The sequence below is a fragment of the Electrona antarctica genome, assembly GCF_951216825.1.
Source record: "Electrona antarctica genome assembly, chromosome: 2".
Classification (NCBI taxonomy): Eukaryota; Metazoa; Chordata; class Actinopteri; order Myctophiformes; family Myctophidae; genus Electrona; species Electrona antarctica.
The window spans coordinates 9,616,627-9,687,642 of NC_136807.1; the positions used below are offsets into that span (position 1 = coordinate 9,616,627).

Genomic DNA, 71,016 nt, shown 5'->3' on the forward strand with positions numbered 1-71,016 from the left:
TGATTAGTAATGTGAGTTAATTTTCTAATAGCCTACATGTATTAATTCATTTGGCCATAGCATATTTTTTTCATTGTTTTGTTTTAAACATTTTCATTTTTCCCCTACAGACATGAGTCCTTTTTTTATTTCTCTGAGGACAGTTTGAAGGTTTATTGAATGGTAAGCAAACATAAGTATCCATGAGTCTGTCTCATTCTATCTGTCTCATTCTATTTATTTGGTATTCTTTTTTTACAGTAGGTTTGACTTTGTCTTGGGAGGGGGTAAGCACTCTAGTCTAGTGAGACTAGCTAGACAGTTGTATTGATTGATTGATTGAAATATTTATTAACAGTTTGCAGAATTACAGTACATTTCAAGCACAAACTCAATACAAAGACTGTTAACTGTGAGTGGACGACCCAATTAAGCATTACACTTGTTTACAAGAGGGTCCACCATGTTCAATTCATCAAAACATTTAGAGACGTACAAATAGACACTTCTATATAGTCAAAGAACAGAACAGGAATTCATCATAGAGGTAAAAAAAAAAGGGAAAATAGACATATACAGTGAGGGGGGAAAAAAGGGAGGGGAGGCGGGGGGGATTCAGATTTTTACGGGGGCCAGTTTCGAATTGCAGCCGTCCGTAGGTGCCCTTTGAGAGTGGTTTTGAAGGAGTCAAGGGATTTGCATGTCTTAATGACTGGTAGGGCGTTCCACATTTTGGTGGCATAGGAGCGAAAAGAATTTAGTCCATTGTTTGTGCCGAATCTGGGTTGTACATGGTTCGTTGCACTCCCTCTGGTGTTGTGGGTGTGGACTTCGTTAACATTAAGGAAGTATCTAGACAGGTACATGGGTATCTTGGTGGAGTATCGAATCTTGTGGACCAGACCCATTGCAAGATGCTGTACTCTGTCGTCGACCCTAAGCCATTCCAGTCTGTCAAAGTGGGCAGGGGTGAGGTGGGTTCGGGGGGTGAGGCCAAGTAGGAGCCTGACCAGTTTGTTTTGGGAAGTCTGGAGCCTAGTTTTAAGGGCCGTTGAGGTGCTGTGGTACCAGGAGGTGCATGTATAGTCAAAGAAGCCTTGTACGAGGGCTCCTGTTAAGGTCTTCAAGGTGTTTTTGTTGACCAGTGAGGAGATCCTGTAAAGGAATCTTGTTCTTTGGTTGACTTTTTTGATTACGTTGGTGGCCATTTTATCACCGGAAAGATTACTATACATCTGAGTGAGAACCACTTGACCTCCATTAAATTGAAAGTAAAAATCCATTTGTTTTGTAGCCTACTGCTCACATGATCATGACTCATGATTTAAGATGAAGACTAAAGTTGAAATAAAACAGTATGCAAGATGTATGCTGCATGGTTATTTATAGGCTATAAGTATAAAACAGTTGTGTGGGCCTAGCTAATTCAATTACTTTTAGACTTTAAAGAAAGATATTGCTGCTACTAAAATGTGTGAAATGTGTGATTTCTCTTTCTGTGCATGATGGGGTTTCCAAACTTCGTTATTCCAACGAAACCAAATAGTCACCACCTCTGTAGCCCCCGTAGCAGAATCCGTGGCTATTCTGGTTTCTTGGCATACAAGGAATACAAAGGTTTAAATAATTGGGAACCCTATTTTCCACTGCCTGACAGTTTTCCCTTTCACGTTAAATGCATATTCCCTTGTTGTTCTTAGTTTTGCCAGACGATGGCGCCAGATAATCTGTTTTCATAGGGCTGTCAATGTTGAACATCATCAGAAAGCAACCCCTCAGGAGACCTTGAGGAGGTTCCAGCTAAGTAGGACCTTCTTAGAGTATATTCTATTCTAAAGGGTTTATTAGGCCTACAAAATAAGAGAGAGAGAGAGAGAGAGAGATACAAAAATAGCATTAAAAATAAATAAATCATGATGTCCCTGTTATTCACTGTTGTTATCTCCTACAGTAGACAATAAAGGAATTCCGGACAAAATCAGAACAACATAACAATTATTATTGATATTTTAATTATTTACATTTTGCATTGGATTCTGTAACCATCCCCACTCCCTAAAGTGCACAGTGCACACTAGTTTGCACAATCATTTAAAAATATATATTATAAAGGAGATGAGGAACAAGTAGGCCCTATTAATAATACTTTGGTTGAGGCCATTTGATATGTGATGTGACGTCCTCCACCGTTGCAACACTGGCCATGCAGTGCCACCACAGACTAGTGAACCACTGTGCATGTAGGCTACTGTTTGGACCGTGCGACTTTCCGTAGAAATGCTTACCATATGACTCGAGAAACCCGTGTAGCGGAACGAATTAAGCTATAACAAAGATGGGATATAATATAAGAAGCTCTCATGTCGATGGTTTATGACTATTCACTTAACAAGACATTAGATATGGTGTCAGATGATGATGTTGTTGTAACTTGACTTGAGGACTATCGTCACACAGTGACCAGAGCAGGATGGACAGACATGGTAAGAGAATGCTTGGAGTCTAGATGTTGCTTTCCCACTGTATAGCTTACAACATTTGAACCCATTGATTGATCGATAAGCCAGGGGTCAGGGACTGTCATGTCACTGCAGTCTATTTTTGAAGGTAAGGTAAGGTAAGGGAACACCTAGCTCTGATCCATAGCTCTAATGCGTTAGACTCAGAGTATGGACCATTAGAGCTATGGATCAGAGCTAGGGAACACCACTACCACGGCTAGAAAACATGTTTTTGGGACATTTGGGTGGTTAAACTACAGTTTTTTTATACAGCTTGTGTGTTCACAGAACAACTGAACAAGCTGTCTACGGTATACACTCTACTACAGCAATTAACACTAGGCTATGCGTCTTGACTCTTGTGTGTTGTGTGACTTGTGTCTTGTCTTGTCATATCTTATCTTGTATGACCCACCCAGACACAGTGTTCATTGCTGTAGGCTAGTCTATAAGAAAATTGCAGAACTACAATGTGAGCTTGTCGATATCCTATGTATAAAATAGGGCTAAAGTGGTTAATGTATGTTGTATAATAATAATAATAATAATAATAATGTAATAATAATAATTTATATCTGCATATAAGTATGTAAACAAAGGTTTTCTAATAGCCTAATTGTAGTGGAGTAAAGGTACAATATTTGCATCTGAGATGTAGGGGAGTAGAAGTATTGGAAATTGGACATACTACAGTAAAATAAAATAAAGTGCCTCAAGATTGTACTAAGTAAGACGGGCTAGTACTTAGTTATACTTTACACCACTCACTGGCTGTTACTATATGTCATTAATTAGGCCTTAACATGTATGACATAGTTATGGGGCCGTGGTGGCTCAGGGGTAGATTGGCTGGATGGTAACCGCAAGGTCGCCAGTTCGAACACGGGCTCCCCCAGCGTTAAGTGTCGAAGTGTCCTTGAGCAAGACACTGAACCCCTAATTGCTCCTGATGTGCTTGTTGGATGCCTTGCATGGTTTCCGCCGCCATCGGTGTATGAATGTTTGTGTGAATGGGTGAATGTAATGTAATGCACAATCTATGTAAAGCGCTATATAATTGCACCATTTACCATTTTACGCATTCCAGACAGTCCTGAAATAGCAGTAGTAAAATATACTTCCATTGAACGTTACGTGTTGTGATGTTCTTCCTGCAGCCCATAACCCTATAGCATCATAATTGTGCCAAAACAATTTACAATTTAGGCATTTAGCAGACGCTCTTAATTCAGAGCGACTTACATTAAGCAATAACAAAAGCATGGCATACATCACATATATAAAAAGTAGTTATCATGAATCATGCGTAAACTAAGAACATAACAGTGGCGTATATACACATACTATACTATATTATATATTATACATGTGTACTATAAAGTGCTATGACTACATAAAATGCAATTCTAGTGCTGTCTACGTAACAAGCTATAAGTCTGTTTAAAATACTATCTAAGTCTACATAATGTGCTATCTAAGGGGCTAGGCTAGGGCAAGTGCTACGGGCCATGGTGGAGTCTGAAGAGGTGGGTTTTCAGACTACGGCGGAAGATTGGGAGTGAGGCTGCAGTTCTGACTGTGATGGGAATTGCATTCCATAGTTTTGGAGCCAGAAGAGAGAAGAGTTTGGGACGTGTGGAGCGCTGTCCCGGCGTTTTTAGTGAAGGTACCTCCAGCTTCCCTGCGTTGGCTGATCTGAGTGCGCAGGAGGGTTTGTAGGGTACGATCATACTTGTGAGATATTGGGGAAAACTGAGTTAAACAGGAGGCTAGGCGGTTTGAAAAGCATATTTCACTTTCATCATGGCATTAGAATGTTCTTCTAATGTGTGAGGAGGGGCCGAGGGGGCCTTGATCTGTCCATAACGTTCATTAAAAGAAGAAGAAAAGAAGAAAGAATCATGTTTATTTTATTTGTAAGTGAAATATCCCTTGAAGCTACAATATTTTGTTAAATAAATTCCTCAAAATGTTAAGAAAGATACATATTAAGTATAGGCTATATATATTTGGAATGTATAAAGAATACACATGCTTCAAGTGGCAGCTTGATACCTTGATCAGATTCATTTATTATTCATTTATTATTGACCAAATGACCAACATATCTATTACCTCTGACAAATAAATTGAACAGTTTGCTCTGCAAGACACATTCTCCAGCAAAAAGATATATACAGTAACAGCCCAATACCAGTTTGGCATTGGACATTGGTACCACTTTTGTGTTGAATAATAAGTACGAATAGGCCTACTTGAAATGGCAGACTTCTTCAACTCATAACAGTCTTGTCTTGTGTTTGTTAAGCTCTGTCATTTCCTTTTTGCCTGAAAGGCAGAATTGTATTCCCCTGTCAGTTTCTCTTTTGAGAACATACTGAAAGTTAGGGCTTTCTCTTTTTGGTTCTCACTTCTCTCTAGCTGCAAGTAGTTTTTTGCCCTACTTCTAAATAGCTGTTGCTAAAACGTGCTACGTGATGTGATGCTCATATATTTTATATTGTCTGCTAGTATTATTATTCAAATGTAAATACAATTTAATTTCTGGGTAAGTTGTACAACAGCTGTAAACTTGTGTGACAAATAAATGCAGTTGAAATTGAAGTCCACAGCACCAAATGTATAGGTTCTTGTCTAAAGTATGACCTTATACATGTGTGGTCACGGTGTGTGACTACCGGTACTTGGAAGTTGGAAATAGTTGGAAAATTCAAGAATTGTTCCAGCCCAGATAGCCTAAAACAGTGGTTCCGAAACGTTTTAGCTGGACACCCAAACTAATAAAAATAGACAATCTACAATACAATCTACATCTATTATTTTTTTAATTATGGAATTTCTTAGATTTTTTTTAAATGTATCAAAGTATTCAAAACCTTTTGAAAATGTATAAAAAATTGTATATTTACTCGTATTTACCCATATGATTGGTCCATGTCCCACAAGGGTCCAACTCGACCACTCCTGACCCACTGTTTGGGAAACAGTGGCCTAAAACACATGAATGATTAAGGTTTTTTACACCTTGCCAAAAAGCCAGTGAGGTGTTCTGCAAACCTGTTTTGTGTTGCATTTAGCAAACATCAGCCTTGTCAATGGTACTAAATTCCTCCTTGATAAGCAGCTTATTGCTGAGTAGGAGATAATATACAAATAATAGAGTGACACCGTCTATGAGTGACACTGAAACTTTGTAGATAATCTGGTAATTTAGATTTATTCAGCCTTACAGAAAGTATTAACTAAGACTTTGATACTTTGTGTGGATACTTAAGGGTTCTTACTGGGAGGTGGAACAACATTATGTGGTAAAAACTTAAATAATGTCCTGCAATGCGGTTAAAATATCTTACTAAAGCTTTTACATAATAGTATAGGAAAGTTAATATGTCTGATCACTTGGATAATAGTAAAAAGCAAAAATAGTAAATAGTAAAAAAATATGTGTTGTTTTTGTCTTATTAACGTTATTTGGTCATAGAGGGGGAGATGGGTTTTACCCCCTTCCATAAATTGTCTAACATTAACTTGCTATCCATATGATGGTATATGGTCCCTCAATGAAATAATGAAGAAAACAGGCAGTGTTCTCATTTAAATCACTGCTTGAAACCATAAAACACACTGTTATAGCTATAGGCTTAGTTTACTACCTAATTACACCTGTTCTTATCTCTTTATGAAATGTTATTGTTGTGCTCTTTTTTTGGATGCTGTGTCAGCCTGTGTGTGAGAATTGTGATTTGCAATTGTTTTTAAAAGTGCAAGAGCTAGTAGTATTATTATTATATATTATTAGGCATATTATTATTATTATTATTGATTAGTACAGCCGACGGTGTCGCACACCGTGCTTTATCCTAACGCGAACCTCCAAAGGTGGGCGTGGCGTGAACCAAGTGAGGACAGAAAAGGCGTGTCAACCGAACGCGCAGGTTGCATTTTAAGGTATGTTTGTGAGGGAAAAAAACACGTTGATCTTGATCATAAGTTCAGACTCAGAGTCAGAGCACACGTTTTATTATAATCGTGTCCTTAAGATTACAATAGTATTATTTAGGATGTTCGATTAGTGTTTATTCCAAAATTGCCTCTTTGAGTTTATTCTTGTGAAGGCATAAAGTATCTTCACCGTCAACAGTAGCAGGTGGGATTATTCTCCCAGGAAGCGGCGACATCAGATATGTGTTTTCTGGGCAAGTCTATGGTTCGTATTTGACGGTAAGCATAGCAGCTGCAGCAGCGTGAGCTTTTGTTTAAACATTAGTACATTGTACGGCGATTAGTGCTGTTTGGCAGCTTAGATTTTCAGTAGCGTTGTGATTTTCGTGAAGCTGTACTACCGTATGTTTTGCATTATTGGGTTTATGATGCATTATCTCAATACAACTTGACTAAACTCAGTATTAAAGTGATTTTCTACCACATACAATGCAAAAATATGCGTACTTTCTCAAATGAAACCCAGAAGTTATTGTCAAAATGAATGTTACAACCCTCTGGTCCAGACTCAGAGGCTATGGACCAGAGCTATTATATCAAGACTAGTCTTGGATTGGAAAGACTATCATAGGTGCATTCTATGATTTTGACATTTGATTAGATTTTCATATCTATTGATCATAGATACGAAAGTAAAAGTCAGACTAGATTAAATTCATCTATGATGGCCTTGATCCGAGGCTAAAACCCTATTATTTAACCATCTAAGTCGGACTATTTATTGATTGACCACTTCACCACCCTTTTCGACTTGTTGACCACCTAAAAAAAGAAGAAAAAACATGTTTATATGTAGGCTATGTGTGTATATACATACATACATACATACATACTTACAATTTACAATTTAGGCATTTAACAGACGCTCTTAATCCAGAGCGATTTACATTAGGCAAAAACAAAAGTATGGGAATACATCACATATATAAAATGCATTTATCAAGAAACATGCGTAAGCTAAGAACGTAACTAGAACATATCTATATAATGACACTATACATATTAACTATACATATATACTATACTATGCTATACATATGTACTATGATGTGCTATGACTACATACAATGCAATTATTGTGCTGTCTACATGACATGCTATAAGTCTGTTTCAAATGCTATCTAAGTCTAAAAAGTTCTATCTAAGGGGGTAGGATAAGTGCTATGGGCCATGATGGAGTCTGAAAAGGTGGGTCTTCAGACTACGGCGGAAGATTGGGAGTGATGCTGCAGTTCTGATTGCAACGGGGAGTGCATTCCACAGTTTTGGGGCCAGAAGGGAGAAGAGTTTGGGACGTGTGGAGCGTTGTCCTGGCGTTTTTAGTGAGGGTACTTCCAGCTTTCCTGCGTTGGCTGATCTGAGTGCGCGGGAGGGTTTGTAGGGTTGAATCATGCTTGCAAGATATGGGGGAGCCATACCTTTGGTTGCTTTGAATGCCAGCATCAGAGTTTTGTATTCTGTGCGGGCAGCGACATACATACATATACACACGTCACACCAAATATATGGTTTACATAGCCTGTTGACTTATTGGGTGTGACTGTGTGTGTATAGCTGAGGGCTTACTCATCTCGAATGACATTAATAGCTTATAACCTGTTGTTTAGGTTGTGTGGTGGAGCCGCAGAGCGGACTTCCCTCACCCAGTAACCGAAACCCCATCCTCAGCCCCACCTCACACATGGTAAGAGACCCTCATATTATGTCCTCCTATGTTGATGGGTTGTGTTAGTTTTTGTGCTTTAGATTTTTATAAGTGGTGCAACCACTTCCTTAGGCAGCTTTGTGTGTCTGTGGGTGGCTGGCTGGCTGTGTCCGTCCCTGGTTGTGTCCGAGCACGGAAATAGCGTTTGGTTGGTTTTCACAACCAAGTGTCACTGTTGCGCAGCCTAACGCACAGATATTGACTGTATATATGATGATTTTGTGTGTGACAGTACAGTACAGTGCCAGTACAGTAGAGGGACCCCCACACGGTAAAAGTCCCTGCACACAGAGCGCGTTTTTCGGATTTTTAGCGGCGTTTCTCAATCGGTTTTCCGAAAAACGCGTCGTGTGTGCAACCACCTTTTCTCAACCATTTCTCAACCGTTTCGGATGCGGGAACCGGAACCGGCCCGGCCCCCTGGGCACGTTCCTGGGGGGCTGGATGTTCCGGGGACGCCCACACAGAGTTGCACCACTTACTTCACACAGGTGTGATTTATTTTTAGAAAAATAAATTCGGCCATAGCCACTTGCCCAAATGTGCCCAAATGTGATGACCTCATCATATTTGTGATGCCGTTTTTAGCTCAAGGAGTGCTTTGTGTGTAAAACTTATGTTTGGAATGGATTCAGAATCATGAAAAACCACTAGTTTGACACGTCACATGCTATACTTAAGCATAATGAAATTTAAAACCCTTTCTGCTGGCTCAATGAATGAAGTGAACATGACTCCATTGCTTGCACTCTCCGGCCTTTCTTTCTCATTATGTTGTTCCCCCCCTCCCACCCCTTGCTCCCAGGATGTGCAGGGATATAGGTGGGTGTGCTGGCGTGTGTGGCTGTGTCGACTCGGGACCCTGCTGTCTCTCGGCCTGCTGTTCCTCCTGTTCCACTGGTGGCCGCGGTTGGCAGTCCTTGCCCGTTGTGCCCCCTGTCCACTGGCCCTGGCAGATATCCTGCTACTGAGAGTGAGAGCCGTTATTGATCTTATTGCGGTTTATCTAATTATGAAACGGCACTGATCATGTTCCCATTCTATTCTGTGCATTCTCTGATGCAAACTAAGCACTTTTGATCTTGTACAAGACTACATATCTGGGGGGCGAGGGTGCCTTGAGGATTATGAAGTGTATACGTTTGTTTGTTCACATTTTGTAGGTGTTTTTTCCTTGTTTTTTTTTAATCAGTAGATGTCGTGTGCTTTTATCTCTCTTCCTCACAGGATCATTTTGGCCAGCAGCATGTTGTGAAGGTCTTGACCAAAGAGCTGGAGGAAGGCAGGTCAGCTCTGTGACTTCCACCAGTCACAACCTAGTAGTACACAGTCAATACGAGTCATGTTGAAACTTTCAACTTATCACATCGATAGAATAATCACTACGAAAATAAAAAATCGATAGTAGCCCTACCCCTACCAGGCTCCAGTGACATACAGTGTGTTCGTCCCATTTCAGTTTGGAGCTGATTGAAGACCTGGAGGATAGTGAATGGAGAGACACCGTCCAGCTCCACAGATATGAGGTGAGGTGGAGCCACTGGAGCGGCAGAAATGTTTGCCTTCCAAAGAGGTCATCTTCCTCATCTATATATACCGTCTGTCTTCCAGAAAACGCTGATGCGCTACTATGCGTTTGAGGGACCCCATTATGTCTGGCTGGCCAGGAAGGGGGCCTTCTGTCGTGTTAGGTACTGTTCACTAATAATGCAAAAATGTATATCCGCACACTTGTAGCTGCCAGCGCCAAAAGCTTTATTGTGGACACGGAGATGAGACTAGGTAATGTTGACTATTGGGTAAGTGCCCACTTCTGCCGGGACTAAAAATGATTGTGAAAACAGGGAAATATCACCCGTTTATAACAAATATGGAAAATGACCACAACATGGGAAGTAAGATGAGTATGCAAAGGAATGTTTGGAGCTGTTCTGCAAAGAGGTATAAAAACATTGACTGTTTACTGCTAAATGTAAATGACCAAAGAGTGCTGTTTCTTATCACCAAATGTAGCAGCACACATCTGTCTCTGTGCATATGGTTAGTTAAACCTGATATGCTACGCACACCTAATCCTTGTAGTGGTGCCGGTCCACGGCAGAATAATCTAAAAAGTTAGTCTGTCTTCAAGAAACAAGAAAGTGACCACACACATACTGATATAGCCAAAGTTCCAATAATTTATTTTAGGATGCAGAGAATTAATGAATCAACGTTTTGGCAGACAACTGCCTTCTTCAGGGTATATATATATATGTATGTCTCTTGAAGACATACTTTTTAGTTAGTTAACCTGACCATAAGATATGTGGCACCTGGCAGTGAAGCCGTGAAAATAGCAGAGTAGACATGAAAATGACCCCAGAAGTATTTTAAGGAGAAGTTTCCGGATACTCTTGGTCATGTTAAAAACAATGGTGGCCTTGTTTGCATTTGCAGCCAAATACATAATCAATTTGGGGGTCCTAGACATGAAAAGGTTTGAGAACCACTTATGTATTTATTAATTGATGTAGTTCACTGCAGCATTTCAATTTCAATTCAAAGGAGCTTATTGGCATGAGAAAACATACTGTACATTTACATTGCCAAAGCAAGTGTTGAAATATTACTATATTGCCTCTTTGTTTACAGTGTCCTCAATGAGGACTGGACCTGCAATGATCTGTACCGCTTCCGAGATGGCCTCGGTCATCTGGAGCAAAACTTAAGGTACAGTATACCGTTAGGTTGGGAGGAGGCTAGGAGCAATTACCTATTTGATCAAGATGAACTGTCTCCATCCTTCTCGGTTTTGATTCTGCAAACACCGCTCATTCACTGTTCCATCATTCATTATGTTTGTTTTTATTTTTGTTTTAATTTCAGACGGCAGATTTATGGGCCCAACCTCATTGATGTACCTGTGAAGTCCTACATGAATTTGCTGGTTGAGGAGGTAAAAAAAAAAGAATGCTGTGTAATGCTGTCAACAGTTGACCATAAAGAACGTATTTGGCAATGGTGGAAAAAGTATACATTATTCCTAATAAGAATTTATTTTACACAGATTATTTTACAATCATGCTGTGCAAAACCAGCACTTTAACTGTCTCACTCACTCACTCACTCACTCACTCACTCACTCACTCACTCACTCACTCACTCACACACTACTGTACAACAGAGTCCTGCATGGGTCCAATTTTCGATACCCGTACCCTCCCCGCCCGCCAATCATCAAAACCAGATCCGTCCCGCTCGTCAAAAAATGGACCCGTTACCCGCCCTGTGGATTCGGCCGTGATGTCACTGCTATGCAACAAGGAAGTAGCACAGGGAAGCACAGCAGCAGAAACAGAACGCCATTATGAATAACTCGGCAGTGATGTGACATCACTGACGATTCCTTGGGCATGTGACGGATTTAACTTGTCTCCGCTGTTGAGAAAACCCTCAGCTCAGCTGCTGTTTATAACATCGTGCAGTGCGGGTCCGCTGATTAAAAAAGGTCACCCACCCACGTTGCATTGTGTTGCGTTCCGCCCGTACCCGCACCCGTTAATTTATTAAGGTATATTGTCCCACCCGTCAAACTCGGGTACCCACGGGGTATCCGCAGGTATCCGACCCGTTGCAGGACTCTGCTGTACAACTGCAAGCACACAATAAATTAAAGTACAGCAACATGCAAGGCAAATTAATAAAACATGTAACACTGCAAACACACAGCAAGTAACACACACACACACACCGGGTCCCTGGGTCTGTCTGTCCCTCCCTGGCTGTGTCCAAGCACGAAAATAGCGTTATAGCGTTTGTTCACCACCAAGTGTCACTGTTGCACAGCCTAACACACAGACACACGCAGGCCAGGGAGGAGGGCTTGTACAGCACAGCACAGCACAGCACCGCTCACTTCAGATGGGTCTGATATTTTTTTAATTTAATGCCAGGCTAAATACAAGCCCATTGAAAAGGTAACCAGCATATTGGTGACGATGTATAAAGACGGATAAAGTTCTGAATGAGCACGGTATTTACTGTGTTGGGTCCAACAATGACAATTTTCTGAAAGCGTGCACACACACACAGGATGGCCAAGATCGTTCAACAATGACTTTAAAACTACCGGTTTTAACTCGCCAGCCACGCCACCTTATGCATGCCAGACACCGCCAGTTCACCGCACCCTCCTCTCGGCACCGACAATAGCTCACAGCGTATTTAACTACCTAACAGGAACACGACTACGTGCTACTCCCCCACCCACTCCACTCCCCACCCCACCCCCAACATTCTGCGTACCAACAAAGGGGTCGCTAAGTACCGGCAAAGGTACGCGTACCATAGGTTGAGAATCACTGCATTAGATAATTTGACACGGGTGAAAAATGGGTTACAAAATCGTGGGATAAAAATTTAAGAAAAAAAAGTATTGGCAACAAAATGTACTTAAAGTACCAAAAGTAGAAAGTACTCGTTATGCAGACTGTCCAATTTCACATTATTGTGTAGAAATCTGTATAAAAGAAATGTATACAAATCTTTTGAAAATGGCAGATCTACAAGCTCACAATGCGTCGCATCACATTGTACCTGTAACATAACATCCACGTGCATGCACAGGCAACAAAAGGTTGAGTCGAGGGTTTCATAGCTGAAAAACCCAACACAAGAAGAACACAATATTGGCGGTGTGTCAGTGCTTGTCAGTAGGCTAGTCTAATAAAAATAGCAACACAGAATTAAAATGAATCGCATTGTGATCTTGTAGATCGGCTATTTTTAAATGGCCGAAATGTGGCTGAAGTGGTTAATGTATGTTTTGTAATAGCCTAATAATCAAACATCTACAAAGTAACTAAAGTTGTAACTTAATTGTAGTAGTGCAATATTTAGAGTAGTGCAATATCTGCAAGTAGTAGAACATTTGACATACTGAAGTAAAGTACAAATACCTCAAAATTGTACTTAAGTGCAGTACTTAAGTAAATGTACTTAGTTACTTTCCACCACTGGTATTTGGACGCTAACAACCTGCTGGATAAATTTGAAGACATGAAATGATCCATGGGTCGGCGGTTCGAATCCCGGCTTCTCCTGTCTACATGTCAAAGTGTCCTTGGGCAAGACACTGAACCCAACATTGCCTCCAGTGGTTGCCACCATTGGTGTGTGAATGTGGGAAGTGAGGACGCTGGAGTTGACTGTTCGCCGCGTCACCTCCCAATGTATGAATGAATGGACCATTGTAAGCGCTTTGAGTAAGCACGTAGTGCATAGAAAAGCTCTATAAAAATGCAATCCATTATTATTATTCAAATTTGATTTCACTTGAGGTGATATCCGATTCATGTATTTCTTGTCTGTCTGTCTTGTCTTCATCTCCAGGTCCTTAATCCATTCTACGTGTTCCAAGTCTTCAGCATTATCTTGTGGACGATTGATCATTATTACTACTATGCTTCCTGTATCTTGATCATCTCAACCTTATCCATCAGTCTTTCCCTCTATGAGACCCGCAAGGTAAGCCTTCAGCACATTGATAGTTACCCGTTTCAACCCTTTATACTTGATTGTTGCAAAAGAGCTGCTGTCAGGAAGAAACTAACTCCAAAATGTTAATTCTTCAGGAAATGGAACAGTAGAAAATGTTGTGACTTTATATATTGTCAATTACTTGCATGAGAGGGGGAGAGGTGGTGGAGTTAGTTGCTTTAGCAGACAGTTTGAGGGTCCAATGGAGTTAAGAGGTTTAGTCTGAAGCGCTTTTTACTACCTTTCATTGGTTCCATATGTTTTTAACCAACACACACAGATGTAAAGGGTGTTCAATAGCACTGATTTATGCAAACATCTCAAAAATTGACTTAGGTGGTTTCCTCCCGACAGCGGCAACGATATCTACAACCTCACAACGCTCCAAATGCTATTTTCCCCAAATGTTCATCTATGTTTGCCGAATCTATTATTATGACATGCCCAGAATAGGGACGCTATGGTTCATTACATTACAGTCATTTAGCAGACGCTTTTATCCAAAGCGACTTACAATAAGTGTATTCAACATAGGTAGGGAACAAAAACTACTAATCACCAGAAGTTTTTAGTGCATTTTCTGCAAAAACAAGCAACCAAGAGTATACCTAGCGCTAAGGTAAAAGTGCAATATATCAGCTACCTATTTCCTTAACCAGATGAGACAAAATAGCTAAATCAAATGAGCATGAGCTAAAACAATTAAGTGTATCGACTAAACAAGATCCAATAAACAATACAACAATAGAAAACAAGCGTTCGTACAACTAGTTAACAACAAGTAGGTCAGGCAGAGAGGAAGGGTAGTGTTTCCTGAAGAGGTGGGTTTTCAACCTGCGGCGAAATATGGGCAGTGACTCTGCTGTCCTAACATCAGTGGGGAGTTCATTCCACCACTGTGGGGCCAGAACAGAAAAGAGTCGTGACCGTGTGGATCGGCCAGAAGGACCCTTGAGTGACGAGGCAATCAGTCGCCCCGAGGTGGCAGACCGAAGTGGTCGGGCAGGGGTGTAGGCATCGACCATAGCCCGGAGATAGGAAGGAGCTGTTCCTTTCACTGCCCTATAGGCTAACACCAGGGTTTTGAACTGGATGCGGGCCGCTACGGGGAGCCAGTGTAGAGAACGGAGAAGGATGGTTGTGTGGGAGAACTTGGGGCGGTTGAACACCAGACGAGCCGCAGCTTTCTGAACAAGCTCCAGAGGTCTGATGGCAGATGCCGGAGCACCAGCAGTTCATGTAGTTAATTAGACCAAGGTTGGTAAAATCTTCCCCTATAGCCACATGGGTGTTTTAAAGATGGATGATGGTGCAACTATTGTGACCATACCTGTATAACAGTATAAACAGACATTTAGCTTTGTAGTGTTCTGTGTATAATATGCTGTTTCTTTGCTCTTGGCTAAAATGCATCCATGTTCTTGGTCTCCACAGCAAAGATCTACTCTCAGTAGCATGGCTAAGGTCATCACCAATGTCACCATTCGGAGAAGCTCAGGAGGTACACCTTTGGTCGAGCATTTTCACTATTTTATTTTATTTTATTTTTTTCATTTCGTTGGCTAGACTTGATGATGCACACCTTTTTGACAAAACGTTTTCAAATGTTACTATGTTGAATTGCCTATTTCAAGCAATTTTCAAGTCTCTGTAACTTGAGCCCTATTTTATGCTTCGACTATTCGTGAATGGAGTTTGTAAAGCGTTGTCTGTTATTTAGAGGAGGAGTGTGTGAGTTCCGTGGAGCTGGTACCGGGCGACTGTCTCATCATCCCTCAGGGAGGGCTGCTGCTGCCCTGCGACGCCGCCCTGCTGGCCGGGGAGTGCATGGTCAATGAGAGCATGCTCACTGGTAAGCACCGGCAGACTGAGCCTTCACGATAGCCTGGCTAATAAGCCAGACTCAAATCACACTGTCGTGTGGTATTTGAGTCTGGAGATGCTGTGTATGGATCTTGTTTCCCGGGGGGCGGGTTCAAACATTTTCTCTTTGACGCAATTGGTCAGAGTTACTGTCAGTCAAAGGTCTCAAGCATTGAACGTCACTGTACCAAAGCCCGCCCATATTGCATACCGTGTCCCGATTGGCCACACCAGTTCTCTGGTGTAGGAAATGGGCGTACAATTGAGCCTCTCCAGACCGTAATCCGCCGGCAGGCAATTTCTTTTTGCCAACGGCTGATTCAGTCTGGCTTATTAGCCAGGCTACCTTCACGACACAATGATGTAATGGTTCATACTCCTCCTGAACCCCTTGAATAGCAGGGCTTTGAGACCCACAGAAGTTGTGAAAATAGACGATGTAGCTTGTATTTTCTCAATTTTTGTATTTTTTTTTTTAAATACGGGCCATATACGGACACCAGGTTGAAAGAGGTTTAAAGGACGGGACCACTTTGGTAGAGCTTTGAGTTGTGTAGTTACCTTGACCATGATGTAGCTCCAAAAGTGGGCAAATAATCAACAATAATTGCTCCATTGATTGGATATTGATAATCGGCAACAAGCTCCTCATTTACTTACATTGTACAGTGAAGAGGCCCAAGAGGAGTTGCCTTTGGAGTTACATCATGGCAATGTAACTACACAACCCAAACCTCTACCAAGGTGGTCTAGCTAGCCCTTTAACCCATTCTGGACGGGAACCCCTTTGGGTGTTTTAAGCATTATGTTATACTTTAGCTATTGAAAAATCGTAAAAATATGGCACAAATCTTTGAATATATATTCTTTCATAGCAAACGTTTTTTAACTCAAATATTTGCTTCTGGGGGGGGGGGGGGATCCCTGGAACAACATATTTTCAGTTGGGGGTCGGCGGCCAATTAGATATATTTTTTAGGGTCCTTGACATGAAATATTGAGCACCACTGATATAGAAACATGGGTATTTTAGAAAACTATCAGGATTTATAAGACTTCTTTTTTTTTTTTAATCGACCTCAGGTCTAAATGGTTAACTATGTTACCTCAACCAGAGAATGGCAAAATAAAGGAGTCAAAAGTGAGTGGAAAAGCTGTCCTTGCAGGGTGCTAGCAGCAGCAGCATCACAGCAAGCTGTTAATTTCTGTGTCCAGGTGAAAGTGTGCCTGTGATGAAAACCCCACTGCCAGCAAGCGACGCAACGTACAACTCCGAGACCCAACGGAGACACACCCTTTTCAGCGGCACACACGTGATCCAGGCCAAGTCTGGGGGGGGTGTCGGAGCCATCGCCGTGGTCACAAGCACAGGTAAGAAGGGACTAAAGGCTCATTCATAGTCGGTGGTGAGGTGACCACCGGAGCTGAAATAACGTTGAGCGTTTGTGAGTAAAAAGGGCTGGGGCGGTGGCGGTGGTTTGCTCTTCACCGCGGCTCGTGACGTCATGTTGTAGTTCGGTGGTCACCTAACCACCGAAAATCCAGACTATGTATGAGCCTTAGCGGAGTATGGGGCATAACCCTCTAGACTAAAGATGGAAAAAGGTATTTTTATATTTGGAAAAACATGTGTTGTGTTACCCCATAAACAACGAGTGCCTCGTTAGTCCCGTGTGAAGCATTACGCTATCATTTTTCTTATTTATTTTTTTTAAATGTAAGAGCGCATAGTTTAGTTTCTATATAGTAGTAACATTTGTTAGAACTCAGTGGTGGGTGCCCGCTGGCCAAATGGTCCAGGCGCATGCCACATGTAGGCTCTGGCCTGACAGCACATTGCGTGTTCGAGTCCCGTTCATGACGACCTTTGTTGCATGTCTCTCCCCTTCTCTCTCTCCCTCTTTCCTGTCATTCTTCAGAATAGCCAAAAACTAATCTTAAAAAATAAAATAAAAAGGAACTCTGTGGTTCGCGGCCCACCCATGTGAGTGACCACCTATTAACAAGGCAGCCATTCTGCTGCCTAATGGAATCTGTGGCAGGTCGAGAATTGCTGCCGTAACTCATTACTTCAGCGTTATTCATTAGATTTGAAAACACCCAGTGTTTCCAGCTCAGAGATAAAAATGGGTGTGTTTCTCCCCTCAGGGTTCTTCACAGCAAAAGGTGACCTGATTAGCTCCATTCTCTACCAGCAGACCGTCGACTTCCGCTTCTACCGAGATGCCAGCAAGTTCCTGCTGTTCCTGGGCGCCGTGGGTAAGAGCTGAATCTGAGCGCGGGCTCTTTTCCTTCTGATGTGTCAATGAAGATGGTACAGGAGCAGTGGTGAAAAGTAACTAAGTACATTTACAGTACTTAAGTACAATTTTGAGGTATTTGTACTTTACTTGATTGTGTCACATTGTCAGTACTTTTATTTCTACTCCACACTCCACATCTACTCTACATTTCAGTGGCAAATATTGTACTTTTCCTCCACTACAATTATTTGACAACTTTAGTTACCATCGCGACGCATTGTGAGCTTGTAGATCTGCCATTTCTTTAAGAATTTTATACATTTAAAAACTTGAAATTCTGCACAATGAGTAACTTTTGTTACTTTAAGTACATTTTGTACTTTTTGTATTCAGGACTTTTACTTGTAACCGAGTACTTCTACATTGCAGTATTGATACTTTAAGTAAAACATTTGAGTACTTTTTCCATCACTGTATGAGAGATGATGTCCAGCGAGGTAAATTAACCCGGCAGAGAGACGCAGAACAGATGCTGCTCGCTGTATGTTATCCTGCTTAGTACACAGAGAGACGCAGAACAGATGCTGCTCGCTGTACGTTATCCTGCTTAGTACACGGCTACTTAGAATAAAACCAATGCTTTGTCACAAAATATCATTTAGAAATGTATTTCGGGTGGCGCAGTGGTAACGTCCCTGTTTTTTCCCCCCTTTTTTAAGCTCTCCTTGGCACAATTTACAGCCTTTTGGTCCTCAGCAGATCCAATGTGAGTATCCTATTTCTTCGAATTATGTGTTTTGATGATCCATTTTAAGTAGGGATGCATCAGTATGGAAATTCTTGGCCGATACCAATACCGATACCTAAAATAACAATTTAGCCCATAGACGATACTGATACCGATTTAGTTTTTATTTCCCCCTTTTGTACCAGAGAAACAAATGCATATTTAATACCATAAATAAATGTTCAGAATCTACAGCTTGGTAGACTACAGATCAACAACACACCAACATAGCCAATGCAAAATGTATGCTTATCAACATCGGCTACTGCCATCGGTTAATGTCAGTTTTATTTGCCGATACCGATAAACAGCAATATCGGCCGATGCCGATTATGTGGCCGATACATCGATGCAATGTGGCCGATGCATGTGGCCGATACATCGATGCATGTGGCCGATACATCGATGCATGTGGCCGATACATCGATGCATGTGGCCGATGCATGTGGCCGATACATCGGTGCATGTGGCCGATGCATCACTAATTTGAAGTGGTTTTGCTCTATACAGCTAAAACGTTGATGCACGGTGACCTGTCTTGTCCTCCCCAGGTGTCTACCAAGGAGCTGTGGATCCGGGCCCTGGACATCGTAACCATCGTGGTGCCGCCCGCCCTGCCGGCTGCCCTCACCACGGGCACCATCTACGCCCAGAGACGGCTGAAGAAGCAGGGTGTCTTCTGCATCAGCCCTCCACGCATCAACATCTCTGGCAAAGTCTCCATCTTCTGCTTTGACAAGGTGAGCTCATACAATTTAGGCATATTGGCAGACGCTATTAATCTAGAGCGATTTACAGTAAGCAAGAACAAAAACATGGTGATACATCAATTACACAAAAATAGTCATGAGTCATACGTAAGCTGAGAACAGTGGAATATCTATATAATGAAACTATGCGTATACACTATAAAGTGCTATGTCTATTGTCTACATAAAAGGCTATCTAAGTTACATAAGTTCAGCCTATGCATACGCCTGCAAATGGGGTCCATTTGGTTCCATTTGTACACTCAGAGTTACAGACCCATAAGGGTCCATTTGGTTCCATTTGTACACTCAGTTACAGACCCATAAGGGTCCATTTGGTTCCAACCTATCATTTAGCTGGGGACCCCCTGGAACTCCCTCAAGGTCCCCACTTTGGGAACCAAAGTCTAGTTGACGCACTGTAACGGAGATATGGCATTTTACACCACATAAACAATGTGCTTGAACAAATGCAGTTGTTTTAATTTGTACGGACAAACATATTACGTATCATCAGTTCAAGTGATTAACTGTGTGTGTGTGTGTGTGTGTGTGTGTGTGTGTGTGTGTGTGTGTGTGTGTGTGTGTGTGTGTGTGTGTGTGTGTGTGTGTGTGTGTGTGTGTGTGTGTGTGTGTGTGTGTGTGTGTGTGTGTGTGTGTGTGTGTGTGTGTGTGTGTGTGTGTGTGTTCTCTAAGGTTTTTTATAGATGTTGTTAACTTGGTAGTCTTTATTTAAGCCCATTTACATTTAAGTTGTGATTCCTAATCGAGGCCCTCGAGTGGCATGAAAACAATCTGAAATCCAGTCCTAATCTGTCAAGCGACTCGGCCCATCGGGCTGGGGTCAGGTTGACTCGGCCCATCGGGCTGGGGTCAGGTTGACTCGGCCCATCGGGCTGGGGTCAGGTTGACTCGGCCCATCGGGCTGGGGTCAGGTTGACTCGGCCCATCGGGCTGGGGTCAGGTTGAAGAAAAGGAAACTCTTCTCTGCTGATATCTCATACTGGTAGCAGTTGCAGTGCTAACATTTTTGGAATCTGCATTGGAAATATGTATTGGTGTATTTTTGGTCTGTTCTGCCAACCAGTCGTTTCAGAACAGACATCCAGCACTGCCTCTTTGTGCTCCCGTTTCCCCAGACAGGAACTCTGACAGAGGAGGGTCTGGACATGTGGGGGGTAAAGGAGGCAGGGCAGACTGGCTTCTCAGAGCTAGTGGCAGACCCCAGACTCCTGGCCCCGGGGCCCATGATCACTGCCATGGCCTGTAGTCACACTGTGGCCCTGCTGGCGGGCCAGGCCCTGGGAGACCCACTGGAACTAAAGATGATTGAATCCACTGGCTGGGTAAGAAGCTTCAACAGACTTTGATTCATCCATGCGTCCCTATTTTGCACATAAATAAAAAGAAAAGTGCTAGCTGTAACTTTTATGACCTACCTGGGATTCGAACCCGGCTCCTCTGCACGAGCACTGAAAATGTACTGTACTATAACATGCTTGGGAAGAATAGTTATTAGTGTGGTTAAACAAAATGGCAACACACTATAGTGCTACTTGGGCAACCCCAAACGGCAAAATGTAACTGACGCAAAAACACGATTTTCAGCGGATCAATCTCCTCAAAGTGAAATACAATTGAGTGACGTGACAATGTAATTGGCTTGCAAAATTTGTGGGAGGAGACGCCAAATATCACGAACGCAGGATCCTGATCAGCACCAAATTTGAATCGCAAAACCCGAAGCCTCTAGTAGCAAGCTCAACAGGTTGTCACACAACATGTCTGTTGTGAGCTTGTATATCTGCTATTTGCGGTTTTGCGCTGCTGCATATAAAAGTATAAAGTAGCGCTTGGTTAATAGACATTGTGGTTGTGATTATCCTCCATTTACTCGTGTGCCCTGTAGGAACTGACAGAACCGTTTACTCGTGTGTCCTGTAGGAACTGACAGAACCGTTTACTCGTGTGTCCTGTAGGAACTGACAGAACCGTTTACTCGTGTGTCCTGTAGGAACTGACAGAACCGTTTCCTCGTGTGTCCTGTAGGAACTGACAGAACCGTTTACTCGTGTGTCCTGTAGGAACTGACAGAACCGTTTCCTCGTGTGCCCTGTAGGAACTGACAGAACCGTTTACTCGTGTGTCCTGTAGGAACTGACAGAACCGTCTACTCGTGTGTCCTGTAGGAACTGACAGAACCGTTTACTCGTGTGTCCTGTAGGAACTGACAGAACCGTTTACTCGTGTGTCCTGTAGGAACTGACAGAACCGTTTACTCGTGTGTCCTGTAGGAACTGACAGAACCGTTTACTCGTGTGTCCTGTAGGAACTGACAGAACCGTTTACTCGTGTGTCCTGTAGGAACTGACAGAACCGTTTACTCATGTGTCCTGTAGGAAGTGACAGAACCGTTTACCTCGTGTGTCCTGTAGGAACTGACAGAACCGTCTACTCGTGTGTCCTGTAGGAACTGACAGAACCGTTTACTCGTGTGTCCTGTAGGAACTGACAGAACCGTTTACTCGTGTGTCCTGTAGGAACTGACAGAACCGTTTACTCGTGTGTCCTGTAGGAACTGACGGAACCAGAGGGAGATCAAACGGCACTAGACTCAGAGTTCGGAGGTCACAGAGTTCTAGCGGTTATGAAACCTCCTGCACAGGAGTTCCAACCTGCAGACGACGTGAGTGGGATTTTAACTTTTATGTTTGTTTGTTTTCTTTGTAAATGAATGCCCTACTCAGCTACTCTACAAGCTCACCAACACGTCATGATGTGATGTGAAACCAACGATATACAGTATATTGTTCTGTAGAGCTTGACATTGCTATACGAGCAATAAACGGCATTGTTCTTCCTCCATCAGTCTATAAGCGAAGGTGTGGCCATCATTCGGCGCTTCCCGTTTGCTTCGTCCCTCCAGAGGATGAGTGTGGTGACAGTGGCTCCTGGGGGACATCCAGCCCGCGCCTTCATCAAAGGCGCTCCAGAGATGGTGGCTAGCCTCTGCCTTGAAGAAACCGGTTAGAAACTCTTAGCATTAGCATAGTCTGAGCGCTATGTTATTGCCTCCTAGACTATGGCCTAATCCAGTGGTTCCCAAACTGTTTCATGTCAAGGACCCCCAAATTGATACTCATTAGCCCGCGGACCCCCATTTGAAAATACATGCCAAGGACCCCCATAAGAGAACATTTTTACGGCTCTAGGGCCCCCGGTTTGACCTGAATTATAGGCTACGGTCCCCTATTTAATGGCATTTCTATCTCTGGGACCCCAATACATATTGTAAAATCAAAGTTAATTTAACTCTGAGAGTGTACACTCTCTGAGTTACAGATCCATAAGGGTCCCAAAACGTTGAGAACACCTGCTCTACAAGTCAAGCTCATAGGAGTGTCCAAAAAGCTACTTTCTGGCCTTGACAGCCCATACATCCAAACAGGAAAGTCCTATATGATTGCATTAAACAACGTTGAACTCACTTTGCCACTCGATTTGCCACTCACTTTATGCATGTGCATACGCTCTATTGAAATTGACTCAGTACATTGAAGATTGTGTTTTGTAGGCCAACACCAAGTTTTCACATACAGTAATGTTTGCTTGTTCTTGTCTTATAGTGCCTGCACAGTTCTCAAGTGTACTGCGTACGTCTGCAGGCGATGGCTTCAGGGTTCTTGCACTCGGCTACAAACCACTGGATGGGCAGCCTGACCTGAGGACCATTGAACGGTTAGATCAACATCTGTGTTGTTGGTTTCTATGTGCTACAGAATCCTTCACTGTCTTTGAAATTCTAGTTCTAGAGTCCGAGTGAGAGCAAAGCCTGTTTTAACTTTTAAGTGAATGAGGTTCCTTACAAAACAAAAGATACTCCTTTGATTAATCTTGAGTATTGGCTGAATGTCTATCCATAGGGAGGCAGTAGAGAGAGACATGCACTTCCTGGGTTTGCTGTTGATGAAGAACCCAGTGAAGCCAGAGAGCCCAGACGTCATCAAAACCCTGAGACTGGCACACATTCGCAGTGTCATGGTCACCGGTGAGCAATTTGCGCTATGTTCACTTTGTTATGTTTGATCTTTTAACCAGCCTGGGGCGCTGTGAGCTTTGCATATTTTCACCAAATGTTTGCCTTATTTTGCAGAATGTTTGCCTAATATGACATGCCCACAATAGGGACACTAGGGGCAGTATTATGCTTGTTTTAAGTACCAGGTCTTATTACTTAACTTAAGACCTGGAGGTGTGGTCAATGCTGTTTGGCCACTCAGAATAGCCAAATGGCATTGACCACGCCTCCAGGTCTTAAGTTAAGTATTAAGACCTGGTACTTAAGACACGCATAATACTGCCCTAGGAGTTCATGCAGTTAAAACCATTATAAAAAGAAAATAAACCTCAAATACGTGTATATATCACTTTATATCTTTGTAAAAGGCAGTTAGAGAGATTACGCTCTGCCACATTCAGCACTGAAGGTTTTCTGTATTTCTCTCCCTCAACACCTAGGTGACAACATTTTAACCGCCGTCAATGTTGCTCGAAGTTGTGGGATGATGGGCTCTGATGACAAAGTGATATTTGTCCAGGCTAACACTTACACGGCCCAGTCCATGCCCACCCTGAAATTTCACCTGGGAGAGAGAGGGACGATGGCTCCCCCAGGATCCATAGAAGTCCTCACTCAGGTCTGTCTGTGTATACGCTCTCTAAAATGCTCTGAGCAAGAAATGTTTTGAGTTGCACAACACATTTCCATTAAGTCATAAAGCAAAATAGTGCCACCTACTGCTTATTTCATGAACTTATTTCATATCTCCCAAGAATCGCATTTTATTTAGTGGATAGTGGATGGAAATGGAGAAAAATGTGCTTTACTTTTTTCGAATTTCTGAAAGTTCGCTTCCTGTTTTAGAAAAGGCTTGAAGGAAACACAACACACCTACTGTCAAATTTCCATTGTTCAGTTCATTCACCAGACAAAGACAATCTAGTGTCGGAGACATTCAGAAAAACTGGACAGACGGGAAGTGCATGTCCACAAATTCACAATGTGCCACTGCACACAATGTGCCACTGCAAACATGTTGTAATGGCTGGGTTACCGATTGGAAGGAGAAGTCATGACAATACTATTGAGGATGAAAAGGACAATCTGGTCAACACTTTTAAGCATTAGGCTGACATCACAACCTGTAATATCACACAATCACAGTAGTCTGGCAGCCGACAGGCTTCTTTTGTTTAAAGTGGGAAATTTGGTATATGATCTTTTTTTATTGGCCTAAAATATTGTCTATATACACAGTCATGAATCCACTTGCTGACCGGCTGTCACTATTGGGCAATTTTTTTATATGGGTTTCTTGTGACCCTACCATTAACCTCCTATGGCAGGTACAAATGTCAAATTTTCCTTTTGCTTCAAGTAGCATGTGACATGTCAAACTAGCCCAAATGTGCCCAAAATGTGCTGACCTCATCACATTAGTTTTTAGTTTTTTAGTATAATAGTTTTTAGCCCAAGGAGTGTATTTTGTGCAAAACTAATGGATTCAGAATCATGAAAACTTAAAGCATAAGGAAAGTTTGACATTTTCTTTACATTTTTGCCTACCATAGGATGTTAATGGTAGGGTCACAAGAAACTCCTATAAAAGAAATTGCCCAATAGTGACAGCCGGTCAGCAAGTGGATTCATGAATGTATGTGAAATTGCCCAATAGTGACAGCCGGTCAGCAAGTGGATTCATGAATGTATGTATATAGACAATATTTTAGGCCAGTATTCCAAATTTCCCACCCGTCCACCTCGGCTGCCGGACTACAGCATTCATGTTGTGTGTCTTTGCATACTAGGTCACACTCACAACCACTGGATTCATGTTGTGTGTCTTTGCATACTAGGTCACACTCACAACCACTGGATTCATGTTGTGTGTCTTTGCATACTAGGTCACACTCACAACCACTGGATTCATGTTGTGTGTCTTTGCATACTAGGTCACACTCACAACCACTGGATTCATGTTGTGTGTCTTTGCATACTAGGTCACACTCACAACCACTGGATTCATGTTGTGTGTCTTTGCATACTAGGTCACACCGTCACACTCACAACCACTGAATTCATGTTGTGTGTCTTTGCATACTAGGTCACACTCACAACCACTGGATTCATGTTGTGTGTCTTTGCATACTAGGTCACACTCACAACCACTGGATTCATGTTGTGTGTCTTTGCATACTAGGTCACACTCACAACCACTGGATTCTAATAAGACGGTGCTATTCTTTGTTACGGTCTCTCCACAGGGCCTGTACCAGAGTGGTATCAGCTATCACTTGGCTATCAATGGAAAGTCCTTCGCTGCCCTCTGTGACCATTTTCCTGAGTATCTACCAAAGGTAAAGGGGTGATTTATACACACTTATGTGCCGGTGGTTTTCAACCCTTTTCACATCAAGGCCCGTTATTTAGTCGCCCCCTAAATAAATCATTAATAGGTATATGTCATTGCAGGTGTTGATGCGCACTTCTGTGTTTGCACGCATGGCCCCTGAACAGAAGACCCAACTGGTGAACGAGCTGCAGAAACTCAAGTGGGTATTAACGAAAATGAAGTAGATGAACATTATAGCCAACGTATGCTCTGTTGGATGACCGTGTCACTCCATGAAAATGACTACAACAAAACATTTGCAGAGCGCCACGGCTATGCAAGAAGGTATAAATGAAGCTTTAGAGGCTGCATTGAAAATGAGGGCCAATTGTACTCTGGGTTTAAGTAAAGGTTATAATGATGTTGATAGGCATGAACAACAGTACTTATTTTGCTGAGTACGTTTAGCATACTGCCTCGTTCTTCAGACCAGCGGAATGGCCTTGTTGTGGGTATTGGGTAACATGTCTTAACAAGCTTGTAGATTTACTATTTTCAAGTGTGGTGTAACACCGCCGTACGATGACATAAACAGTAGGGCTGTAACGATACATTTCAACTAGGATACACATCACCATACATGGTTGACGTTACGATACATGGTTCAACGATTCAATGATTTAACACATTTAGACCTGAGAACTAATTCTACAAATGTCTTCTAAATCTTGACAGTTTTCTGAAAAACCTGTTTCTATATCAGTGGTGCTCAAACTATTGCATGTCAAGGACCCCCGAAATTATATGTAATTGGCCGCCGACACCCATCTGTTGACACCCATCTGCTTCTGGGGGCACAGAAGCAAATATTTGAGTTAAAAACTTTTTTCTGGGAAAGAACATATATATTCAAAGATTTGCACACATTTTTTCAAAAAATAGCAGATCTACAAGCTCGTAGCGTGGCACACGGTGCCGTGCTATGAGCTTGTAGATCTGCTATTTTTCAACAGCTAAAGTTTTAAAATAATGGTACAGTGATTAAAAGCTATAAGGCCTAAATGGGTTCAAATCGATGCAGTAACTATGTAGCAAAATAAATGAACGACTTTGACTGTCGTGTATTCGGTTTGTTAAGTTTGATTGAACCTAAAGGGACAAAAGAGAGAGCCTGAAATGGAATCGGCTGCACAGCAGACTAGAAGAGCATAGCCTGGCGGCTCCACCCAGGAGCTGAAACCTGAGATCTAGTACATGGGTTCCCAAAGTGGGGTCCGGGGACCCCTGGGGGTACTTGAGGGAGTTCCAGGGGGTACCTAGCTCAATTAGAGATGGGAACCAAATGGACCCTTATGGGTCTGTAACTCAGAGAGTGTACAAATGGTACATTGGTACACTCTCAGAGTTAAATTAACAGTGGTTTTACAATATAAATTGGGGGTCCCAAAGATAGAAATTAAATTAAATGGGGTTCTGTTATTCTGTAGACTAATGCATGTCAAACTGGGGGTCCTTGAAATTAAACAGGTTGAAAATCACTGCTAGAGCCGTCACAATCTTCTCTTATGGGGGTCCCTGGCATATCTTTTTTTCAAGTGGGGGTCCGCAGGCTCATCACTGTCAATTTGGGGGTCCTTGACATGAAAAAGTTTGGGAACCGCTGATCTAGTATAATAAATGCATCAGCTTTATGTAGAGAGTTGCAACAGTAGTATAAAAGAACATTTGATTGGTTTCCGCTATATACCGTATATCCATGTGCTGCCAGTGTGAAGAGAAAAGAAACAAAAGGCTTTAAAATATAGCTTTAAAAGTCTTGCCAACATACTTTGTGATTTTAGCAAGAAAAGCGAACTTTCTGGACAGATCAGTTCTTCACACAATAACTGGGGCACTAGTAATAATTGTAATGTAATTATGATTACGCTGCCCCCTCTTGGTAAAACAGATTATTACAATGACTCCAGAATAAACTACTAAAGTCTCAAAAGGGTTGTGTTAAAATTCCATTCATGCAAACATCTCGATCCTGTTTACTACTAAGATACGCACAGCTAGTTTACAAGAGGTAACAGACTTATTACCTTTTTGTTCACTAATAATAATGGACAAAATCATATTGCTCTACACTGCAGCTGTACAATGGAATAGAGGGTATGCGCATGCATAAAGTGAATGGCAGATCGAGTGGCAAATCGAGTGGCAAAGTGAGTGACAAAGTGAATTTAATGTTGATTAAAGTAATTTAATGCAATCAAAAATGACTTTTCTGTTTGGATGTATGTCACGCGCATACCCTCTATAAGATGCCCACAAATCTGAAATGGAGTGTTTCACAGAGCACGTTTAAAATTGCCTTAAAGAAAATGTCTTCAGATAGAACAGGGCCAACTGTGTTTGAATCGACACAAAAATAATTCTAGTGGTCCAGGCGGCGGTCGCATGCCACATATAGGCTCTGGCCTAACAAATACATTCTAATTGAACAATCGACTAAATCGCCGCACAATGGTGGCGTACAAAAAATAGTGCAAATAGCTAATCTACAAGCTCACAACACGTCGCAGGGCAGCGTTGTGAATGACTAGATCTGCTATATTCACCATAAAACAAAAACCCTTTTGTTCATTAATCATAATTGGAAATACTGGTGATATGTATTTGAAGTCGTATTGCTCCAGAGTCAGCAACTGTGTTTTAACTGCTTGTCTCGTTGCAGCTACAACGTGGGCATGTGTGGAGACGGAGCCAATGACTGTGGCGCCCTCCGAGCGGCAGACGTGGGGATATCGTTGTCGGAAGCCGAGGCTTCGGTGGCGTCATCTTTCACCTCCAAGTCTAACAACATCAGCTGTGTACCACTGCTCATTAGGTAAACGCAAACAATACAAACAAACGATACAAGTCAAGTATTCATGTCCTCAGTATAAATTCAGAGACAGTGTCGGTGGAAACACGATTTACAACTACATTTTGGTTGTGCGTTCACAAATGGCAGCATCGTCGCGGACCACTGTCCGGTGCTGAACTTAATAATGGTACAGAATTCTACATCTTTCTATTACTGTAGGTGTGGAGAGATGGCGTGGACAATATTTTATATATATATATAATCACAATATGATATCATTGTCACAATATCGATATCAAGGCATTTGGTCAAAATATGTTCATATCGCCCTGGCCTGCTTGGCAGTGTGTCAGAAATGAATCATGTCCCATGTTTATTCCTGTGTGCAGGGAGGGAAGATGTTCCCTGGTCACTTCCTTCAGTCTCTTCAGATACATGGCCTTGTACAGTCTCATTCAGTTCTGCTCCGTCCTCATCTGCTACACAGTGAGTAGCATCCTCCTCCTCGTCACACAGTCATGTTCCCTCTCAACTCAACTCAACTCAACTGTATTTATTTTACATTTTACATGACCAGGTCAACCAAAGTGCTGTACAGGTTCAAAAGAAGCAAAGAACAAAATACAACAATACAATGTAAACAACCATTTGAAACATGAAAAACAAACATTCATTTAGAAGAAGTGAAAGCAGTCTCCTGACTGTCTACCTGCCCTTCCTCACCTCACCAGTAAAGACTCTGCATTGCACTTCCCCTTGTCGTTTTCCACTAACACTTAAGTAGTCACTTCCCACAGATGCAGTCTGCTGCTTAAAGGAGAATTCCATGCTAGAATGCTTTTTTGCCTTTCTTACCTTTCTTTGTAGTCGTTATGTCCCCACCAAAGAGGTCCAGGTGTTTTTTTGTGCAAAAACTGGCTATTTCCCCTACCATAAGCCCTCAATGAATTGCATTGAATTGGATGGGAATTGAATGGGGCTATGGGGTGTTGTGCTAATTCGCTTATTTCCATCGAAATAAGTAGTAAAGTGTGCTGCTTGGGATATTATTTACATTATGAAGAGAGGATATAAACAATGCGATGAAAATAAGCGAATTAGCACAACACCCCATAGCCCCATTCAATGCAATTCATTTAGGGCTTATGGTAGTACCCAGGGGGCAAAGGGGGTTGACCTGCATTTGTCATAACATACAAAGTTGTCCACCAGAAATAATATCTATGACCCCATAGGATCACAACCTATATGGACAACTCGGTCAATTTTGTTGCGAAAGTCCAATATGGCCGCCCCCAATATTAGCCCCTATTAGTTATAATGGGGGGTGAATAGGGCAACATTTTCAACTGAGAGATATTTCCACGAAACTTCTCAGGTTGATCAATGATATGAATACGAACATTTTTTGTATTGCAAGTTTCCATGAAATCCAATATGGCCGCCACAATATGGCCGCCACAATATTAGCACCAAGAAAATAGGTTTTGGCTCTAACTTCTGAACCAAACTTGGTGTCTATTTCATGGTTTCTGACCATGAGAGACTCAATGGAATACCTATTTTTATTATTGGGTGTGTCTGGACCCTTATTGTGCATATTTACAAGATGGTGGCTACCCGAAATAGTGCTTTACCATGATTTCTACCATGATTGTTGACTGTTTTGGCAAACACAAGCAATATTAATCCATTGGCTAAGATTCATGGCACAGAAGGAACATATTTTCTTGAGCTTGCATATTGTCAAAATGGCTGCAAACATGAAAAAGAAAAGAGACATTACATTTCCTGTCAGATCCTATTACCCAGGGGGGCAAACCACCCCTTTTTGGATACCTGCATTTGCCATAACATCAAAGGTTGTCCACCAGAAATATCTATGACCCAATAGAATCACAACCTATATGGACACACCGGTCAATTTCTTTGCTGGAAATCCAATATGGCCACCACAATATTAGCCTCCATTAGCCTATAATGCGGGTGAATAGGGCAACATTTTTAACTGAGGGATATTTCCACGAAACTTCACAGGTTGATCAATGATATGAATACCAAAATGGTTTGTATTGGAAGTTTCCATGATATCCAATATGGCCACCACAATACTAGCACCCAGAAAATAGGTTTGGCTCTAAATTCTGAACCAGATGAGCTATAAATACAAACTCATGGTTTCTAACCACGAGAGATATATAAATATTTTAGCCATAATTTCCCTCTATTAAGTATTATTGTTCTGGGGTGTTTCTTTGCAGAAAGACATCCCTCTGGCTGTATGTTGGTTTGTTCTACTGTTTCTGTTGGCATTTCCTCTGTTTATGTTGACAATCATCCCTGGCAGGGACGTGCATCGCCAAGCCGGACATCGCTTCACTGAGTGTGGATGGTCTCTCAGTGATGGTCCCCTGTCCATCTAGAGCCAGCATGGCCTATGCCAGAAAAGCTGTTCATGTGCCAGGGACTGGAGACAAGATGCAGAAAGAGCTTCACTCCATTCCTGACTGGGGATGCATCACCATTATCTTGGACTCTGGCTGGAATCCTGTCATGAAAGGACGCGATGAGAGAGATCAATGTCCCTGGACAGCCAAACTTGCCAGGGATCTGCCACAGGCCCTCACGATTGACTGTGTGAAAGGCCTTGGTGAGGTCGACAAACACCATATAGAGACCCTTCTGCTCTCTGCACTTTTCTTGCAGCTGTCAAATGGAAAAGATCATGTTACAGGTACCTCTGCCTCCGTGGAAACCACATCGGGATCCAGGGACAACATTCTCAGCATGGCTGATTAGCCGGTTGAGGATGATTCTTGCTAAGATCTTTCCTGTGATGTTCAGGACTCAGGAGGGCTATACCATGATGGTTATCGCAGTATGCCCCGCCCCCTTTCCTCTTGTAAACATGCACTGTGGATGCGTCCTTGAAGTCTTGAGGGACTTCCCCCTCTTCCAGATGACCTGGTACAGGTGCCAAGCCTCCATTCTTGTAGATGTCTGCGGGCAACCCATCACCTCCTGGTGCCTTTCCAGAAGTGGTTTGTTGGAGTGCTTTCACTGTCTCTGCACTGGTGGGGGGGGGGGGGTCAGCCAGATCAGCTTTGATTGGCAGCTGGGGTATCGTGGCAATATCCTCTTCGGAAATTGAGGACTCTCTGTTTAAGACCTCACTGAAGTGCTCTTCCCAGTGTGCTAGGATGTCACTCTTGTCAGTGAGCAGGACACTTGTCAGAGGAGCGGACTGGAGTTGAGCCAGTGGTTTTGGGCCCATAAAGAGCACACAGAATGATGCATGCATTTGAGACATTCCCAGTCAGGAATGGAGTGAAGCTCCTGCTGCATCTTGTCTCCAGTCCCTGGCACATGAACAGATTTAATGGCAGCCTTTGATACAGCTACATGATATTGTCTTGTTCATTGACATAGGCCAGGCTGGCTCTGTAGATGGACAGGGGACTGCATTCCCGTCACTGAGTATTTCTAGCTCATCTAGTTCAGAATTTAGAGCCAAACCTATTTTCTGGGTGCTAGTATTGTGGTGGCCATATTGGATATCATGGAAACTTCCAATACAAAAAATTATGGTATTCATATCATTGATCAACCTGTGAAGTTTTGCGGAAATATCCCTCAGTTAAAAATGTTGCCCTATTCACCCGCATTATAGGCTAATGGGGGCTAATATTGTGGTGGCCATATTGGATTTCCAGCAAAGAAATTGACCGGTGTGTCCACATAGGTTGTGATTCTATTGGGTCATAGATATTTCTGGCGGACAACCTTTGATGTTATGGCAAATGCAGGTATCCATAAAAGGAGTGGTTTGCCCCCCTGGGTAATAGGATCTGACAGGAAATGTAAAGTATTTTCTTTTTCATGTTTGCAGCCATTTTGACAATATGCAAGCTCAAGAAAATATGTTCCTTCTGTGCCATGAATCTTAGCCAATGGATTAATATTGCTTGTGTTTGCCAAAACAGTCAACAATCAAGGTAGAAATCATGGTAAAGCACTATTTCGGGTAGCCACCATCTTGTAAATATGCACAATAAGGGTCCAGACACACCCAATAATGAAAATAGGTATTCCATTGAGTCTCTCATGGTCAGAAACCATGAAATAGACACCAAGTTTGCATTTCTAGCTTATCTGGTTCAGAAGTTAGAGCCAAAACCTATTTTTTTGGTGCTAATAATGTGGTGGCCATATTGTGGCGGCCATATTGGATTTCATGGAAACTTGCAATACAAAAAATGTTCGTATTCATATCATTGATCAACCTGAGAAGTTTCGTGGAAATATCTCTCAGTTTAAAATGTTGCCCTATTCACCCCCCATTATAACTAATAGGGGCTAATATTGGGGGCGGCCATATTGGACTTTCGCAACAAAATTGACCTTGTTGTCCATATAGGTTGTGATCCTATGGGGTCATAGATATTATTTCTGGTGGACAACTTTGTATGTTATGACAAATGCAGGTTTCCTAAAAAAAGGGTGGTTTGCCCCCTGGGTATAGGGGAAATAGCCAATAAGGAGCTTTTGCACAAAATAACACCTGGACCTCTTTGGTGGGGATGTAACAACTACAAAGAAAGGTAAGAAAGCCTTTTAGTATGGAATTCTCCTTTAAGCCATTAGCGACTTATAATAATAATAATTATTATTATTATAAGATTGTTATTATTAACAACTTGAAAGATTTTTCCAAAGTAGTGAGAATACACAATATGCCGCATCGCAATGTGTTAGGAACTTATAGCTCTGCTATTTTTTGTAACGTTTTAAACCAGGTATTATTAACTAGGTATCATAACTCCATGCATCTGTTCTCACGCAAACTGGTGCAATTTCTCTAGACTTGCTCTGTGTCAGGCAGGCTCTGTGGATAGAGGCAGGCTTTGAATAATGTGAACATTATTGTCGTACAGAAGTTGTTGTCTTAGGATAAAGTACATATATAACCCATTTTGGGTGGGAACCCCTTTTGGTGTTAGCATTATGTTATGCTTTAGCTATTGAAAAATAGCAGATCTACAAGCTCATAGCGCGCCACCGAGTGGCACGCTACGAGCTTGTAGGTCTGCTATTTTTGAAAAATCGAAGAACGACTGACATAGAAACATAGCTTTTTCAGAAAACTGTCAGGATGTAGAAGACATTTTTAGAATCTGATCTCAGGTCAAAATGGGATAAGACATATAAGTAGTGAACTTGCCTAGGCGTATAACCTTTCAATAATGGACCATGTGGCTGTATTTTTGTGCCCATCCAGGTTAAGACCAATCTGGGTGACTTTCAGTTCCTGTTCGTTGACATGGTACTGGTGACACTGCTGGCCATCGTCATGGGAAGAGGAGGCCCCAGCGAAGACCTTCACCCACGCAGGCCCCCGGCCAGCCTGCTGGCCCTGCCTGTCCTGGGGAGCCTGTTTCTGCACACCATCCTCATTGTGTTGGGCCAGGTGGCAGCTCTGCTCATCACCACCTCCCAGGACTGGTCAGAGACACTTTAAACATTAGTCATTACGACTGCAGCTATCGATTATTTGCATAGTGATTATATTATCGATTACTTTTTCGATTAACTGAATCATCAAGAAACACGTTTTTCTAAAAAAAAAAAAAAAAAAAAAAACATGTTAAATGTATTTAGTTTTGGTTTTGTTTTTTGTATTAACTCAAATCGATTAGTCTGACCACTTAGAGCATATTTTATACTTAACCGCACAAAAGTAGCAAAAACGCCAGTGTGATGCGATATGTGTGTGATCTGCAATTTTAGCTTATTTTTTAAGACGTTTGTTTTTACGTCCGGAGACTCGTTTCCAGGACAGGCTTCAGATGCACCTCCCCAGGAGATCATCCTAAGACACGATGATATGACACAATAAGTCAATGACTTATTTCCAGAGCTATGAGCTTTTAGACTGGCTATATTTTTTCTAATATTTAAAATCTAATTTAACGTGAATCCATTCATTATGTTAATGTGAATTGAGGTGAATATGGGAAAATATGCCATAGAACGTGGATGTCAATGAGCTCACTTTCCCTGTGCTGGAAATCTGACTTAAACAACACACAGCACACATACTGTCAGATGTCAGATTTTCACGTCTTCCTCACAATATAAATGATATGGTTCACGTTAAATATTGGCAAAGTTCCTATGTAAAGCTGTCCACACACCAACCAGACTACTATGGAAGTACCAATGACATTGAGGTAAACTGTAAATATGTTTTGTCAAATGTTTACTTCAAGGTATTTCATGTATTCCTCTAGGTTTGTTCCACTCAATTCAACATTGTCTGGTGCAGCCAACCTACCCAACATGGAAGACACGAGTATTTTTGCTGTCTCTGGTTACCAGTACATCATCATGGCTGTGGTGGTTACCAAAAGCTATCCTTATAAGAAGCCTCTCTACCACAATGGTAAGCAGGACACTGAACCTCTAACTGCTCCCATGAGCAGGTTGGTGCTTTGCAAATGGGTGAATGTGAAACACATTGTAAAGCACTTTGGAGAAAAGTGCTTATTTTTTATGCATTCCATTTACATTTAAACAACCCTGTTTTTATACTGTTGTTCATAGGGGAATATCGCTGTCAATTACAGGACCACTATTGTTTTCCATAGCTAAACACAAGACAGCAGAGATGTTAGTGTCTACTGTCTACTAAGAGCGAAGTGTCGAAGTATCCTTGAGCAAGACACTGAACCCCTTACTGCTCCCGCTGAGCATGTTGGTGCCTTGTGAATGGGTGAATGTTCATTCAACCTTTTATTTAAATTCTCTGAGAGATCATTGAGGGAGCCCCTCATTTACAATGATGCCGAGATTACATGTGAAGCACATTGTAATGTAAAGCGCTTTGGAGAAAAGCGCTATATAAATGCAGACCATTTACTAATCTGTTTTTATTATTTTATTTAATGTAAAGAATACATGTTTATGAGGGCATCCGTTATAGAGCACCGAAGTCTGACGTCAATATCGGTAGAGGGCGCAAGTCCACAGGTTCATGTACTTTTTATTTGCATTGTAATCCCCATAGGGGGATTTTAGATCGCCTCATATAAGAACTGTGTTTGAAAAATAAACATGTCATCCTGGCCGTTTCACTCATATGGATATGAAGAATCAACTGACTGAGAGAAAACTATAATGTTACTGCTACTGAATTAGTTCGATTTTCGCTAGAAACAGACTATCAAATATGAGTGACTGACTGTCGTAAACGATACAGACGCACCTCCTTGACAATAACGCTGAGACAGCTTATTTATTTTTGTACCACAATGCTTATATGAGACGATTTCAAGAGGACCCCATGTTATTCTCCATAGAGAAATTACCGTGAACCAGGCAGAACCAGGGGTTGAGCGAGTGACGTCAGGACATCGGCGCTCTATGGAAAGGCTGCTTCTGAGTTGTAGAAAACCGATCACTAATGTGTAAAGTTTCACAAGAGTGTGTGTCTACAAAGTGAACACTCCTGTCATCTCTCTCTCTCTAGTGCTGTTCTTGTGTATACTACTGGTGCTCTTTGCGCTGATGACCTGGCTGGTACTTTATCCTGGTGAATTCTGGAGGAAGTTCCTTAAGCTGTACGACATCTCTGATATGACCTACAAAATGCTGCTGGTGGCACTGGCTGCCCTCAACTTCCTCTTGTGCTTCGTGCTGGAGGTGTGTTGCCACTGTTTGCATTGCACCAGATTTAGCTCTTCTCTGCGGTCCCTATTTTGGCCATGTCGTTATATTGACCCCAAAAAGATATATGCATGTATTAATTAAAAGTGGATTTAGGAGGTTTTTGACGAATCGCTTTTTTTATATTTTTCATTGGTTCAATTTATTTTAAACCAACACGTAAAGGGTGTTCAATAGCACAGATGTATGAATAGAAAGATGGCTAAACGGGTGGAGTTAGCTGGTTTGATAGAGGGTGTTCAATAGCATTGATTCATGGGGAAGAAAAACAAGTTAGGTGGTTTCTTCCAGACAGCAATGAATTATTATTATTATAGCGTGTAATATATATATTTTTAAATATATATTTTGGTTCGAGGAAAAAGGCAATCCACAAGCTCACAAGCTTTTCAGATTGTAGATTGATTATTTTTGCCATTCGTAGTATGAAAAGGTATTATAGGGATTAAAGCACTATACTTGAGTAAGTTAGGCCTACAATACTTGTACAGTACCATCACTGGAGACCAAATTAATACTTGTACAGTACCATCACTGGAGACAAATTAAAAACACATTGAAAGGTCACGCATGGAAGCAACATCTTCCCCCTAAGACTCGGATGGCCAGCCATGACATTTTACTTTAGCTTTTATTATTTTTGCATTTGTGTCTTTTACTCTTGTTTTTGCTTTTTTCCATCTTGTCATAGATATTAGATTTTGCTTGCTTGCGTTATTTTATGGAGAAATCTGAACTTTGTACGGTCCGTTTTGAGACTTTGAACATAAAATACAATTTGAGCCCAGATCACAAATCTCTAGATGGATATGGTCTTTATCGTATAATATATACAATGCACTTGTGTATTTCCTGTTATCAGTGAAGCCAGATTAGTCGAGACGCGTGCCACATTCATAACACAGACCTTGTTGTCCTTCTCCCCAGATGCTGATAGACTTCGGCATGCTGAACTGTCTTCGTTGTATCCGCGGGGAACGTCCGTCCAAGAAGCAGTACAAGCGTCTAGACCAGCTCCTGTCTGAATCCCTGTCATGGCCGCCCCTCAACCAGCCCCTGTCCTCCACACAGTGCAGTGTCATCAGTATGAGCTAGCATCCCGCTGCACAGTCAAATCCTCAGCGTACATTTAACCCATTCAGGCCTGACGTCGAAATTTTAAAAAAAAAGTTTTCTAAATCATGACAATTTTCGGAAAGATTTGAGGCACATTTTAACGATTTTTCAAAAATAGCAGACCTACAAGCTCGTAGCGCGCCACTCGGTGGCGCGCTATGAGCTTGTAGATCTGCTATTTTTCAATAGCTAAATTATAACAATGTTTAAAACACCAAAACGGGTTCCCGCCCCAAAATGGGTTAATGGTTAATGTGGTTAAACGCTAACGTGACATGGATGCGTTCCAGGTCTCAATGGATTAACTCTTGCGTGTACAAATTTAACCAAATGGACAGTTACAGGTCCATTTGGTTATATTTGTAAACTCTTAAGAGTTGCAAATGGGTAAATTATCGCTAAGGGTTTTACTGTGTATTTTGGACAGTTGTGTTAACTCTCCTTCAGCCAAAGAGTGCCATGGATGACTGAGCCACATCCATAACTTGACCAAACACAGCAAGACGTATGTAGCCTACTGCTGTTACTAACCAATGTGCTAACCAAACGGCATTGAAAGTGTATGTTTTAATTTAATTAATAAATTTATATTTTGTACACGTGTGCCTATTTTGATTTCAATTTAGAGTATACAGAGGGACCAGCTATGTTATCCAAGGTGAACATGTTTGTAGCCGTGCTTCCAAAATGTTCCTAAATAAACATATTAAATGTATAATTTATCATCATGAGTACTTCCACGACAATTTCACCCAGATAATGACAATTAGATATGTATATTAAAATACTGTACATTCTTGAAACAAAAACCCTAAAGGTGTGATTCTTGGACATGATTTATTTTTGCACTACTAAGTGTGGTGTTGGTATAGCCCTAGAACTGATATTACATACATTTTGCTGTCAGTTTCAAAGTGAATGAAGCCATCTATGAAAAAGTGTAATCTGCAACACAACTGTATACAATATGTGGGGGTCCCTGCTTCATCTCTGTCCAAGATAAGGGGACCTTGGTCTGAAAAACATTGAATACCTGGTTTAAATATCTCACAAACATGTATCTGCATTCATTCCAGTCATGTCATGTAATGTCAACACTTCTTTTACCTTTTCTTCCTTGATCTGCTTTTGAAATGCATGAAAATATTTTTTTTAATCACCATGGAAGTTGTGGTGGAAACAAACTATTAAGTTTGCACTAATGACTAATGGGAGCAAACTGATTTTAAGAGCAAGACAGACCTCTAGTGGATAAAGGGAGAAAGGACATGAGGAAATATTTAAAAGGCAGCAAGTTGCCCTCAATCCAGTCAATGAAAATGTATTCAAATCTGAATTCTGAAGTCATTGATAGCTTGTATTTGTGTTCTTTTGGGAATGTGTTTTACTACAGCATGAAACTGCAACAACTTTTTTTCCTTTACTCCTTAGCCTCGGAGACCACAGGCGTTATTTACGCCTTGGCTTTGGCAAATTACATCCTGAATCAGTGATCACTGATCAGTGTTCTTCATTGTGTGCTGCCTTCATGATTTAAGGCCGTTTGTGTTAAGAAAACAAACTCAACTATCTCATACTTAACACTGACATCATAGGATTGCATTTACTCTGGGATTACTTAGGTCTGCACAGTGCCTAGAGCCCATTCGAAGCAACCTTCTTGATTTAACATAAGCAATGAGCCTTTTAAGTTCAACACATGAAATACTTAGTTTTTGAGTGGTGTAAACCACTCCTACAACTGGCTTTTGTTGAGTGGTGTAAACCACTCCTACAACTGGCTTTTGTGTGCAGAAAAAAATGACCATGGTTGCTATGTTCAAAATAATTTCTGACGTAATTAAATCACACCCGGGTGAACTGGATGACCGTAGCAACCGTGGTCATTTTCTCTGCGCAAAAAAAGCCAGTTGTGAAATCACATCCGGGTGTGATACATACATTTATCAAAAATGATAGCTTTTTTTACTTAACATATTTTGTGTGATTTCATTACGTCAGACCACAGCTGATCATGCTATATAAAACCTTACACCACTCAGTTCACACGGGTGTGATTTTTTTTTTTACAAATTGTTTATTAAATCAGTATTTACAGGCAGTTTGTGTTCTCTCTCTCTGAGCTCAACCCTGTTTGTTTCCCAGCCTTCCAGCTACATTTCCAGAAAAGTTAACGGTATTACTCATAAATTCCCTTAGATAGTAGTTTGTCTTCACTCACTTACATAATGGACCTGACCATGTTGTTCAGTAAGCAAACAGCAAGAAACCAATACGGGAGGCACAAGCTGAGTTCAACCACTACAAGACAGTTTTCCGTCAGGGAAAAACAAACTCCTGCAATAATGTGCAGCACTGAACATGGCTACAATGAGATCTCCCCCCCTGGCCATGACATCAGAGGGTGGTGAAGATGTATGAACAAGAACACCTATAGGACAGTAATAAGACAGCCCAGGAAGTCGCTCAAAAAAAAGCTTCATTGCTACACCATATAGTTTGATTCTACACATTCCATGTTGGTGCCAGAGAATAAAGTAAGAAAACAGCCACGTTCTCAACAATCACAAGTCCATCACTGTTCCTTATGTCCCGCTAGCAGACAAGATACTACCGGACAGACAGACCTGGCTTTCATTGGTTCCTTTCATTCCAAAATATGCACTCATCATCATTGGACAGGGACATATTTTTCTGTGACATTTCACCGCACACACTCTACGAGCATTATATTTCTAAAGTAGGTGCCAACCTTAAATACGGAAATTTGCCTGGTGTTCATGTTGTTGTCATCACTATCAGAAGCGAAGAGGGGGGAAAAAATACAATCTCAGTTCATTTCATTCATTCAGCCTCTTTCACTTGCACCTGAGTTCATACGTACATCAGTGAAAGACAAATGAAGAAACGAGCACACAGCTGACAGTAGATATGATGAGGGGGTTTAACACACCACCTCGACAAACTGACGAGTGAATTACCTGATAGACACACAGCGATTTCAAAATGGGCTTTTAGTTCATTCAGGTTAAAATACTGCACTGACATCACTACCGTCTTATACAAAAAGGGCAGAAAAGCTGCTTAGAAATGGGCTGATATGCACAATCCCCTCTTCATTTGTCTTTGTAAATTTCAATCGTCATTTTACTTTATTTTAAATAGAAATGAGGACCATCTGAGGAAGATGCCAGAATAAAAGGGGGGGGAAAAAGACAAACCGTAAACAGAACATGTCAAATATTCAACTTCCACACACACCACCCTCAATATTAAAACAAATGGCAATGTACATATTTCATTATTCAAGAACAAGAAAAATAAAAAAAATAAACCCCAAAACATGACAGACATTAAAAATAGTTGGGGGGGGGGGGGGTAGATCAGGGGAGGTGGATTGAGAGAGATTTCTGGTATTATTATTGCTGGAGAGGTACACGTGCGCCAGCCCATCTCATTTTGCTATGGCCCCCGTCACAACTCCTCTCTCTCTTCTTTATCCATCCTTCACTCAACACTCAAGTCTTTGCCATACAGCAGTGTCCGTAGCCGACGTCCAAAGGAGCCTTCAGCTCCATGGGCTTCCCGACACGGACCAGTCTCAGGACCGACCACAAAGGACCGAGCAGAAGGAGGAGGAGAAGAAGAAGAATCCCTGGGCTTGGTGGGTGTAGGTGTGTGGGGACTGGGGACGGGGGCAGTCTCTTAAAGGGATCATCACAGTGTGTCCAGAAGGTGTCCTTTTTAAATCACAGTGTCAAACAGAATGGAGTGGGGAGACAAGAGAGAACACTTTCCTTTTTCACTTCCAACACAAGTTATTTCCTCCACTTCAAATTCCACAATTACAAGTGGGAAGTGGTGGTGGGGTTGTAGCTATATTCATAACCCGTCCGACAGCGTGGACAATGAAAGGAAAGTTGTTTTGTTTTAAAGCATTGCTGCATTTGATAGGAGGCAGGGAGGGTAATATTCATATTCCACTCTCCTCCTGTTGGTCTCTCTCTTTCCCCCCCATGGCTAGGTGGCTCTTGGCCCACTTATCTGTGCTGGCGGAAGCCTTGGGTGCCGTCTGGGCCTGCTGGCTGGCGGACAGCGTGATTGTTTGATCGAGTCTCCTCTGAAGGCAGGGCCGAGTTATTGCGCCCTGGTCTGATGGAGAAACACAATCAGCATCAGGCGGTTCAGCAGAATGTGGAACATGCAACATTTTAACCCATTTAGACCTGACGTCGAAAAAAGGGAAAAAAAAGTCTTCTGAAAGAATATAATATTCAATGATTTGTGCCGCATTTTCACGATTTTTCAAAAATAGCACACCTACAAGCTCGTAGCGCTATGAGCTTGTAGATCTGCTATTTTTCAATAGCTAAAGTATAACATAATGCTTAGTTAAAACACCAAAAGGGGTTCCCGCCAAAAATGGGTTAAACCCTATCACGATCCAAGTCAAAAGGTACATGCATGACAGCTAAGCTGCACAGACGAAAAGTGAATATTATATTACCTTTCTGTGGTGGGCTTATCCTGAGGCGACTCTTCTGGGCTGGCACTTCCCAATATTCTCTTTCTGGCCTCTGCGTACTCTGCCTCGCGCTGGGCCAGAGACTTGACCTGTGGCGTAGCCCTGTTCTGAGAAATAGGCGACCCCAGTGTCCCATTGCTGGAGGGGCGCTTCAAGATTCGGATCTGGGGTGGTGGCGCTGCCGGCAGAGACTCATCCTGGATCATCACTATGGCTGTCTTCAACGGTGAGCGTGAAGAATTGTTACTGGACACTCTGGAAACAAAAAGGGACAGTCAGACACCCAGCTCTACGTCTCCTCCAAACCCTCTTCCGCCTTCCCACCCTCCTCCCTCTGTACCTGTTTGCAGGAAATCAAGTCCTGGTTCACCTCTAATTTCCTCAAACTCAACAGTGACAAAACCGAGGTAGTCCTCATTGGTTCCAAATCCACACTCACCAAGCAACCCAGTTTCACTCTCACCATTGACAACTCCTCAGTTTCCCCCTCCCCTCAGGTTAAGAGTCTGGGTGTCGTCCTCGACAGTACCCTATCATTCCACACCCACATCAACACCACCATCCGGTCCGCCTACTTCCACCTCAGAAACATCAACCGCCTCCGCCCCTCTCTAACTCCCCACAGTGCCGCAATCCTGGTTCACTCTCTTGTCACCTCCCGCTTGGACTACTGTAATTCCCTTCTCTTTGGTCTCCCCCACAAACTTCTCCATAAACTCCAACTGGTCCAGAACGCTGCTGCCCGTATCGTCACCAAAACCCCTGTCATCAGTCACATCACCCCTGTACTTCACCAACTCCACTGGCTCCCCATCAAATTAGTCCAGTAATAATGTAATTTGACCTCTAACTAATTGCAAAAAAACCAAACTCAACTGATTTTGCATCTTCAATATATCCTGAATAACAGAAAAAAAATTGCCTGGAATTGTCTGAGGGGAAAGTGTTGAAAATGGCCTGTACAGTATGGCCACCATTGACATCCTATTATAAGGCAATATTTTCTAAATTTCCTTATGCTTTAAGTAGCATGTGACATATCAAACTATGGGGTTTTCATGATGCTGAATCCATTCCAAGCATTAGTTTTGCGTAAAAACACTAATTGGGCTAAATTTGGCCATAGCAACTTGCCCAAATGTGCTGACATCATCACAGTTTGGCAAGTTGCTATGGCCAAATTTAGCCCAATTAGTGTTTTTATGCAAAACTAATGCTTGGAATGGATTCAGCATCATGAAAACCCCATAGTTTGATATGTCACATGCTACTTAAAGCATAAGGAAATTTAGAAAATATTGCCTTATAATAGGATGTCAATGGTGGCCATACTGTACAGGCCATTTTCAACACTTTCCCCTCAGACAATTCCAGGCAACTTTTTTTCTGTTATTCAGGATATATTGAAGATGCAAAATCAGTTGAGTTTGTTTTTTTTGCAATTAGTTAGAGGTTGATCCTGTATTTTCCATAGATTTCCTGTACTAAATACCGCATCGACTTCAAGATCCTTCTCCATACATTCAAGGCCATCCATAATCTCGCCCCCCCATACCTGTCTGACCTGTCCATGTCAACATCCCCACCCGGTCTCTTAGGTCTGCCTCCTCAATCACCCTGAAAGTTCTCCCAGCCCGTCTCTCCACCATGGGGTCAAGAGCCTTCAGCCGCTCTGCCCCCCACCTCTGGAACTCCCTCCCCCCTGACATCAGAAACATGGACTCTATCACCATATTCCAAACTCACCTCAAAACCCACCTGTTTAGGCAGGCATATGGCTGACCTCTGCTGCAAGCTGTGCCCTAGTTTTGTTTTGCTTTTAACTGTGTTTTGTATCAACTGTTTTTAACCTGTACGGCGACCTTGAGTGCCCTGAAAGGTGCCTTATAAATAAAATTTATTATTATTATTATTAAACATTATAGGTGGACAGCTTCCATACAAATCTTAGACTGAACCAGGAGAATTAGGGGGCCGTTTTGTTTTTTGCTTTGCAGTCCTTACTTTTCTTTCTGGCTGATCCTTAGCTTCTCCTCCAATCTTCTTTCCATTTCCTGTAATAAAAAGAAATGTCCAAAGAATTGATGCTGTGATGAGACATTCAAATTGAATTTGGAAACATTTAGCAAGTAGGTAGTAAGTCAGAGAGGCCAACAGACGGGAGGCTAGTTTCAGTTTCAAGCTATTTATAAGCGACTTCTGTGGGGCACTCGCCAAGTCATGTTTTTCTTCTCCCCTGCCATGTGCCCACAAAATCCTAATCCTAGAATCAAAATCAAAATCCTAGATTTTAGACAAAATGGGTTTACATTTTGCCCAAAGGAAGTAAACTTCTGACATGGGGTGGGGAGTAAGGTTCTTTAATGTTGTGTGTGTGTGTGTGTGTGTGTGTGTGTGACACGCATATCAAAGTGGGGTCCATGCAGGGACCCCCGGGGGGTCCTTTATGAGTTATCATGGGTCTGTGACTCAATAGTCCACACATGTAAGGGTTGAGCATCACTGGTTTAAGTCATTATTATACACTCAAAGTTAGTAGTTGCCATCAGTTTAGCCACTGCCAGGCTCACGGCCTAACTACTACCTGGTTAGTCTGGCTAATAAAGGCAGACCGAAGATTTGAGTCTGGCTTATTAGCCAGGCTACTACCTGGTACCTGTTGACAATATGCTATGCTGTCAACTGTCAGGGAACCCGCTACAAGAAAAGAGACCAAGGATTTCAAAATGACGTCACAAACAATCAGGGAAGTGTGAAGTAAGTTGCTGCCTGGACTTTTTAACGGCATGACCATTTTAATAGCGATCCACAAATTCACAACACATGACCAAACCAAATGGACCCTTATGGGACTGTAACTCTGAGTGTGTGGACAAATGGAACCAAATGTACACTCTGAGTTAAACCAACATTGATTTTACATTATAAATTGGGGGTCTCGGAGATTGAAATTACATTAAATGGGGGTCCGTCCGTAGACTAATGCATGTCAAACTGGGGGTCCTTGAAATTAAACGGGTTGAGAATCACTGCTAGAGCAGTAAAAATCTTCTCTTATGGTATGGGGGTCCCTGGCATTATCTCGTCAAATGGTGGGTCTGCGGGCTAATTAATTAGTATCCATTTGGGAGTCCTTGACATGGAAAAAGTTTGGGAACCACTGAGCTATAAATAAAGGAATGCGGCGTGTTGAGAGACCATCAGCTATTTTCGTCACACGAACTACGAAGAGTCTCTTTTCTGGGGGGGGACGCCTCGTTGTGACATCGCTGCCGTATCCGTCGGCACCTTTACCGTAGTAGGTACAACACGCAGACACAACTACCAAGTTAGTTTAGCTCAAACCGCTAACTATTAGCGGCTAACGTTAGCAACGCCTTCCTTCATGCCGGCGGCCCGGGACGGGACGGTCACGAAAGAAACCCCCCCTCCCAAAAAAACAAACCCCGACTTTACAATGAGGTCTCCTTTTTTGACAAGTACAAGTACTTCAAACTATGTATTAGTTGATGTCTTCTTGGGCCAGAAACGACTAGATTTCGTTCGTTAGCCACGTTAGCTCAACATGAAGTTGTGTTGTGGCTAACAACATGCTAACACGGCTGGCCTGTTAAGAGTCGTGACATGACGGGAGGAGGGACGGACGGACGGGGCGGTTGATGACTTGTTCCCCAGCGGATCGTTGGCTCTTCGTAAAAGCCCAGGCAGAGCCACATGATTCCTGGATACGTACAACAGTAACGACAACGAGAAGCTTTGTGGTTCTCTTACCCCGCTGTCCGCGGCTTCCTCCCAACTTTCGGCGACCTCCTCCTCATCCATGTTTCATTTCATTCTGTTCCTTCCAGCCAGGCCGACACGCTGCTGCTGCTGTCGGGACGGAGGGGCTCCGGCGTCACGTCTGATGATGGTCCGCCCCGTTCACGCACACACACACAGCGAAATCCTCAGTGTTATTAAAGCTGCAATCCGTAGGTTTCACTTTCACGTCATGGTTCCAAAAGGAATTCCCGGCCCACTTGGCCCGGCTGGAGGGACTAGGCGGGCCATAGGACTCGGGAGGTGTTTTGGGATTGTGGCAATGGGGTTTGGGGACTGCCATAGTGAGCTGTACAGCCTGTACTACTTTCCATTTCCATTCCATTTCCATTTACCGTAAATAAGTTTTGTATGGCTGCTTTACTTCATTTTTGGTACTGTTGGACTCATGGTCATGGAGACAAATTGAGAAATTAATCTACAGTGTAGTATTGCTGTAATTAAATGCTTAAAATGTTTTTTTTTTTGTGTGTTTTTTTTAGGCCTATTATTATGTATGCAACTTAGATACATTGTAAGAAAAAAGGGGCATCATGTCAAATAGATAGACTTCATCTTTCATTGGATCAAGGCAAATGTGCTTGCACACTGATGAATCTGAATTATGGTCCATATTTTAGTATGACGGTCATAAGGGGGGTTATGATGAATCTGGAATTTATAATTCTAAGTAATGTGTGCTACTGTGCTCATCTTGACTTTCATTTGGAGGCGTCTGTAGGGTGTCTGTGACTGTCTTCCACACCCGGTCCCATGTGGTGAGGGCCTTGCCATTTGCTATGTGCCTTCCTGTGGCTATTTGTATGACAAAGGAGTTTGTTGACATGAAGGAACAGACTGATTGATCAAATGACTTGTCACTAAAATGTATGCATATTTCTGTTGACACCCTACACTCATGTAAACTGCTTAAAAGGTTGACCAAGATGGGACTCTTTGTCAGTCGGGCGCGAGCCTTGTGGATGCACGTCAGGCCATTCTGGCTGGCGCATTTAACCTGTATGCTTACAATGCTGCGCTGTGTACTTCATCTCTGATCTGCCGTCTGCCGTGTGTCACAACTTTTCTCCGGGGCTCTCATGGTTCAGATACATCAACACCAAAGAATTGATTGTGCTTGCACAATCAAAGAAGAAACTGGTAAAAGTATAATGCATAGACTAGAGTTGTATGGTCTCATGATGTTTCAGTAGGATGTCTTGTCTAAGCCATTTTCTCACCTCAAAATGTAGCCATTTAGAACATTTTAATGTTATTGAACTTGAGATGAAGAGTTGTTCATAATATTATTTAACAACTGTCACCAAGTCTTAGTCAGAGGATATTAAAAAAATCTGAGAATAAATTCCTTGCCAATACATTTCTTCACCAATGTGTTTGTAAAGGTGTCTAGTAACACATCTCACAAAGATTGAAATTCAGTTTCCCTACCCTGGGGGAATCTCTGACAGCGGCTTAATGTTGGGGTACCATTAATAACCTATAGGCCTATGCAAGCTTTTTTTTTCAATTTACGTTTTATTGAATTTTAATCACATACATGAAAACGAAACGACTGACAATTGACAATACATACAACCGAAAACAAAACAAGACAATATACGTACAATACACACAAGGGGAGATGTCTGCCTCTCTTCTCTATCGATGATCATTCATAATACACAAGTACCTCAAACAGGTGCATATACAGGTTAAACAGGTTCAACTGAAACTATACAAAATCAGGTCTTATGGTAGAAACATGAGCAATCCATCTAAACCAGTTATCTGTGAAGACTTCAACTTGACCTCTGAAGCTGAATGTAATTCTCTCCATAATAAATATACTATAGATTAAATCAATCCATTCATTTATAGTTGGTATTACATTTGTAAGCCACTTTTTTGTTAAGGCTTTTTTGGATGCCACCAGCAATAGCCTATGCAAGCTTTAAGTAGCATGTGAGGGGTCAAACTAGGCGTTTTTCAGGATTCTGAATCCATTGCAAGCATTTGGTTTTTTTTGTTTTTTGCATGAAAAACATTACAATCTCCTTGGACTAAAATGTGCCAGTACTCACATGACACTTATAAAGCTGGACCGTCCAGGTAACACAGTCGGTAGAGCTATCGCCTTTGGACCACAAGTTCATGGGTTTGATCCTGTGCATCCTGTGCACGTCTTGGTAGCCCTAGAATGGCTCTGTTGTTACATACCAACACATTCTCATCCCATGTCATAATTTTACCTCGCCTTCTGACGTTTGGCACAGAACATGAATTACCTCACCTATTGACGTATATCGGAAAAATAATACGTCATGGCGTGACTTAAGTGTAAAAAGGTCACGCTCTGACGTTTTTTTTTTTCTGTCTAAAATAATCTGAAGCTATATTATTATTCATGTCATGTTAGAGCAGGTCTGAAATAAATGTCAGAGCTGATATCGACATAAATATGAAATAAATGCTTAAACATGTCACTATGTCTAATGTTATAACCATTGGGTTAATGCTAACAGCTTCCCTGATAAAGTATGCAAATTCCGCTAAAATCCGCCTTTTTGTACACAATCGTTTTGGAAGATAATACTAGTCTTTTACTAACTGGCTAACAGAAATAGCAGATAAAGAAGTATTAACACTGATAGTTTGTAAAAAGTGTGTTTATTTTGGTCCGCCTAAAGCTAATTCATGCTAATGTTCCAGCTGGGGTCACTGGTGGAAAATGCGGAAATGGCTTCCTATTTCCAATAGCAGAAGAAGAAGCCTCGAACGAATTTAGTGTAAACATTGTAACATTATGTCACCATAACGTGGTTATTATTAGTTGCTTTGGAATGTACCTGCCATGAAAATTAAGGTCATAATAACGCAGATCGCATTGATATGTAATATAGTGCGATAATGTACTTGTTTAGCTACAGGATTGATATCAATATATTAGCTAAATGTAGCTAACGGCTATCGTTGCGGCGTTGCCAGTTTCTGCGAGAGAAATAAGCAACCCACCCGGTATATGAAAACAAGCCCAAAATAGCCGATCTACAAGCATTTAACAACACAAATCTTGTCCAAATCTGATATGGGGTCCCAGTCCCTGGCACAAAATACATTTTTTGATGTAGGGTTCTTGGACAATACATAATTCTGGGGGTCCTTGACATGGAAAAACGGTCGCGGTTAATTTCATGTCGGACGTTAACTGGGCGGCCTTAATGTGATAAATGCTCTGTTTGTACTCACCCATTAAATAATTCCAAAGACGTGGAGTGAAATATGGTCCTCTAGTTTTTTTATCCATGTGAAAGTTCTGGTACAAAACGTGTATTTAGTCAATTATCTCCACTTTTTCAAGAGAAGCACACGGACGTCTTTCTCTCCGGTGAGGGGGGACCGGAATGATCGATGAACTGATTTTACGAATACGTCCTGTTTACCGCAGACGTCATCACCAATAAGCCTATCTCACAGAAATTCCCCGCCCCCCTAAATACGCCCCCTTTCGGGGTTAGTGGTGATAGCGTGACGTCACTCCATAGACACTACATGTTAACCGGCCAAGCTCGTTTGAACAACCTGAATCAAGCTAAGAAACAGTGTAACTGCCATGACCAAATCAGCTAAAAGTAACTTAATCAATGATAAAGCACAGGAAAACAAAAACAATCCTCATGAGCTCTGGAAGCTACTAAACAATCAACTAGGCTATGGTCAGAAACTAAAAACCAGGTTTTCAAACATAAACATCAAATCAGACAACACTCTCATCACTGACAACCTTGATGTGGCCAACTACTTGAATATCTTCTTTACAAACATAGCAACAACTCTGGTTAACAAACTGCCCTCCCACTCTGGGCTCTTTGGTGTAGAGCACATTACAACCTTCTACAGAAACCTAGGTGTTTGTAAAGACGATTTTAAACTAGTTATTGTAACAACTGATGAGGTAATTAAGAAACTGAGTGCCCTCCAACCCCACAAGGCCACAGGCCATGACAACATTCCATCCAAATTTCTCAGAGACTCAGCCATCTCTATAGCTCCAATCATCACCCACATAGTAAACCTCTCCATCAAACAGGGACAGGTCCCCCAAGATTTCAAACTGGCCAAAGTAACCCCCTTGCACAAGAAAGGGAGTAAATTAGACCCCGGCAACTACCGCCCTATTTCTATTCTTAGTTCCATCTCGAAAGTGATGGAAAAAATAGTCTATGAACAGGTTGAAAAGTATCTTGCCACTAATAAATTATTGTACGAGTTCCAATCTGGCTTCAGAACATCCCACTCCACTGACACATGCCTTCTCTATTTGAGCGACCACATCAAACAAGAGGTGGACGCTGGCAAATACTGCGGCATGGTCATGCTGGACCTCCAAAAGGCTTTTGACACCGTGAACCACTCCATACTGGTTAACAAGCTAAAAGCAATTGGTTTCGATAGCACATCAGTGAGCTGGATGCAATCCTACCTGGAGGGGAGAGAACAGATGGTGGAAGTGAACGGAACACTGTCCCCCCCCCTCCCAGTGAGCTGTGGCGTTCCACAAGGAAGCATACTAGGGCCTCTACTGTTCCTAATATATGTAAACGACATGACTTCAGCTTGTGACTGCAACTTGTTCCTGTTCGCAGATGACTCAGCACTGCTGGTCTCGGACAGGGACAAACTGCAGGTTGAAAATGCCCTCAGCTCTGAACTCGGTAGAATCTGCACCTGGCTCGCTGATAACAAACTATCTTTACACCTGGGAAAAACTGAATCCATTCTCTTTGGCTCTATTAGTAATCTCAGCAAGGCAAATGGCTTCTTGGTTAGAGTGGGTGACAATGTTATCACACGTAAAGATGAAATTACCTACCTAGGTTCCATCCTGGAGGCTAATCTTTCCGGTGATAAAATGGCCACCAACGTAATCAAAAAAGTAAACCATAGAACAAGATTCCTCTACAGGATCTCCTCACTGGTCAACAAAAACACCTTGAAGACCTTAACAGGAGCCCTTGTACAGGGTTTCTTTGACTATGCATGCACCTCCTGGTACCACAGCACCTCAAAGGCCCTTAAAACCAGGCTCCAGACTTCCCAAAACAAACTGGTCAGGCTCCTACTTGACCTAGCCCCCCGAACCCACCTCACCCCTGCCCACTTCGACAGGCTGGAATGGCTTAGGGTCGACGACAGAGTACAGCATCTTGCAATGGGTCTGGTCCACAAGATTCGATACACCACCAAGATACCCATGTACCTGTCTAGATACTTCCTTAATGTTAACGAAGTCCACACCCACAACACCAGAGGGAGTGCAACGAACCATGTACAACCCAGATTCGGCACAAACAAGGGACTAAATTCTTTTCACTCCTATGCCACCAAAATGTGGAACGCCCTACCAACTGTCATTAAGACATGCGAATCCCTTGACTCCTTCAAAACCGCTCTCAAAGGGCACCTACGGATGGCTGCAATTCGAAACTGGCCCCCGTAAAATCTGAATCCCCCCCACCGCCCCCCCCTCTTTCCCCTCACTGTATATGTTTCTTTTCCCTTTTTACCTCCTTTATGATGAATTCCTGTTCTGTCTATAGAAGTATCTATTTGTACGTCTCTAAATGTTTTGATGATTTGAACATGGTGGACCCTATTGGAAACAAGTGTAATGCTTAATTGGGTCGTCCACTCACAGTTAACAGCCTTTGTATTGAGTTTGTGCTTGAAATGTACTGTAATTCTGCAAACTGTTAATAAATTCTTCAATCAATCAATCAAAAAAGGTAATTTAAGAAGTCTACAACTTTTGTTTTCTCAAGGTAAGGTTTGTTCTATCTGTTCGACCTGATTTACCATCTTGTTTGCTTCATAATAATATTGGTCTGTCACATTTTTACATTAGAAAATGTACTTAGATTCTCCAGAGAAAAAAACGTGTAAATGCTCATGTTAAAGACACCACTATTTACCGGAAGTGGGCGTGGAAAGCGGGCTGTGAGATAGGCCTATTGACAAGGGAAACACAAAAGTTTGGGTCACACAATTGGCAGGTGCCTTGCGATTGGTGCTGGGTAATTAACATAGAGTATATAAAAGGATAGAGACTGAACTGGCGCGAAGCTCCGCCCCCCCAGCTATTCATGTCAGTGGAAGTTGCTCAGTGGCGTTTTGAAGCACCCGGAAGACTGCCGGAAGTCCCTCCTCCGGACCTCAAATTTGAGGTCCGGGGTGACGTTGGAGTGATGGTCCTACGTCACGACACAATGTTAAAGCCCAGCTGCACGGGGTTTCCCGGTCATGAATCCACGGGTCCGCCTGTAGTCCCTCCTCCTACCACTAGGGCCCAGAGCTTCAACGTTGAATAGCCTCACTGGCCCCTTGGTAATTAATCACACCACCTGCCAATTGTGTGACCCAAACTTTTGTGTTTCCCTTGTCAATTGGTGATGACGTCTAAAATCTGTTCATCGATCATTCCAGTCCCCCCTCGCCCGGAGAGAAAGACGTCCGTGTGCATCTCTTGAAAAAGTGGAGATAATTGACTAAATACACGTTTTGTGCCAGAACTTTCACATGGATATAAAACTAGAGGACCATATTTCACTCCACGTTTTTGGAATTATTTAATGGGTGAGTACAAACGGAGCATTTATCACATTCAGGCCGCCAAGTTTACGTCCAACATGATGGTAACCACGACCGTTCTATGCCTATGATACATGAAAATTTACGAAGTTAATTAAATGATCACAGGCATTCTAGGTGGCCCAATCCCAATCCACTCCCTTGCTGACTCAATGAGCCCTCACTGACTTAGCTGCGCGTTCATGTGAAGTCTGCGAGGGCTTGAGGGATGTCCCATTTGAAATCGGTAAGTCAGTGAGGGCTCAGCCCCGCCCCTTTATGTGCCCTTTGCCAAAGTCAGCATCGATGCTGACTTTTAGCCTGGCTAATAAGCCAGACTAATATCACACAACACTGTCGCGGTATATCAGTCTGGGCTGGCTCCACTTGGATTTCATTTCCCGGGGGGCGGGTTCAAACATTTTCTCTTTGACGCAATTGGTCAGAGCTACTGTCAGTCAAAAGTCTCAAGCATTGAACGTCACTGTACCAAAGCCCGCCCATATTGCATACCGTGTCCCGATTGGTCCGACCTGTTCTCGATTGTAGGAAAGAGGCGTGCTACTGAGCCTCGCCAGACCGAAATCCGCTGGTAGGCAACTTTTTTTTGCCAACGGCTGATTCGGTCTGGTTTATTAACCAGGCTAGCTGACTTTAGCTGACTTTGGCAAAGAAATTACCCACAGTTCATAGCGTTACCAGGGGAATGAGGGGGATCCTCCGAACGTCAATCATTTAAGTATGCAAATTAGTTATGTACCGCAGTTAGAATGTCAACAAACACAATAGTGCTTTCTCACTGTTCTCAAAGGGAGACGGAATGGAAGGATAGGCTATATATTTAATAACAATAACAATAATAATAATAATAATAATAAGGGAAACATGATGAGAAATGACTAATGAGCAAAGTAAAATAATATGGAAATGCAATTTATGATGAATATTATTATATATGAATATTACAACCCCTATCACACAGGAAAGTGTATTTATGAAACTAATAATAAAACGACATAAATAGACATGATAGACATGTCATGCATGTAGGCACTGGCTGTGAATAAGGACAGGTTTTATAAAGTGATGCAAAGTGTCATGAATGGCGGATTCATCTTCAAAGTGCTGTCCCATTCCTTTCACAACAATTTGGAGCCCTTGCAGCCTCTCACCCTCAAGCACTTATACAGCTGACGTCACTAAAGTCAATGAGGGTTCAGGGCTCAGGGCTTGAGGGAGGCAATTGGGATTGGGCCTAGGTCTACACGTCTTGGGTGCAGCAAGTCGTGTGGAAAGTACTGGAAGCTGATGGTATAGGTGTGGCTCCACCTCATGCAGCAATCCGGGGTCATCCCTATGTTCCCCAGGTTCTATGTTCCCCAGGTTAGGTTTCTGGTTTAAGGACTTCAGTGTTTTGTACTATATAATAGTATGTATAAGTACAGAACAAAGAATGTTTGAGTCTGAGCAGTTATGTTTTAGTTTATTTTATGCCAGTGTTAATTTTTAGGTGGCTAAGACTAGATAGTTTAAGTAGCCATAGGCAGGCCTAAAGTTCAATGGATTGTTCAAAGACTGAGCTTAAATCAGAATTTGCTACTAAAAGTAACACTAAGACTAAGTTGCTAAAATACTTTTAGTCTTACTAGAATTACTAAAATTACTAGGTTAGGTTTCTGGTTTAGGTTTAGGTTTATTCTAAGTGGGGAACAAAGAATATTTTTTGCATGGTGGGGAACATAGGTACGCTCCCAGCAATCCATCTCCCAGGGGTCTACTCTAGCGCATTGTAACGGGAATAGACTCCTGCGTGTTACCCGCTGATACCGACAATAAGCCTCTCCCGACCTACTAAAGCAGAATTACATTTTTGCCGGCATATAGTAGGCCTACTCCAACTTTCAGCAGCTGTCACGGATTCCCCTAGGCCTATAGTGAAAATGAATTTCAGTCTTTGTGAGATGTGTTACTGACATGTACCTACAAACACAAATTTCACGATTCCCTTCCAGCCACTGTCGCCCCATTATCTACCTATATTTGCTAATGCTGTGTTAGCATGTAAATATCCTGACACCTGTATGGACAAGGACACATGACATGAGTGCAGTGTTGTTTTTGTCGACTAAAACTAAAACTAAACTTCTGTCGACGAAAAATGTTTGCTGACTACCTTTTTTCACTGACGAAAACTAAATGAAAACTCAGAACGAAAATACATTGCATGGATGCAACTGGGACGTATCCTCAGTGATGTATCCAAAGGTCATCGGGGTTTCGGGTCTCGCGAACATCATACCCCTCACTCAGGTGACCCAGCCGGGGTGATCAAGTCCCGACTTACGTCCCAGTAGCTACCCTCAATCAGACCCACTAGGGAAAGACCAGGGCCAAACAATCCGTTGGAACCACTCCGGAACTACTATGCCGGGACTGAGAGGTACAATTCTGGCTATGATGACTAAATGTATTGACAATTTCATCAACAGCTAAAAACTAGACTCAAATGCTAGGAAGGGGACTAGTGGACAAGAGATCCAGTATACCGGTAAGTCATTTTACACTTGGTTGCATGCTGAAAATAGCAGATCTACAAGCTTGTAGATCAGCTATTTTCAGCAAGTGTAAAATCAGTCATTGCGACGCATCAAGGCCCGCCAAAATACATTTTAGTCGACTAAATCAACTGTAGATTTAGTCGACTAAAATCTTATGACATTTAGTCGACTAAAACTAGACTAACACTAAAACATTACAGGTGACTAAAACTAAATAAACTATTCAAGAGACTGACTAAAACTAAAATCAAAATTTGCTGCCAAAAACAACACTGCATGAGTGGGATGGGCACATGCATCTCTTTGTAAGAGATCCAATTACTGCAGCCCATAGACGCACTGCCGCGCACACACTGCCTGGGAAAGAGTACTCTAGTAGTCTACAGCAGTGGTTCCCAAACGTTTTAGCTCTATACCCAAAAGAGAAATTAGAGTCGACGTTTGCCTGGGACCCAAACTAGTGAAAATATCAGATCTACAAGCTCACAACACACGCAACACAGTGAGCTTGTAGATCAGTTAAGATGCAGTTCCCAAGTCCCGACCCACGGTCTGGGACACAGTACGGGCTAATTCTCTAGTCTAGAGAGCACCTGGTCTGTGACTTTTGTCACTGCCCTGCAGGGTATACTGAACCAACATGCCAACTGCTTGTACATGTTGAAACAACATGTAACTACAGCATGTTACAGCTGCCTCGACTTGTGAAAGTAACACAGCTGTCCAGTCTTTCTTCATTTCCTGTCATGTGTGTCATGCTGGGACCACACAGCTGGAACAGATGGCGCCCCCTCGGTGTCACCATGATGACTCACGGTCACCTTCATGTCCAGCTCATCCCTAGCACATTCTGGGAGGCACCCTGTAAGGAGAGCCCTTCATTCTGAAGTCAATGTTTGTGCTATTCAATCCAAATGTCTTGGATAAGAGGGTCATTGTCTGATTTAGTCCTCCAACCACGAAGAAAATTATATGAATGATGAATGAATGAATGAATGAATGAATGAATGAACGAATGATTTTATTTATTTAAGTGTCATGCCACCTTGTGGCCCATCCCTCATGGGATTATATGACACCTTTTCACACAAGTTACAATAAACAGTTATACACTTAGTTCTTTACTTATACTGCTGATCGCATACTACTGATCGCATACAACATAAATACAAATACAATAAATCAAAACAAAACAAAACATAAAACAAAACACGGTAACTAGCATACGTATTTCTTACTGGCTGTACATGGCCTTTTTCCTCAGGTCCCAGGCTTTCTCTAGATAATTTGCCAATTTCGTCTTTTTCAAATAAATATTTATATTATATATTTTTTATTGTTTAATGTAAAAGGAAGGGGCTTATCAAAACGTACTTAGCATTAAATATTGTGTACTGCCCCCTTCAAGCTAGTATTGCGTATCCAGAGCTATATAATTTTCTTTAGAGCTTATTTTTTTATTTCCTTTTCTGCTAAGCTACAAGCTATATGCTTAGATGATTTCTATTTATATTAGGATAAATATGTGCGACTGTAAAGATGAAACGGAAGTGGGGAGGAGGCTCCACTTCCGCTTTATATTTTACTCATGATAGAGCTTCCGTTGCAGTCTAGACTGAAATACAACAGATATGTGTATACAACAAATACAACTGTATGACAAACACATTTGGAAATTGCGCGAGGCAACAGTCTGGCAACACGAGACTACCTTCAAGCTAATCTCCCAGATGACACACAGTTGTCTCAACATTCCTGACACAATTCTGAAAGCCTTCAACTGGTATGCCTCCAAGTTCTGCTTTCACATAATTATGGATGGTTGGAATGTCATCTTTCTGCTTCATCCTTCATTGAGATTTTTGGGAACCACCAAACATTCTTCAATAGAAACAGTGGTATGCAACAACAGCACAGTCATGGTGCACAGACGACCAGTGTCCATTTTTCCACATGTCTCTATAAAATGTCTCTTTGGCCATCAGGTCCACTGCCTTCACAGCACCACCTGTGATAAAGTCTCAGCAGATTTTCATCAGCCTTCATATTTTCCAGAGAATCAAGAGTCAAGAGGGGTTTATTTGTCGCTCACTCAATTCAATTCAAATGAGCTTTATTGGCATGAGAAAACATACGTTTACATTGCCAAAGCAAGTGTCACGATATACTAAAAATCACACCCGTGTGAACTGAGTGGTGTAATGTCTTATATAGACTGATCAGCTGTGGTCTGACGTAATGAAATCACACCCGTGTGAACTGGGTGACCATAGCAACCATGCTCATTTTTTGGTACGAACAGACAGACAGACACGTAAACTAACAAAGCCAGTTGTAGGAGTGGTTTACACCACTCAAAAACAGTTGAAAATGGGTATATACAGTTGGAGGGGCGCTAATATTTTAAAGTCTAACTCATGTTTATTAGGTGATGTAATGGTGATGTAAAACAAACAGTGACAAAACAAACATTACATTATCTTTATTGTTAATGGCATTTAATGTTTGTGTTGGGGACATGATGATGTAAATTTTGATTTTCCCTTCATTGTCAATGGCGTTTTTATAACAAACATTGAACTAAAGACAAACATTAAACCTGTGGCTAGCGCCCCTCAACAACATGTTGGTGTGGCATGTTCCACAAGAGACATTTGTGCTCCCGACCAGATCACACGGCAATTTAGTAACACAGACCAGGCTTTCTTCTGGGGTGGAAAGCCTGGTTACACGAGGTTAACCTGTATGCCAAAAATGTCAGAACCATGCAGGTACACTGTTGATTAATTGGGTTTTTGGAAAATGAAGCATCATTTTGACTTTTAGAAGCCTCCACATGTACTCTATGTCAGAGTCACTTTCAATCATTGCAGATTCACTATACGTTACGAGACATGAATGCAGTATGTTATTGCATACATAGGCTGCCTAAAACAAAACCAGTCACAAAATATGTATTTATACTGGCAACATTAAAAGTCCATATACTTGGCTGCCACATGACGTCACGTTTATTGCCCTAAACAAACATGCTCATAAGAATATTCAATGCGGTCAAAATCCACAATGTAGTCATCGAGGGTCTTGCCCTCCTGGACACCGTCGAAGCGCAGTGTTCCTCCGTCACCCGGGAGGTCTTTAAACAGACAGATGTGAATGTAATCTTCTCCGCCAACATGAACCTACAGGAGAGATAATGAGAGGGTTAAGAAGACCCAATACAATGTATATTAACAACCCATTTAGGCCTGACATTGAAATTAAAAAAATGTCTTCTAAATCATGACAATTTTCAGATCTACAAGCTAGTAGCGCGGCACTCGGTGCCGCAATATATGAGCTTGTAGATCTGCTATTTTTCAATAGCTAAAGTATAACATAATGCTTAAAACACCAAAAGGGGTTCCCGTCGTAAATGGGTTAACCAGTAAGACGCCTAAGGACGAGAAGCGACCTCACCCTAAAGGGAGAGGTCGCGTGCACGCATCAGCACTGGTGCTTTGGCATCAAACCCATGGGGGGGTTTGATGTTTAATTTTCGGGCCTGTTGAGAACTCTAGTTTTCCCCGGCTGCACTAATAACTTTGGGGCAGGCCCGTCTAGAGTTTGAATGGACAGGTAGGCTATGGCTATCAGTCAAAAGTGAGACATCGAAGAGGAAGGATGGATGGGGAACAGGTTCTGACATATATCCATATATGGAGATCTAAGGGTTTGAGGTTTGAGTTGAGGTCCGATGTGGAGTTGCTGGCTAATATTGATGACATCGGGGATCTTAGCCTATATGGGCTTAATTGCGACAGCAGATCGCATTTTTTATTTATTTATTTATTATTAGCAAATCTTTATAACAGTCATGACATATACAATACATTACAATACAGAACAAAACAAGACAAGACAAACACAAACAACAGAGTTATTAATACAACAATACAACACAGCATTTACTATGACATCAGATGTAGTGATGTCACGAGACCTGGGCACCATATGGGGGCTTTCCCATGTATGAGGATTTTGAGTGATACACTGACTGACTGACGGGAATTGCATGTTTTCATAGTAAATGTGACCTGCTGTCGCAACAATGTACCCTATAGATTATAGAACAAAGATCCTATGCTGTTGGGCTCCAGGTCGTTGACTTGTGTATTCTCATTTCTCAATGAGAGCCATGATTTTTTTCCCACCCTAAAACATGTTCATCAGGTCTTATTGTTATATAAGGAGGAAGGAGTGGTCCTTAGACCAAGGAGTCTAAAGTACTGTCACCTCTTGAGCTAATAGAAACTACAGGCTTTCTATTCCTGAAAAGTTACAATGTTGTTCTTTTTAATCTTAACTATGTAATCTAATGTAATGTAATGTAATATGTGTACTATGTAAACTCTCAATATAAATTTTCCAGTCATTCAGTTGCAAAAAAAAAGGGGAAAAAACAAACATCTGGGGACCCCCCAAAATAATTTCGGGAACCCCTGAGGGGTCGCGACCCACAGGTTGAGAACCCCTACTGTACTGTACTGTACTGTACTGTACTGTACTGTACTGTACTGTACTGTACTGTACTGTACTGTAACACCCCCCGAATCATACAGTTAATATGTGGTCCACGTCACCACGTGATATGAATATGAACAGCAATTGAACATGGATAAAAGCAGATACGACGTGTTATATCACAAATCTATTATCCGCTCCATATCGGACCGTTGGTCGGGGCGCCCCTTGAAGGTGGCCAGAGGTGGCCAGAGGTGTCGTCTGTCCTGGAGAGCTCTGACGGGTCTTTACTTTTTCAGACACTATATAGAAATCTTTCTGTCTCTCTGTGACCTTGAGCACAGCTATGGTGCACACTCTTATAAGTAATGGTAACTTCTTTAAAGGTCTACTTTATCTCGTGTGTGTGTGTGTGTGTGTGTGTGTGTGTGTGTGTGTGTGTGTGTGTGTGTGTGTGTGTGTGTGTGTGTGTGTGTGTGTGTGTGTGTGTGTGTGTGTGTGCGCGCAACCGTATTCCGTTTAATATTGTTCATTACCTTGATGTAGTAGAAAGATCCACCTACATGATGGGCCCTGTACGACTTGGCTTGGAAAACGGCGTACTTCTTCCTCGTTTTCCACTGTACGTCCAACTTCATCTGAACATACGAATAGATTGATTGATTGATTGATTGATTGATTGATTGAAGTGTTTATTAACAGTTTGCAGAATTACAGTATAGGCCTACATTTCAAGCACAACTCAATACAAAAACTGTTAACTGTGAATGGACGACCAATAAAGCACTACACTTGTTTACAAGAAGGTCCACCTTGTAAACGATTAAACAATACACGGTAGGTATACACCTGGTCAAAAAGTTGTTTTGTAGCCTATAGCCTCATCATGTCATTCTAACAATTCAATATTCTGTTGTTATTATATAAGCCTATAGGCCTACTCACAACATCACACATTTTCTGAAGAGCTTCATCAGCAGTCTCCGTAGGACCGACGCCTCCGGTGCCCATCGATTCGAGGCAGTCTGGGTCTTCGTAGCAATTGTAGAAACCGTTTTCATCTGGCCCCTGGTACCGTCTGGGTACCCCCTCATCTGCATGCTTCCGTTCCGAGATGGCTCCATGGTCAGCTCCAACAAGAATGTATAGGGTAATTAAGGAGAGAGTAATAATGACACTTCCATAGACTCCCATTTTAATGTTGCGTCCACCAACCTCGCCGTGTGATAATATATGATGTTCTTGAAAAAACGGAGGGAGGTGAGTGAGTCTACCATTCATTGTCAATAGAAGCCATGCGGCGACATGAGCCATGACGTGGCAATGACGCAATAACCAGTGGTCATTGACTCATTGCGTCCAGTTGCGTCAGTTGGTGGCAGCCCTTAGAGTATAGGCTCTAAGTGGCAGCCACGAACTGATCAAATCGAAAGAAATTTGGAAGAAATCGCCATTCGCAACGGACTCAGAAGGCTCTGCACTGACTGAGCAACTTCCAAGAAATGTCATGAATAAAAGAGAAAATCCAAAATAATCACAGACTTCCCAGATTAAGTTTATTTGAATGTAGGCTACTGCATAGTGCATATAAAATAAAATACAAATGTCTAGCCTCATCATTATGCCTTTATTGGCATAATAATTCATGATAACGCTAATAACAAAAAAAGTTCAAATAAAAAAAGTCACAAAGTGGCCCAAGTGGACTAATTTGAAAGGTAAAGATTGTGACAACATTTCAACCATTGACATGATGTATGATAGCTAATATAAAGCTAAACCAAATACTAGAAACGGCATGATTCATATTTAGAACCCCACACTTAATCTCAGAAGTTAATTTATAGACCACTCAATGGCCTTAATCCTCTAAAACCAACTCTCTCCTCATTTCCTTCAGTATCCAATCTTCTTTGTCTCCATGTATGGTGAAAGAGTTGAGGCAGAGGACCTCATCTGAGGGGTCATGTGTGAGATATATACACAGTTACACTCCAAGTTTAAGGCCTGGTCGGACAGTGCATGCCAGAGTTATGCCCAAGACAGACAGACAGACAGGCAGGCAGGCAGGCAGGCAGGCAGGCAGGCAGGCAGGCAGGCAGGCAGGCAGGCAGACAGACAGACAGACAGACAGACAGACAGGCAGGCAGGCAGGCAGGCAGGCAGGCAGGCAGGCAGGCAGGCAGGCAGGCAGGCAGACAGACAGACAGACATAGGGTTTGTGCAGTGGGCTGCATGGGTTTCTTTGTATGACCATGTAAAAGGTTGATGGAAGGAAAGGTTATGATTTATAATGGCTTAAGAAAGTTCCAAAACAGTCTATGATCTAGAGCAGTGGTTCCCAAACTGGGGTCTGGGGACCCCCAGGGGTCCTTGAGGGAGTTCCAGGGGGTCCCCAGCTAAATGATAGTGTGGAACCAAATGGACCATTATGGGTCTGTAACTCTGAGAGTGTACAAATGGAACCAAATTGGTTCCATTTGTACATTCTCAGAGTTAAATTAACATTGATTTTACAATATAAATCTGGGTGCCAGAGATAGAAATGCCATTAAATGGGGGTCCGTAGACTAATATGAATGTCAAACTGGGGGTCCTTGAAATGAAACAGGTTTAGAATCACTGCTAGAGACATGAAGATCTTCTCTTATGGGGGTCTGTGGCATATCTTTTCAAATGGGGGTCCGCGGGCTAATTAGTGTCAATTTGGGGGTCCTTGACATGAAAACGTTTGGGAACCACTGATCTAGAGATAATGCACTGTATGTGTACAGTATATATACACAGCATTGATGGTGTTCAAAAATAAATACAGAGTGAAACTCCTAAAGGAACAACAAATGCATGTCTTAGTCACAGTGCAATCAAGTATTAAATGTACTGGCTCTCATGTCACTTATAGTATTACTGGTATAGTTTAACTACCGTAACTGTAATATATATTCAAAAGATATATTATTTATAAGGAATGAAAGTGTTTATCAAAAGACATCTTTCATAATCTATTGTAGACCATAGACTTATATACTGCTACATTGAATGTCTTCCTTGCCTTTAGACTAGAGAGTATAACATTGATTATATATGGAGCGATATAGTCTTATCATAATAATGCGTCAGACTGCAGAGAGAGGGCCTCGGTTCAAACTGAAACTATCAGATGACCTTTGGAACGAGCCGAGCCTGATCTGACAAGGCAAAGAGCAATGTCAGATTGTCACGAAAATATCCAAAGAGGCGATAAATATTTATCAGATCTGGAATAATCAGTGATTTGCACTTGATTGCGCAGTGGAACCATTTATTGTACTATGATGCTTTTCTCTAAATCCTAATTTATCTTTTGTGCTGTAAAAAAAAGAAAGAAGAAAGAAAGAAGTCCTTCAAGATAATGTTATCCATGCTGACCTCGCGGCTTCCTAATTTGTCATTATGGCAGTTTCTGGATGCGAATCCACTGGATAGTTTACTTCAAGGTGAGCTCCTTACTTAATTTCCATTTATCTAGCTTGGGTAGGGCTTTGACAGTGGTTGCATTTTACAATATCTAGATGACCACTTAGCTTCAGTGTGGCTATTTCTATCCTATTCGAGAGAGAGAAATGTGTTGTTGGTGATGACAAATGATGGCTAATATCTACGTAACTAATATCTGACCTACAGGGCTGATCGGTGCATGTGGGATCTCTGTGCTTTGTAACCTGATGAGAGTGCATGTATTCTTAGAGGCTAAGACGTGAGTTACAAGAAAAGTAATTTGATACGTGTGATGAAGATGAATAAAAGCATTTGAATGTCTATGTGTTCAATATACCTGGTAAAATTTAAAAATAATGTTTTTTATTTAATTTAATTTAATTTTTATTTCGCACATATTAGTGTATCACAATAGAGTACAAATCAGAATACATTTATATTTCATAATGCCTATATCCGATACACCCATGGGCGAAAAGGAGCAGAATTAGGAAGAAGAATACATTCTTAAAATACCTGCCCCCTTTTCACTTACAAGTTAGTATAGGCCTACTTTAATGATTGGCACATACAAACAAAAACAAAACAAGCAAGAAATTGTGACAGCAATGACACGTGCAAGAAATGATAGCTCTAGCGTTATATTTTATCCTATTCTATCCTATTCGTCGTCTTCATATTGCCTAAATATTTTATTTTTGCGATTTCTTTTAAATTGTCAAATATTTGTACAACCCTTTAAGTCGTCACCCAGAGAATTCCATATTCGGATTCCTGTTATCTTTGAGTGGTCCGTGCAAACTTACGTTTAAAGTCAAATTTCCTCCTACTATCCCCACTTTCTGAATTGGGTTCGAATAACTGTTGTAAATGAACTGGCAATGTTTTGCTTTTTGCCCTAAACTGATTCTGACCTTTACTTTCATATATGTTCCTCCTTTTTCTCCCCCCAACCGATCACTGTAGTGATGAAAGTGATGGTGGAGACAGATCAGGCCAGAAGACACCCAGACATCAGAGCCGAGCTAAAAGTGGGTTGGGTGGAACACTCCATTTCTTCTTTTTGATGGGGCTGCTGGCTGTGGTTGGATCCCGAGTGGCCTCCCTGGTGGTTCTAGAGTTTTCTCTTCGAGCTATTTCTGCCTGGCTCACAACTAGACCAGTAAGAGACTAACCGTGTGATCCACATATCGATGCAAAGCAAATAAGCAGTTACAGGCAATCATTAAAATCTACTGTTTAAATGACAGTATATACCAAACATTATGACCTTCTTTTGTTTTGCTTTGCCTCTCTCCTTGCCTCTCCAGCCTCCAAGATCCCAGGATTCAAAGAGGTTTCTGCAGCACCTGCTAGTTCAGTGCCAGTTCTCCTTGGGTTGTGCCCTAAGCTGCAGTCTAAACTTCCTCCACGAGGGGGCACCCCAACGCTTGCCATGCCTGCTCCTGGCTGCAGCACTCGGCTGGTTCCTGGCCAGACAGGCTGCACGTCTCCTGCGCCATGTCGTAGCCCTGTACAAACTGCACAGCTCCCAGCGATACTGCTGCGTGTGCATCGGCCTCCTCTCCTCGGGGGACTCCTTGCTACCCATGCTGCGCAGGGCACTGCTATTTACCTTCGCCGTGGCTGTGATAGCGGCCATATCGATCATCAATAAACACTTCCTGTCTGCAACAGAGGCCCTCAAGTTCTGGACACCACTGACTATATGCTACACACTGCTGGTGATCTACATGGAGGGTGAGATGAGATCCATACAGACAGACTGGCCTAAATCAGGCTGTGTAGGGAATTGGTAGTTTATGTCAGATTATGTTATATGACTCTGATGTAGGCCTATTCTATATCGCTGACCCATAAGGCAGTGTCCCAGTTAATAATCCCATGGCCCCTGAGAAAAATCAATGTGATCATGAACCCCAACTAAAAAGTGTCCCTTTATTGACTATTCAGGTATTTCCCTCTGGTGGCAGTCAGTGAGTCTCATATAAATGCACCATTTATACCATTTACCATAACTGATAACATCCATCGTTTCAAATTGTGATAAATAGCATGTTACATTGAAAATGTGGCCTAGCGTCAGTCTACTTTCAACCTCAATAAAAAAGGCAGAAAAAGCAAAAATTAAAAGAAAATGTGGCCTAGCAAGCAGCTGTCTATCTTTTTAATAGTTCACTACATTTTTAACAAATGATCTCAGGCTACTGCATGAAAGCCATAATAACCACTGCAATTTGGTCGTCGTCATGGGTTACAGCAGACCAGACCAGCAGCGGTCAGACCCTTCTGAACACAGTGGTGGTGCGTCTCGGGGGCCTGTTGGTGCTGATGCTGACGGTGGGCCGCTGGGCCGACGTGCTCCACATCCTCATCTGCTTCCTGGGCGAGGCTGGCTGTCTGCTCCCCACCATGGACCTGCTGGATTACGCGTCCTCCTCAAGGGTCAGTGAGCTCTCATCCACTAGTCTCATCGACTAAAACTAAGATGTCCGTCGACTATAGCTTTTTTCCACTGACGAAAACTAAATGGAAACTAAATGAAAACTATGATGACTAAGCTATGATGACTAAAACTAAGGCTAAATATATTGACGATTTCGCCAACAAATAAAAACTAGACTAAAATGTTAGGAAGGGACTAGTCATTTTACAATTGGTTGCATGCTGAAAAGAGCCGATCTACAAGCTCACAACGCTGTGAGCTTGTAGATCGGCTCTTTTCAGCAAGTGTAAAAACAGTCATTACAACGGCATCAAGGCCTGCCAAAATACATTTCAGTCGACTAAATCAACTGTAGATTAAGTCGACTAAAAGTCTTATGATATTTAGTCGACTAAAACTACACTAACACTAAAACATTCCAAGTGACTAAAATGTGACTAAAACTAAATGAAAACTATTCAAGAGACTATGACTAAAACTAAAATCAAAACTTGCTGCCAAAAACAACACTGTCAGTGAGTCTGCCTGGAGACAGCATACTGTATGATGCAGTGGTTCCCAAACACTGGGTCGGGAGTCACGGACACATTTTTATGGCTCTCTTTATTTTTTGTTTGCTACATTTTATTTTTAATTATTATTAGTTCAAAACATTTTCAAAAATACATTCCCAAAAAAGCAAAAATAAAATCATGAATTAAAAACCTAAATTCAATGCTTTTTTCAGTAATTTCATAAAGAAATCAAAGAAAAATTCGAAGATATTCCATAAATTAGAAAACAAAATGTTTAAGAAGTATAAAGAGAAAAGCTGATTTACAAGCTCGCAGCATGGCGCGAAGTGACGTGTTGTGTGCTTGTAGATCAGCTATTTTCATGAGTTTGGGTCCCGGGCAAACATCTAATCTCTCTTATTATAGGGGTCCCAGGCTAAAAAGTTTGGGAACCACTGATACTGTATATACACTGAAATATCTTCAGTGTTCCTTTAACTAAATAGACCCATATAGGGTCCAAATGGAGTGGACCGATTAAGGTCTGTTTGTACACTGTCACTTTCAATATTGCTCAGCATTGTTTTGAAAGTTCTTTTTAAAAAAACGATTTAAAGAATATATAGAAGAGTTGTATATGTAGATGTTCAAAATGCCTTAAAGCTGTAATCCAGAACTTATTTTGATTAATACAATGTTATTTTAACCATGTATGGCAGTTGAGTATGTTAATAACAAGATAACTATAGCACAAATGCAGTTATTGGAGGTGATCTCCCTTCCTACTCTTCCATTGAGAAATGTAAGAAATTTGACTGATATAACTATCAGTTTGGCGGCACAGAAAGGGCCTTTCTGTGTGGAGTTTGCATGTTCTCCCGGACATGGGGAAAAAAACATGCAGTAATCCTGGTCTCTAAACTGCCTCCCCCTGGCCAGCCGGGGCGCCTGATGGAGGGGAAAGGAACTGGCTGGAATAACGTGTTCCTTCCACGCGCTACTTCCAACCAGGGAAACTCCCCCCTGTCAGGTGTAAAGGAGCGACTTGGACACTCATGCATGAAGGAAGCATGAGTTCAAGTCCGTTGCTCTCCCCAGGTTGCAGACGGAGGGTGTGTAGAGCCCAGGATCACATTAGATAATTGACACAGGGGTGAAAAATGGGTTACAAAATCGTGGGATAAAAATTATATAAAAAAAATAGAATTTGAATCAGTTTGGACCTGTCTGGTTGACAGGTAACCTCGTTCCCATGCAGGCTTTTCTCATCTCACAACCAGAAAAGCCTGGAAAAGAACTACAGCTGAAAGTGTCTATATTGACTTCTGTTGAACGCACTTCCAGCTGAAGCTGACTTTTTGACCATCATTCACAGCATGGTTTTCATGCCCTGGGAATGTAAACGGATCTATACAGCACCGACGTCCTTGGGTGGTACTTCCTGACTGTTAACCCATTTAGGCCTGACGTCGAAATAAAAAAAAGCATTCGCTCTGAAAGAATATATATTCAGAGATTTGTGCCACATTTTTACGATTTTTCAAAAATAGCAGATGTACAAGGTCGTAGCGCGCCACTCAGTGGCGCGCTATGAGCTTGTAGATCTGCTATTTTTCAATAGCTAAAGTATAACATAATGCTTATAGTTAAACAGAATGGGTCTGCATAGACACTTTTCCTATAAAGTTCCCAACGTAGTTGACAGGTATAGTACTGCCTGGAGCTCATAAGGACAATATATTCCCAGGCCATTTCCTCTGGGTGGTGTGGTTTGCTCTCCTGTGCAGGAGTCTAGAATTTGAATCCGGGGTAGAATTATGTAACTTCTTCCCAACAGTCAACAATCTAATTTTAATGTAATTTCTTATGTGTGTGCAAACTGTAGGATGAAGAGGAAGACTATAAAGAACACCTCAGAAGAGAGGGACAACGGAAAGCAACCAATGCAGGGACACTGAAGTTAACTACCCCGGAAAAGAATAATGAACATTGATTCTTTCTCAATTAGAATCCTTAAAATTTGTCCCAATGTGCCATTTGAAACTATTTTACTTTTATGCAGAACAACTTTTGTAATGTAGGCCTACTGTAACATGATGTAATAGACAGTATGTTACAGAGGAGCCTGAAGGTATTGAACCCATAACATTTGGCATTGTTTTGTGGTATTAAAGCTTGAATTCCAAAATGGATTAATTCAAGACATTTCCAAACTATTGGGCTACATAATACCTCATGATAAAAACAACAACCATATCAATTGAAAATATATCAGTCAATACTTGTAATTACTGTGTAATTGTGCCTCATGGATGTGCCTCAGGATTATTATTTATGTTTTTTGAACATCAACCATATATATTGTATGAGCTATCACAGTTGAAACTCCTGAGAACAGCAAGAACATAGAATACATACAGTGCCAAAGATGTGGGATTTATGGAGACAATGCATATATGATCAAACCGTTGTCATAAAGAAAGCACAGTACAATTCAGTTTGAAAACCTAGATTAAGGATATCGTATTAAGCACCAATTTGCATTAAGCCCTCAGCCCTGTGTCTAAACCTGAGAATGCAGTGCAATCTGGGGAGGACACAGACTGATTACTGCTGTTCGGTGTTGAACAACAAACATGATTTACTAACTAACAATAAACAAAAATGCTTTTAAACGACTGTGTGTAAGTGTAACGACTCCAAACCTCCGTTTGGAAACCAAACATCTCCCATCCATGCAGTCAACCCTGCTGCCCTATCATATAGTTATGACTAAATTAAAGTATAATACAAGCTATTTGGTAACTTAAATTCATGCTAGCTTTGTACATCTGGATTTTGTTCAGATTAGGTCAGATGTCCTATTTGTAAGTCAAGGTCAGGCATTTCTTTTTTCTTTTTTTTTACCGCACTAAACAAATAGATGGTCAGCAGAAGCAGAACTAAAATGGAATAATGACTGCACAGCGTTATATAACATATGACCACACAGCCAACAATGGATCACCTATTTTATTAGGTATTTTTCACTAGGTCTATCACACGCAGGTTTAAGCATTAACTCTATGCAAGTAGCCTATACTGATGATCTTTACATTTATCAAATGAACAAAGGCTCGTCCATTCCCACACCAATGGCCTATTAGTTACAGTATGTTATTGTGGTGGGCGTTGGGCCCTCACAGAAATTTCGACAGCTTCAAAAGAAAGGCAAAATGGCTGACGACAATGTTAATGGTGTGTATAAAGTCACACAAAATGGCGTTACACAAAGAAATGGCTACTTTAACTATAGCTTGTATGCATTAATTGTACCCCACATTCAAAGATCAATGTCAAACACCACTTTGCAGCCTTTGCTTTTAATTAATTAGACTAGGCTATAATTCAAGAAAATAAAAGGGAAAAAAAGAATGGGGGGAAACAAAAACCGCCATTTGTGAGACTTTTGTTATAGCATTTTCGATCGTCTTCATAATAAGTGACAGCCTTACTTGCACACAATTTTACATTGCTCTAAATTATATCCCCGACCACCCCAAATTGAATCCACATTTGACGCTGGTATGGTGCCCATTTGGGTGTATCTTTATTGAAAGCTGTGAAGTGACAGGATGTTGATGTATATTCCACGGGGATTCTTATAATTCCGTCATTATATTCCACGTGAAAAAGGCTTGTGGAATAACATAAAGAGGGTTTATAATAATAAACCTGCGTGGCGGTCCGCTTTTTTCCAAGATACGGTAATCCAGGATTCGGATCGCTTGAGATGGAATTTTGTTTCGTTATTCCACCACAAAATGTTGGCCTTGACTGTAGTGAGCAAAATTGTACTATCCAGTGGTTTATTGAATAATTGTTTTTTTATTTAATTGGATAGTTCCCATAAATGAAGATGAATTCGATGGAGAGACGGGTGGTTTGGTTGTTGTTTCCAGGAGGAGAGGAGCGCCCGACTGCCTTGAAGTTCGCCATTGAAATGGCAGTTTCTCCCTCGGAAACAACAGCTACATTCTTTACCAAGCCTATTTCCAGACGAGAGGCGGTCCCCTGCGCGTGCGCTCTCTGCGAATTTAGCCTTCGTCGTGCGCCGGCGTCGCGCGCCAAAAATAGCCGACCTACAAGCCCACAACTCCTCAGATCTGCTACGATGTGTGGGCTTGTATATCGGCACGCGACACCGCTGCACGCCAGATTATAGCCTATTTATGTATTTGATCTCTTTTTTTTTTTTTTTTTTGGGTCGCTTTTCCTTTTTACCGCAGTGTTACGCATGCGTGGGTCTATTTTAGAAAGAATGAAATGTTCCTTCCCTGACCAACGTGAAAAAAAAATGACAAAAATCTAGGCTATATGTATTGTGTTTGCTTCTGTTTATTTTGTTCTCAGATTATTTGAGTTACACCCGCACGGGGAGAAAGAAATATATACTAGGATTATATAGGATTACACTTTGATTGTTGGATTTTTGGACTCGAGTCTGATTTATTATGTTAGACTAACTATTTATTTATAGGCGTCTTTGCCGAGGCCACCATAAAAAAAAAGAAAAGGAGAAAAAAAAAGAAAAAAGAACCCGGACTAGACCAAGTAGGCTACTAGGCTAGCTGAGAAATCTACACTCAAAATTGTATTAAACTGCAACCCATTTTAAGAGGCATTTATTGGTGTAGCTTTTGTGTTGTCAGGCTCAGATTTCCTTGCTCACAGTCACAGCCACACATATACAGATCCCCATGTCCTACTGTATAGATTCCTCTTTATTTCTCAGCAGTGGTCATTATTCCCACGCTTTGTAGATAATGATTTATTTTCACAAAATTGCCTATTCATATAAAATCCTGCATTATTATTATAGGCGAAATGTCACTTGGCTCAAGACTGTATAGGGGATGCAGTCAGCCTATACCAAGACATGATCTCTTTCCTTAAGGCCAAATCGAAGATAGTGATCTATTTATACAAACAAAGTTATAACCACAAATTATATAACCTATGTCTATCACTTTGCATAAAAGGCTATGAAATGGCAGGAAGCTTATGTAAATATGGAGCAGTTCCACGGCCGACTCATGAGGACAATTAAGATAATGATGATCATGACATTGACTTTGTGCACACAAAATAACACATTGCTTTACTAAACTCTACT

At 41.8% G+C, this 71,016-nt stretch overlaps 3 protein-coding genes and 1 long non-coding RNA gene across 8 annotated transcripts; 2 read left to right on the top strand and 2 right to left on the bottom strand.

Moving 5' to 3' along the window:
• Positions 1–2,223: 2,223 nt before the first annotated feature.
• atp13a2 (ATPase cation transporting 13A2) lies at positions 2,224–38,030 on the top strand. Of its 4 annotated transcripts, XM_079523931.1 has the most exons (30): positions 2,224–2,462; positions 8,090–8,166; positions 8,993–9,160; positions 9,415–9,473; positions 9,647–9,713; positions 9,799–9,878; positions 10,822–10,899; positions 11,056–11,125; positions 13,561–13,695; positions 15,142–15,208; positions 15,428–15,559; positions 16,786–16,941; positions 17,719–17,829; positions 18,533–18,579; positions 19,152–19,340; positions 20,489–20,695; positions 21,925–22,035; positions 22,219–22,375; positions 22,976–23,087; positions 23,273–23,397; positions 23,868–24,046; positions 25,674–25,766; positions 25,882–25,961; positions 28,461–28,613; positions 28,982–29,078; positions 33,871–34,094; positions 34,883–35,034; positions 36,121–36,293; positions 37,245–37,446; positions 37,735–38,030. In XM_079523931.1, the coding sequence occupies exons 1-29, from the start codon at positions 2,450–2,452 to the stop codon at positions 37,410–37,412; spliced, it is 3,480 nt and encodes a 1,159-aa protein (XP_079380057.1). In that variant the 5' UTR covers positions 2,224–2,449; the 3' UTR covers positions 37,413–37,446; positions 37,735–38,030. The 4 variants fall into 4 exon arrangements, with proteins under 4 accessions (XP_079380057.1, XP_079380056.1, XP_079380059.1 ...); XM_079523930.1 differs by having other exon boundaries at positions 37,245–38,030; XM_079523933.1 differs by lacking the exon at positions 2,224–2,462 and adding an exon at positions 6,377–6,428 and having other exon boundaries at positions 37,245–38,030.
• Positions 38,031–40,715: 2,685 nt separating this feature from the next.
• Positions 40,716–49,171, bottom strand: szrd1 (SUZ RNA binding domain containing 1). 2 transcript variants are annotated; one of them, XM_079517926.1, is made up of 5 exons: positions 49,006–49,171; positions 45,730–45,859; positions 43,963–44,012; positions 41,941–42,213; positions 40,716–41,585 (listed from the first exon to the last, which is right to left on the bottom strand). In XM_079517926.1, exons 2-5 carry the CDS (start codon positions 45,778–45,780, stop codon positions 41,474–41,476), a joined length of 486 nt encoding a protein of 161 aa, XP_079374052.1. In that variant the 5' UTR covers positions 45,781–45,859; positions 49,006–49,171; the 3' UTR covers positions 40,716–41,473. The 2 variants fall into 2 exon arrangements, with proteins under 2 accessions (XP_079374052.1, XP_079374053.1); XM_079517927.1 differs by lacking the exon at positions 45,730–45,859.
• Positions 49,172–57,501: 8,330 nt separating this feature from the next.
• LOC306918081 lies at positions 57,502–60,642 on the bottom strand. The gene is made up of 3 exons (XR_013789280.1): positions 60,390–60,642; positions 59,981–60,082; positions 57,502–58,123 (listed from the first exon to the last, which is right to left on the bottom strand). It is a non-coding gene; the product is annotated as an uncharacterized lncRNA (long non-coding RNA).
• A 2,166-nt stretch (positions 60,643–62,808) lies between these two features.
• Positions 62,809–69,831, top strand: tmem82 (transmembrane protein 82). The gene is made up of 6 exons (XM_079494260.1): positions 62,809–62,920; positions 63,108–63,180; positions 63,888–64,083; positions 64,247–64,661; positions 65,182–65,366; positions 67,747–69,831. The coding sequence occupies exons 1-6, from the start codon at positions 62,836–62,838 to the stop codon at positions 67,852–67,854; spliced, it is 1,062 nt and encodes a 353-aa protein (XP_079350386.1). The 5' UTR covers positions 62,809–62,835; the 3' UTR covers positions 67,855–69,831.
• The last annotated feature ends 1,185 nt before the right edge of the window (positions 69,832–71,016 follow it).

What these genes read in the sequence shown, in the direction of transcription:
- tmem82 (XM_079494260.1), top strand. Translation starts at nt 62,836, where the DNA reads ATGTTATCCATGCTGACCTCGCGGCTTCCTAATTTGTCATTATGGCAG. An exon ending in ACTGGATAGTTTACTTCAAG is followed by an intron (nt 62,921 to 63,107) that starts GTGAGCTCCTTA and finishes TCTGACCTACAG; the next exon opens with GGCTGATCGGTGCATGTGGG. An exon ending in ATTACGCGTCCTCCTCAAGG is followed by an intron (nt 65,367 to 67,746) that starts GTCAGTGAGCTC and finishes TGCAAACTGTAG; the next exon opens with GATGAAGAGGAAGACTATAA.
- atp13a2 (XM_079523930.1), top strand. An exon ending in AACGAGCTGCAGAAACTCAA is followed by an intron (nt 25,962 to 28,460) that starts GTGGGTATTAAC and finishes GTCTCGTTGCAG; the next exon opens with CTACAACGTGGGCATGTGTG. An exon ending in CCGTCCTCATCTGCTACACA is followed by an intron (nt 29,079 to 33,870) that starts GTGAGTAGCATC and finishes GTGCCCATCCAG; the next exon opens with GTTAAGACCAATCTGGGTGA.
- szrd1 (XM_079517926.1), bottom strand. Translation starts at nt 45,780, where the DNA reads ATGGATGAGGAGGAGGTCGCCGAAAGTTGGGAGGAAGCCGCGGACAGC. An exon ending in AGGAAGCCGCGGACAGCGGG is followed by an intron (nt 44,013 to 45,729) that starts GTAAGAGAACCA and finishes TTTTTATTACAG; the next exon opens with GAAATGGAAAGAAGATTGGA. An exon ending in GATAAGCCCACCACAGAAAG is followed by an intron (nt 41,586 to 41,940) that starts GTAATATAATAT and finishes TTTCTCCATCAG; the next exon opens with ACCAGGGCGCAATAACTCGG.